This window comes from Diadema antillarum, unplaced genomic scaffold (assembly GCF_040938485.1).
Source record: "Diadema antillarum isolate AM-2024a unplaced genomic scaffold, OU_Dant_1.0 scf00000103, whole genome shotgun sequence".
NCBI classification, from domain to species: Eukaryota; Metazoa; Echinodermata; class Echinoidea; order Diadematoida; family Diadematidae; genus Diadema; species Diadema antillarum.
This window is the reverse complement of record NW_027270992.1, coordinates 1410034-1476963: the sequence shown is the minus strand read 5'-3', so window position 1 is coordinate 1476963 and position 66930 is coordinate 1410034. Positions and strand designations below refer to the sequence as shown.

Below are 66930 nucleotides of genomic sequence, written 5' to 3'. Positions count from 1 at the left end.
TCCAACTTCACTCTAAATTCACTCTTTTTTATATTCACTCCTTTAAGAGTGAATATTTTCACTCGATTTTTTGAGAGAGTAAAGAGCAGGGTGTTTAATCCGGTGAAGTGGTTCCACCTCAAATCCAACTGGACCCCATGGACAGTGATGGAAGACCAGCTTAACGTATCTGAATATGGGATATCCAGCCATCTTCTCAGATGGAAAATGAACAAACAAACAAACAAACAAATAAAAGTGCATGACTGCGCATTTTTTCGAGTACTTGTTTACTACTCTATACGTGTAACCCGTGATATTGACGAATATGAAGAATTTAACTATTATAAACCATGACAAAGTAAAACTTTCGTGTGCGGTCACCAGTCCTCAACTCGAGTTATGTGTGTCATATGATAGCAGAATGCAGAAATACTGTAAATGTTATTTGTACTTTGTCAGAACCCACGAACTCGATATTTTTTTCTTCTTGAACTCTGAATGTATTTTTGTGACCAAAACTTGAATCGCTATACATGAGCGCGCACACACACACACACAAAAAAAACAAGGAAAAGTAGAAATTACGCGGTGCGTAATATATGTCCCCGCCGGAAGTAGCATTTTGTAGCAAAATGTGCAATATAGGTAAAAAATCAAGGTCAAAGGTCAAAGATGTCAAAGGTCAAAATTCTGCGTAAAAGTTTTGAAGCCCTCACCTAGTGCCATCACATAAAGCAAACGGAATCGAAATCGGGTTAGAAATGGCGAAGGAGTAGCATTTTATAGCCAATGTACAATACAGGTCAAAAATCAAGGTCAAAGGTCAAAGAAGGCAAAGGTCAAAATTCTGTGTAAAGTTTTGAAGCCCTCACCTAGTGCCATCACATAAAGCAAACGGAATCGAAATCGGGTTAGAAATGGCGAAGGAGTAGCATTTTGTAGCAAAATGTACAATATAGGTCAAAAATCAAGGTCAAAGGTCAAAGAAGGCAAAGGTCAAAATTCTGTGTAGAAGTTTTGAAGCCCTCACCTAGTGCCATCACATAAAGCAAACGGAATCGAAATCGGGTTAGAAATGGCGAAGGAGTAGCATTTTGTAGCAAAATGTACAATATAGGTCAAAAATCAAGGTCAAAGGTCAAAGAAGGCAAAGGTCAAAATTCTGTGTAGAAGTTTTGAAGCCCTCACCTAATACCATCACATAAAGCAAATGGAATCGAAATCGGGTTAGAAATGGCGAAGGAGTAGCATTTTGTAGCAAAATGTACAATATAGGTCAAAAATCAAGGTCAAAGGTCAAAGAAGGCAAAGGTCAAAATTCTGTGTAGAAGTTTTGAAGCCCTCACCTAGTGCCATCACATAAAGCAAACGGAATCGAAATCGGGTTAGAAATGGCGAAGGAGTAGCATTTTGTAGCAAAATGTACAATATAGGTCAAAGGTCAAGGTCAAAGGTCACGACTGAAATTCTGTGTAGAAGTTTCAAAGCTCCCTTGTAGTGCTATCATATAAAGCAAACAGAATCAAAATTGGCTCATAAATGACAGAGAAGTAGCAAATTGAAGATTTTGATCACACACGGACGCACACACGGACACACGGACGGACACACGGACGGACGGACGGACACACACACGTACGGAGCCCGTTTCATAGTCCCCTGCTCGAACTCGTTCGGCGGGGACAAAAAAAGGATAGACCTGCACATTCTGTCAAACCAAATTGAGTTGTTTGCTGTATCACTTGTACTGGTTTATAATCATTCATTCTTATTTGATGAACTAACTGAAACTATATGATCTTGCCGCAATGATATATAAAAATTGTTCCAATTTATTTCCAATTATTTCCTTTCCACAACCCAATGTGGTTACAATCCCACACTCCCATGCACTGTGATGTACTTTTTTTTTGTGGTTGACAATGCACGAACAAATTTATATCACATTGTTTACGCCACTTTTGTGGTCAGGTTTGCTGTTATATCAATCAAACGAAAACGAATGTTATGTTACTATCATTTACTTCCCGGCCTTTGGCAAATCTAAGTGCTATCAATATATATACATGTTATATACATGTATATATATTATATATATAGTGCATGAGGCTGAATGCACTATAACAATATAAGCACCGACAAATTCTGAATTTGCCCCGAAGGCCAGTTATATTCAATGAGGCCGCAGGCCGAATTGAATATAATTGCCTGAGGGCAAATTCAGAATTTGGAGGTGCTTGGTACTTGTTATAGTGCAATAAGATGTCATGCACTATGTGATATATAAAATAGCATACATACCCAGGCAAGATAAGCCTAGATCATTTCTAACAGTTACACGTGTCTACACAAGCAATAATACCAGTTTCTTTGAACCTGTGTAGACAAAATCCTGAAGATCCAAATTCAACTATAGAGTCTAGGGTCTACGTGGTTATATCTAACGTTTTCTAGGCCCTACGATAGGTTAGGTCTAGGGCCCTAGGGGCCCTGGCCTAACGTTTTTATACTAGATCTACGTATTTGTACACTGTACTGTACGTCACTTTATATACGAGCGACAGAGCTAGTAAACACTTGACCCTACAATAGGTCTACCGTGGATCTAACAGTAACACTAACAGTAACAGTTAACACGTTAGACGCCCTACTTACTGCACTGTGGGTCCAGGACCAGGACTAGATGATGTTTTGTAGGATTAGGGATCTACTGGATTTAAACACAAGGCTCGTGCCAGGCCCCATTGCTGCACATGCGGATTCCGAGAGTGTGTTGTGAATGTCGTAGTAAAGTTCATAGCGTAGCGTGATCAAAGAGCGCTTAGCGTATACTGTACACACCACACGCTGCCCATTTCCACGGCGCACTTCCGCGTAGAATGTACGGAGAAAGCGGCACAAATCTTGGGTTGACTTGCTCAGTAATATCCGTCGGATTGATTCCTTTTTCAGAACAGTAGGAGTCCAAAATTCGTAGGGCGTATTTGATGGCATCCTTTGTGTCCTTATTGTCTAAGATACTGTTTATATAGATCAGTCTCTGTAAAAGTAGCGAACCTGTTCATTTCAGCTTCCATGTTTAAATCTACCGCTGAAAGTCTAGTCCCACACAGATAAGTTGCTGGCATAGCCAGCCTGCGAGAATTGAGAATAACGATAATATCGAGCAAAGCATATCGCGGTTGTGGCGCAATCGCGTTGATAAGGTGCGGGATTCAAGTACTCGATGATTAAAATGAGGGAGCAAAAACCGATATCAAATCGATAGTGGGTTATCGTCTGCAATCGTTATATTTTACGTGCACTATAACTTTTGTCATGCACTGCCGGCCTGTATCATAAGTATGTATGCTATTTTATATATATATATATATATATATATATATATATATATATATATATAATATATACATATATATATATATATATATAATATACATATATATATAATATATACATACATATATATATATATATATAGTATATACATATATATAGACATTGTATATATATATATATACTGTATATATATATATATATATATATATATATATAGTCGAGACAATGTAGATGACAAAAGATGTCGCATGAAGCCGGCCGTTACGAAGCTTTCGACCTTGGTCTTCCTCGGCTTTATTATCTGCTAAGCAGACGTGAGCAGCCACAAGACACCCAAGTAACTAACATGTCTGCTTAGCAGATGATAAAGCTGAGGAAGACCAAGGTCGACCGCTTCGTAATAGCCGGCTTCATGCGACATCTTTTGTCATCTACATTGTCTCGACTATAATTCATCCTAAGATGACAGAGGCGTACGGTACGAGTATCAGCATCATCGCACTATATATATATAGGCCTATATATAATTATTCTAACAATATCGATGAACAAACTTATTATACAAGAGGTTTACTATTGGACGAGAAAAATAAAACGAGTAAATGCATTAGTAAACTGGACATAGTGTGTACAAGTTTTATTGCCGTCTTTTCGATCAAGAATTTCGAATCATTAATGATCATAAATGAGATGGATTGTTGATTTTAACAAGTATAAGTGGAAGGTCGAGTGCCAGGAGAGAGTGAAGTGATTGATATAATGATTTATTGAAAATAGATAAGATTGTTGAGACTTTGAGAGATCATATGATATCAAACTAGGTTAACAAAACGGACGATATCATGCATGGTAAAACTCCATTATATACAGTCATCAAGTTGGCGTCCGCATTTTCACCTTTATTCTAAACATTGCGTGATACATTGTATCATCATCTCTGAAATAGACGTGCAGGTAAATGAGGTCAAACGAATTCTGCAACTTCCGTGACATTTGGGGCTTTAATATGGCTGTAGGAATGTGAAATTGTATCATTTAGGAATTTATGTACGATATTTTTTTTTTTGTCATAATTTCGTTTTGGTGCTCGTGATTTATGGAATCTGCTACTCCAAAATGTTAAACTCGTGTGGCAACAGACGAGGACCGTTGGGCGTCATGGCATCGACCGAGAAGCCTGTCCAACATTAAACACACACACACACACACACACACACATATATATATATATATATATATATATATATATATATATATATTATATAATAATACATATATATATATATATATAATAATACATATATATATATGTAATATACACATATATGTGTATATCCATATATATGTATAACATACACACACACACATATAATATATATATATATATATATATATATATATATATATATATACAACATACTAGTATTTAGCGCCTCCGCTACAAAGTGTTACCAGAGGCATAATGTTTTCCGGTTGTCCGTCCATCTTTCAGTTCTAAATTGATTTTGTGGACAGGGTGAGCTAAAAGGGATGGTACAGTTTCCGTTAAGATGGAGCTTCAGGTTTCCAACCTTTTTGAAGGTGTTTTTTTTTTTTTAGATTATGAGAAACTTCTAGTGAAATATAAGAGAACATATGATTTAAAGAGGAATTTAAAGTTTATTTGATAAAGATTGGTTTTGAAATGGCTGACATATCCAAAATAAAGCGATCCTAATAGAATTTGGGACCCACCATATATTAGAATAGCTTTCTTTTACGTTGTTTTTAGATATCTCAGCCATATCTAAACTGATTTTTATAAGATAAACTTTGATTTCGTCTTTTACACACATATACTCGTGAATAAATACATACATACAATGCACCAACGTACAGCCGTCAAGTATCTTTCATATCGTCAGGGGAGGTGGGAGACTCCCACGCACATTTCCCCAGTACAGTACCACCCCACCCTCAGGGATCACGCACCTTGTCTCCGTATCGTTACGCTACGGAAGCTTAAAAGTGCCAACCAGATGACGAGATAAGAAGACGAGAAGACAGGCTAAATACCGACAAGCCGAGTTATTGGAACTCGGCAAGTCGACTTGTTTAGGTCAAGAAGACAAGTCGCCGAGTTGTTGAGTCGATTTGTATTGGACGAGAAGACGAGATGATGAGCTGCCGAAACTCGGCAAGTCGACTTGCTTTGGACAAAAATACAAGATGACGAGTTCTTGGAGCTCGGAAAGTTGACTTGTTTGGGACAAGAAGACATGATAACGCGTTGTTGAAACTCGGAATATCGACTTGCTTGGGACAAGAAGTCAAGATGACAAGTTATTGAAACTCTGGAAGTCGACTTGTTTGGGACAAGAAGACATGATAACGCGTTGTTGAAACTCGGAATATCGACTTGCTTGGGACAAGAAGTCAAGATGACAAGTTATTGAAACTCTGGAAGTCGACTTGTTTGGGACAAAAAGACATGATAACGAGTTGTTGAAACTCGGCAAGTCGACTTGTTTGGGACAAGAAGACATGATAACGAGTTGTTGAAACTCGGAATGTCGACTTGCTTGGGACAAGAAGTCAAGATAACCAGTTGTTGTAACTCGGTAAGTGCATCTTGTTTTTGTTTTTTTGGTCTAAACAAAGCGACTTGCCGAGTTTTAACAACTTGTCATCTTGACTTCTTGTCCCAAACAAGTCAACTTTCCAAGTTCCAAAAACTCAACATCTTCTCTTCTTGTCCAAAATAAGTTGACTTGCCGAGTTTCAACAACTCGGCATCTTGTTTTCTTGTTCTAAACAAGTCGATTTGCCGAGTTTCAAGAACTTGTCATTTTGACTTCTTGTCCCGAACAAGTCGACTTGCCGAGTTCCAACAACTCATTATCATGTCTTTTTGACCTAAATAAGTCGACTTACCGAATTCCAGAAACTCGGCTTCTCGGTATTTTACTTGTCTTCTCGTCTTCTTATCTCGTCATCTGGTTGGCACTTTTAAGCTTCCGTATTACGCTCAATAAACAAACACAAATACAAAATACTTTGAACATTGCTCATCAAGTCACCCCATACGTTGTATGATACCTTAGATGGAAGAAGTGTCGTCGCACGGTCGTTCTCCCTTTCCAGGGTAGTCTTCTATACTTTCCCAGGACTCACAAAATATATAAAAAAGAACAAAATGGAGGACAGATGTGGCTACATCTACAGTGACAACTACAGGCAGTTTATGAATTTGGAGCAGGAGAAACGAAGAGCTTACTACGACGAATGGGTCCAGAATGGCGTCTACGATAAGGTAGATATACCATGCTTCAATTTCATATTCTCAGTGCAAGTCACCACATACACCATGCACGGTGTTGTTTTGTATGGCATGTGGCCAGACAAATTAAACAACTGGCTTGTTTGCATTGTCATTGTCATAATTATAGTCATTTCTATCAAAGAAGACAAGGAAAAATGGCTGTCAACTCTGTCACTTACATATCACCATAATTCCACATGGACTCTGTAACACTGACGCAGTTGTTTTAAAAGTCTGGCTTTGATTTGTTTGCTTGTTCTTAATTTGAAGGAGCCGGGTGAAGGAGTAATGAATCTGAAAAAATTCCTCGATATCGCTCTTTAAACCAAGCAAATATATATGTATAACCTTTCAACGTGAATAAAAACTATATAGATAATGATATCAATAAATACGAAAGAATGACGGATTTGGGATGAAAGAGTCAAACTGTTCTCTTCATAATGTTTATGTGACATACTTCAACCAACAATGCCGCATGCGTGTTGGAAGAGGAAAATGTATAAGAGAAAAAGAAACCGGCAGGAGAAAGAGGAGTGATTGTAGTGATACTATGCGATTGTTGTTATATCCGTGCTTGGTTTCTCGTTTGGGATAGGAAGTCGCGGAGCTGAAATATTTCGGACCGGGAAAGGTGGCGAAGAAAATGAGCGAGCTGTTGAGCAACAAAGATGCCAAAATACTGGACGTTGGTGTCGGGACCGGCCTTGTTGGAAAAGAGGTATATTATGATGCATGATGCATTATCGTAATCACACACACATACACACACCCACCCACCCACACACACACACACACACTCACAAAACAAAGCAAAACAAAACAAAAACAACATTTGAGTTTTGGTTCCATTCTCACTGTTCATAATTGTCTGGTTTCTTTTACATCATCGCTCGCAAATTCATTTCCTTTTCTTCACACGTAGAGACACATGCAACGTAAATTATCTATAGCTGGCTAAGTCAGAGAGGCGATGAGATTTGATGCAAATAGTAAAGAGGTTCAGATGCGAGAAAAGGAAGGAAGTTTTGTTTTGTTTTCTTTCTTTTTGTTTTTGTTTCACTAATCTTATGTCTTTGCAGCCAATCTGCTATGGAAAATTAGAGCGTTGACGACTTTTTCAGTATGGATTGTAATTCGGTTAGCGTTCAGTATATTCATTTTGGTTTATACGTGTACTCTCAGTATGTTTTACGTACGTCTCTTATCATTGTTATTATCATTATTATTCCTATTATTATTATTACTATTATTATTATTATTATTATTATTATTATTATTATTATTATTATTATCACTATTATTATTATTCTTTGTTTACCGGTCCTTCCCCTACCAACTTCACACTGCACTCTTAGGATATATTAAGCGGCCTCTTTTGTTCGGTCCTCTGACATGGACATAAAGTAGGCCTATTTTATATCGTCTCATGTAGAGATAAATATGAGAGAGAGAGGGAGAGACCGGCATACAGACAGACAGAAAAAAAAAACCTGAAAATGCAATGTGAATCTTAAAATTACAGTGAATTTAGAGGTAAATGATGCTTCATATTTCATGCGTTCTCAAAACGGCTGCTGATATTGGTAGCAAATCGCGTACTTCGTTTGAAATTTGATTGATTGATTGGTGCCATTCCCTCAATACTCTCCCTTTTCATCCGTATTTAAAATTCCACTTTTTGTACTTTCTTTCATTGAAATCTGAATAGTGTCTTTTTAGTAACTCACACAATGTTATTCTAGTAGTACTGTTTCTGGCGTTCATGGAATTTGACAAGATTCTGATCATAATAATACAAGTGAGGTGTTCTAGAAATGATAAAGCACTTTTTTTAGTTGCATATTGACCGATTAATCTCTCTTCCAATTCCTTCAATATAGCTGCCACAGCTTTGTCAACTATTGACTTGTACATAGATTGTGACTGTAATAACGGTCAAAGTAATGATACTATATCATATGGTATCATCTCAAAAGCATGAGATCCTTTTTTTTCAACAAACCGTACTTTCCTTTGGATGTATAGGCAGATCATTATTTCGAACCTTGGATAACTGATCACATGCAAACAAAGACAAATTCTTCCCTAAATTGCATCATGTAAATGTAAACCAATCTACTTATACCTTGATATACTGAAATTCATTACGAAAGTACTGCAAACATAAGAGAGAGGCTGAAAATTAAAGTACAGTAGATTCAATTTAACTACTGAAGCTGAACTTGCTTAATTCCTGACACGACAGCTTGCCGCCTATGGCTTCAAGAACCCTACGGGCGTATAGACCCGTCAAGGCCTAGCCTTGATATTGCTCGGTGCAAGGGCTTCTACAAGGAACTCCTCGAGGTTTTTGTTGGTCCGCAGCCCCTTCCTCTGGAGGACAGTGAGTATACCGGGGCCCCGTTTTATGAAAAGATGAAATCGATTTTAAATTTCCTTACCACACAGGCTGCCATAGACTTACAGTTGAAATCAACTATATAATCAATTTTAACTCTTCATAAAACAGGGCCCGGGACACCTATTTTTCGTGTATTACACATCATGTTTAGTGTAAGTACCTACGTGTTATATTGCACGTATTAAAGTGACCAGTGCTTGGACGTCGCTATAACGTAAAAACCCATTCAACGTGTTTGGTATGGTTTTGGCCTCAACCCCCTCCCCACATCAGACTGGCTTTGATGGAGCAGCTGGGATTGCGTGCATGTTGTATATCGTACAATAGCTGCATTTGTACTTTATATAGCAGAAGTGGATCCAGGAATTCCGTAAAGGGGGGGGGGGGCTTGACAAAAGTAAAGGGGACGCAGCCCTCCTCCATTTTTCTTCTTATTTCTCTTGTTTTAACAAAAAAATAAAAATAAAGGGGCCGGGGCGAGCGCCCAGTGCGCCCCCTCTGGATCTGCCACTGCTCTAGAATATTCCAGGCCTCTGATTGGCCAAAGGTGCAGTCATGGAAACTGCTGCATGTTATCTGAGTGCTGGGCAGCATAATCATATCGATATCTAGTGACTGTACATTAGACCAATCAGAAGTCTAGAAACTAGTATAGAATCCAAATCTTAGAGAAAGGTATATACATTCATTATAGGTCATAATATCGACTGCTTCTTTTCGGGTCAAACTCTTTGCCCTCTATCCAGTGCTTATAGCCCAGAGACGTCGACTCGGAGCACAGCATTGTTGAAAAATTACCTTCTGGCAAATAGTTATAAACTTTGAAATGAAAATGGAACTACAGATAATCAATTTTATACTACAATTTGTCTAAATGAAAAAAAAGCGGCAATTACATGTAGAAATATATATAGCATGACTTACATATAATTTTTATACCGGGTGTCCCTAAAAAAGCGGAACGGTGGATTTTCAGTACCTTGCGTTCTAAAAGTGATATATTTTTTGACATCATTAGAAAAAAACATTTTCCGCAGAAGACAATGATACCAAAATCATTAAATTTGGTTCACTGCTTTTTATTCTACGCCATTTTCTGTAAATTAATTTGGGCGCGACACGCGATCCATACGGTGAATATTGTGTAAGCTCGTTGATCCATGCAGGGAGGTGAGTCACCTCCCTGATCCATGTCAACAAAAGATACAGCTTCCACATTGGGCGCGCGCACACACACACACACACATACACACGCACACACACACATACTTTTTTTCCTAGCCCGCACCTATTGTTGACATGGATCAACGAGCTTACACAATATTCACCGTATTGGATCGCGTGTCGCGCCCAAATTGTTATCCCATAAGTCGCAAAAATCCGGCGAAATTTGAAAATGACTGCATTTACAGAATTTGGCGTAGACTTAAAAGTATTGAACCAAATATAATGATTTTGGTATCATTGTCTTCTACGGAAGATGCTCTTTCTAATGATGTCAAAAAAATGCGTACATTCTTAAGTGAGAAATGTAGATATCGATCACACGATCACGATTGGGTGCAAATCGTGGATTCCCAAAAGTACTATATCACGCTGGCTAGTAACCAATTGCACCGCATCCAGCTGCTCGTAGCTAGCTAGTAAAACTACACCATGTTCGTGCTCTGTACAATCCTATGGCAAGAAGCTTTACATGAGGGATATAATAAGCTGTACCCTTCAATGTGTGACTTAACTCATCTGCGTGTCAGAGTTCATGGTATAATCATACTTTTGTATAGGGCCTTCAAACATCATGTGCACGTGTACTTCCCATTGAGTGAGTTCAAATGTTCTGCATGCCGTCCGCTCGCGTGATCTGAGGTCAATAGAAAAAAACAACACACACAAAAACAAGACCAAAAACAAAAACACGCATGGATCGATCACATACGAATGACGACATTCATGATAGATAAGTGCACTATACCATGAATGTCGTCACGGTTTATAACACATTTCTATCCATTGCCGTTTTGTTTTCAACATCCCCAATATCCAGTTAACAATGTTACGTTATTTGGACTTATCAAAAATCATTAATAGGCTTGAAAGGATATCATTATAATGAGGGATACATTAAATAGACCTACATACATGTATATACATAATATACATAAATTTATACATACATACATGTATATAAGATACTACAACATGTATAATATCCCTTTCCAAAGGAATGCCATCCACAATCGCCAGGCGGAGGTGGGAGACCCCCCCCCCCCCCCGCCTCCCTGGCGTAAATTATTGTGAATACCTCCCCAACCCTCCGATTTCAAGGTCATGGACCGGTCTCCGCCACAGTTAACGCTCAATAAAATCAATGATCCAGCCCCGGGATCCAGCACAAGTGAGAGAGTAAAGTCCACCACCTCGATCCGGACCACAAGTAGTCTAGCTTCTGGACTCTTTTTACTCGTAGCCGTGATTGTACGCGACAAGCCGTATGAGGGCGTGACACCCGAGGATTGCGATACCCGAGCACAGTCTCTCGATTATCGCAATCAGAAAATTTGCGCCCTCTCTTGGTCGCACCAAGGAAAAGGGGACGGAGCCCAGACTAGACCACAAGTAGAAAAGACTTCATTGTTGAGCAAGCCACGAATACGTTGTAGACCTGCGTCGATTGAGGTAGTATCGTCGCACGATCGGTCTCAGATTAATTCCAGGGTATAATCTACTTTGATCTGCCGAGGAGTCGAAGAAATGGCGGAGAAATTTGACTATGTCTACCGTGATAATTTCAAGCAGTATATGAATTTAGAGCTGGAGAAACGACAAGCTTTCTACGATGACTGGGTCCAGAAAGGCGACTACGACAAGGTACCATCATTCAAATTCATATTCTCGGGGCAAGTCACCTAGTCCGAATTTCGGACTAGGTGACTTGCCAAAAACACACCTTAGTAAATTCACTCTCGCTGAACACAGCAAACATACTCCTGAATCATGAACACGATACGGGTGGCATGCGGTCAGACTAAACGGGCGGCGTGTTTGCAAGCTCACAACTCTTTGATTTTATTTCACGCATTGTCATTTAGCCATTTTGAATTCTTATTGTTTTAAGATAAGGAGAAATGGCTATGAAGTCTGTTGGTATGCTATTATATATTCTACGTGGACTCTCTCTGCAACATTTACGCCCCTAGATACGTTTAGACGCCTGGGCACAGATACTCCATGTTTGTCCTTTATTCAGGGGAAGAAGAGATTCGCAAATTTTCTCGTTAACGCTCTGAGGTACGCAACGATGACAATTTCCACGTGTGAATAAATAATGATAATAATAATAATAATAATAATAATAATAACGATAATAATAACAATAACAATAATAATGATAGTAATAGTAATAATAATAATAATGATAATAATAAAATGGTTAATAAATAGGAGAGCATTACATATTTAGAATGGTGAGAGTCGTAGGCCTATTGTTCTATTTATTCGTTTCTACACAATATACTAGTACTTTCGCCAGCAGGATTTACTGCGTATTGGCAGTGCAAAAAAAGAAAAAAAAGTAGTCAGTGAAAGGGAAACAGTGAGGCAGGCAAAAGATGGAATAATTGCGGTGATGCTATGATGGTTGGTATCTGTGCTTCTTGTTTGGGATAGGACGTCTTGGAGCAGGAATATTTCGGACCGAGACTCGTGGCGAAGAAGATGAACGAGGTACTGAACAACAAAGATGCCAAAATACTAGACGTTGGTGCGGGTACTGGACTTGTCGGAGAAGAGGTAATGATCTCCATGTACATCGTCTCAAATAATGACAAGAATGCGTTTAAGATTTGTCATTGTCATTGTATGCACGACGGTTTGTTTCTCTTACATCATCGCTCACATATTTGAGCTATCATCTAAGAGTCATTCCTAATTTCCAGCTTCTAACAGGATTTATCTATTGGTTTGGTTCATATAACTTAATAGAAATTTTCTTTTATTATGGGTGAATAACAACGGAATGTAGCTTGAGATAATGTACGAAGAGTAAAGAGGTTCAGATGCGAGAAAGAGAACGAAGAGAAATAGTCTAGCGGATATAGACCACATATAGGGTGAATCATGCACATTATGGTAAAAGCACCATACTTGGTACACATGTACATGATGCCAATACAAGTCATTTCTGATATGGAAGCCACTCTGATTCTGCCTGTGGCGGCCGTGGCGGCCATTTTTCAAAATGGCCGCCATGTGATATAGCAATGCTGTGTATTTTGGAAACTATAAGTCCGATTGTCGTGATTCTTGTACCAAAGTATAGGTTTTGAGGGTCAAGGATTCCAATAGAATAATTTTTGAAAGGATAAAACCATGGCAACCTACTTATTGGCGGCCATTTTGAAAAAATATGGCCACCATGCTAGATATAACATATCCTTAAAACGTATGGACAAAGGGTCATGACTCTGGTACCAACTTATATGTTTTGGGGGTCAAGGATTCTGATAAATTCAACTGTAAGTGAATATGAATCGTTTCATCCTACGTTTTGGCGGCCATTTTAATAAATATGGCTGCCATACAACAGATAATGAATATTGTATATCTTCGAACTCAAAAGATATATAATCCCGATTCAAGTGTAAAAGTATAGTTTTTGGGTGAAGGTTTTCAATGTAATGATGTTTTAGCAAAGTGAATAGGTTCATCACATCCTTTGTTTTGGCGGCCATTTAATAAATATGGCCTCCCTCCAGTTAAACGTGGCTGCCGCTCTACATTCTATTCATATATCTTTAAAACCAATGGATGCATCTTCATGATTCTGGAACAAAAATATGTTTTTGAGATTCATTTATTTAAATGGATACATCTTTTCGTGTATACAACCATCGCATCCTATGTTTTGGCTGCCATTTTAAAACATGGCCACCGCAATATATACTTTACTGTACGTCTTTGAAACTAATTGGGGTCAATGATTTTAAACAAGCATTTGTTGATGAATAGAACTAACACATCTCGTTTTCATGTCCATTTTGATAAATATGACTGCTGCACTACATAGAGTATGCACACACACACACACACACACACACACACATTATATACAGTGTGGCCTAGAATTAACGGAAACGCGAGTTTTCGCAAATATCTGCACATTTGCATTACTTTGATGCCAAAATGAATGACATAGAGTTGTAGAGAATTTATCTAGAAGAAGAATGACACCAAAATCCCTCGATTTGGTTGAGTAGTTTTCATTCTACAGATGTTTTTGTAAAGACGGGTCGAGCGTAAATTTCTTAGCTCAATTCAACAAATTTCAGCATCGAACAAAAGCCACTGCCTTGGGAGACTAACAAAGAATCGAGGCCGCACATCACAATGTGGAATGTTTGAATAGGATTATTGTCGAAAATAGACCTTCAATTGTTGAGTAGTCTCCGTTGCTGAGCTTTGATAAAATAAAGTAAGAAATTAATGATTAACAAAAACATGTCTAGAAAGAAAAGTACTCAACCAAATTGGACAATTTCGTTTTGGTTTTGAAAAAATATTCGTTTCCATTTTCTGAGGGGCCAACCTGTAGTGTATATATTATATATACACCCTCACTTGCCATATGTATTGTCCCATTGACAAGAATCGTTCACCTATTATTGGTAAATGAACCTCCTATGTTGTTGCGGCGTTTAGTTCTTTATTGTTCATTGATTGTTGTTGATTGACCATACCTCTATCACATTCACTATTCAAGTAGGTATTGAACATCACATAAGTACAATTGTTGCATACCTAGAATACTAAAGATAATTATGTTGAATATCAAAGGTAGAATAAAATGGTGAGAATGGAAAAGAAGACTTTCCCCCCAATTTTGGATGCATAGACAGGAGAGTACAATTAGTGTACTGTCATAGTTTCCAGCCACAAAGACATGATAATTGCAGTCTTATAAGACCTACTGATTTCTAAAGGTTTTTTTTCAGTTCTTGATCATTATTTCATAGTATGACCCTTGTCAAAACAGTTACACAACATTATAAGAAATCATATGAAGGAATCGAATTAGCTCTGACAATCCAAAACAATTATTGTTCCTGATTATCCATTGATGAGCGGTGATGAACGTAAATGCATATATAGATGCAGGTGCGCTTTAGAGAACTTCTTCAGTATTTCTACTGGTGCCGGTAAGTAAGATCGATTTACTGAATATTTTATTCTGCAGTTTTATCTTCCAATAATTATGAACCTAAAAATTTGTATTTCTTTGAGGTTTTCCTTAAATTCATAAATTAGCATAATTTTTCTTGTAAAGTGTAGTTTATATTTTGCTAGTAGACTCATGTGGAGCTGCAAATGACAATTAGATGTAAACCTATAAAGATGTATTGTATAATACCTATTATATTTGCCGGAGAGATGATGAACTACAACACCTAACCGCCTTAGGAGTTCCGCTCCGGATTTGGATAAGGTTTACTCCCTAGCGTTTGATTAACCAAAAAACTGCCCGCAAGGCAGCGGGAGACTCGTGGAGGGCGGGGACGTCTCTCTACCCGTACAGGACCAGAAGGACCTGCCCACTGCCACTATTTACTTTATCGTTTGATGTATGAGATTCACTGTAGTTATAAGTATCAGAACAGCCTGGTCAATCATGGATTTTATAGACATACATGTAGTGTGTTTACATTTGATGTAAGTGACCCAAGAAGTTTTAGAAGTTTTCTCACACTTAGTGTCATGTTTCCAAAGAAAACAGATATACCATATTGGTTGGAAACTATGATTTTCATTCCATAGTCCAGGGACCAGAGAAAGCGAGAGTCTATATTTCTAGAAAATGTATAATCTTGATTAAAATGTACTTCAGACATGAAATTGTGAAGATCATGTTTTTCACATACACTGTACACACAGAAATCCTATAAAGGAAGTTGAGCATATTTTCCAAAATGCTTACAAAGTTAAATATGCCCAGATGTTCCACATTAGAATACTTAAAATGAGTGAACAAGTAATTGTTGACCCCTAAAACAAACGTTTACACCAGAATCAATCCACAATGGGCATCCCGCTTTCATAACACTCGTACGCTATTTATTAAATGGCCGTCAAAACAAAGGATGTGATGAACCTATTCACTTTGCTAAAACATCATTATATTGAAAACCTTCACCCCAAAACTATACTTTTACACTTGAATCATGATTATATATCTTTTGAGTTCGAAGATATGCAATATTCATTATCTGTTGTATGACAGCCATATTTATTAAAATGGCCGCCAAAACGTAGGATGAAACGATTCATATTCACTTACAGTTGAATTTATCAGAATCCTTGACCCCCAAAACATATAAGTTGGTACCAGAGTCATGACCCTTTGTCCATACGTTTTAAGGATATGTTATATCCAGCATGGTGGCCATATTTTTTCAAAATGGCCGCCAATAAGTAGGTTGCCATGGTTTTATCCTCTCAAAAATTATTTTATTGGAATCCTTGACCCTCAAAACTTATAGTTTGGTACAAGAATCACGACAATCGGACTTATAGTTTCCAAAATACACAGCATTGCTATATCACATGGCGGCCATATTGAAAAATGGCCGCCACGGCCGCCAAAGGGAGAATCAGAGTGGCTTCCATATCAGAAATGACTTGTATTGGCATCATGTACATGTGTACCAAGTATGGTGCTTTTACCATAAAGTGCATGATTTTTTCTATATCCGCTGGACTAAAAGAGAGAAAACAGAACGTTTTATGTCCATGTAGCCGATCTGCTTACTGCCACATAGAACGTTAACGACTTTTCACGACATGAATGTAATTCTGTGACCTTACTGGATCCGTTTTGGTTTTTATCTATTCATTTATTTATTCATCTTTTTTGTTGTTTTATTTTTTACTTGTGTATGATTTGGTGTGTTTTTTATAAGACGTAACGTTTACACCTGAGATGGAATTATGGTAAAAAAAAACCACAAAAGTTTTTTTTTAACGCAATAACATGGAGTGATATACGCAGGGTCGTTTCCGCAGTGTCGGCACGGTTTCAATTGCGTCTTTTGATATTGGTCACTCTGTTAAAGGATATAGCGATACGATGTACCCATTTTTGTTCTTTTTTCTTTTTATTTCATTACTAGCTAAGCCAATTGGGGACCAGTCGTGAGTTATTACACATCTCGTCCACTTAATAATGTTAGAGCTGGGCAAGATTCAAGATTATCGCTGACGACCTGTTTGCACACACTGCTATATAGTAGAGGCTACTATGTAATCCCGTGAGATTTTCGTGCCAAAATTTATTTATTTTTCGCTAACTTTGTCAAATTGGGGGTGCTGAATCCAAAAAACTTGGATTCCATTTTTTCTGACCACGTCTTCAGCCGCCATTTTGAATTTCAAAATGGCCGCCCTAGCAGACTGTATTTTGACCCATATTTCACAAAGTGAGCATTGTAGAAGCTTAAAATTTGGTGCAAAATGCATCGGTGTGATGTCAGACACTCTGATAATTCTTTGTCTGATATTGTGGATTGTTTTAATACAATTTGTAGGCTGCCATTTTGAAATTCAAAGTGGCTGCCATAGCAAGCTGTATTTTTACCCACATTTCATAAAGTAAGCATTGTAGAAACCTCAGACTTGGTGCAAAATACATCGTTATAATGTCAGACACTTTGATATATCATTTTCTGATATTGTGGCTTGCCTTGTAGAGTTTGTAGGGCGCCATCTTGAAATTCAAAATGGCCGCCATATCGTTTTTCCCCTATCTCAGTTTGCAATTATTGTAGAAGCATCAAAGTTTCACGAATGCACATGCTTGTGGTGTCCAACGGTCCAGTACAGCTGTTTCCTAATTGTGGATCACTTCATTTCATTTATTTCCACATTAAAAACAACAATCATTACATTTCAAGTCATAGTATAAACATATTCATTGTGGGGGACCAATTAAAGCCTTTCAGGCTTGTTGGGAATAGGCCCCAAAGTAAATACAAGACTTTCTCAACTTACAATAGGTACAAAATATATAGAACACAAATGGCGCACAATCAAAGCAGGATGAAGAAGGAAAAAAGAAAAGACTAAAGTACTGGCAGAATATACAAAACCATGTTGTTATTACATACGGAAAGTGCGTCTAAAATTGTTTCTGAACTGCTGTAATGATTTGCAGTTTTTCAGTTCCTTTGGTAAAGTATTCCACAAAATGGGACCTTGATAAAAAAATTGTTGACTTGGCTAATTCGGTTCGGTAGAGGGGAGGATGAAAATTTTGTTGGTTTCTTGTATCATAAGAATGAATACTGCTGTTGAGATGAAAACATAGTTGTAAGGGGGCTGGTAATGCACCGAATAAATACTGTTGCATAAAAATTCCTGTTTGGAAGCAGATTATATCTTGAATTGGTAATATATTCATTTTTTGGAATAATGCAGAAGTTTGTGACAAATAATGTGAGTGAGTTATAATACGAATAGCTTTCTTTTGCAACAAATGAATACGTTTCACATTCTTTTTAGTTGAATGGCCCCAGACGAGAGTACAATAACTCAAATGAGAGGAAATGAAAGAATGATGTAACAATTTCAACACATGCTTAGGTAAAAATTTCAGTTTTCGCAATCTACCAATATTTCTCGACAATGTGTTGCAGAGCATATTAACATGACTATTCAAAGACAATTTATCATCCAACATAACACCCAAAAACTTTATATTTGTTACACGTTTAATCATATCACTATTATAATATAAAACGAAATTATCAGTACACACACGAGTCCCAAATATCATAAAATTAGTTTTTCCAACATTCAAAATTAACTTATTTGCCTGCATCCATGCATCTAATTTCTTCGATTCTATATTCATGTTGTCAAATAATAATGATAGATCATTGTTACGCATAAAAATATTTGAATCATCAGCAAACAATATATAATTTAACAATTGGGAACAGTTTGGTAAATCATTAATGTAAATCAAAAAGAGATGAGGGCCAAGAATGGAACCTTGAGGGACTCAACATTTTACAACCTTATAATCCGATTAAAACCATCTACTACAGTATATTGCTGTCGATTATATAAATAAATTTCAAACCACTTTAAAGCCACACCCCGTATACCATAATGACTAAGCTTATGCAATAGAATATCATGATCAATAGAGTCAAAGGCTTTTGACAGGTCAATGAAGACAGATAAAGTAAATTCTTTGTTTTCAATCCCTTGGATTTGGAGGTGTCGTGGCTGAGTGGATAAGAGCGCTCGTCTGTGAACGACATGAGCGTGGTATGGTGGGTTCGAGCCCATGCCAAGCCCGACACGTTTGCCCTTCAGCAAGGCACTTTATCCACATTGCTGCTCTCCACCCAGGAGTATAAATGGGTACCCGGTAGGATGAGAAAGCTTATGTTGGTTGATCAGCATGTGCGCGCCTGTAAAATGGCTGCGACTGGCTGGAATGCTCCCCAGGGAGTGGAGAATGAGCACTGTTTAGTGCTGGTTGGAAATCATGTATCCAGTGACCGGGGTAATAATAGTCTGTAAAGCGCATTGAGACACTTAAGTGTGAAATGCGCTATATAAAAACCAGCTATTATTATTATTATTGGATGATATTTTGCATAAATTCTAATACTGCGGAAGAAGTGGAGTGCCCGTTTCTGAAACCATGCTGATTCGAAATGAGTGTATTGGAATCTTGAAGAAATGCGGTAACTCTATTGTAAATACATCTTTCAAATATCTTAGCAAATGTATTAAGAATAGATATGGGATGATAATTACTCATAATACTTCTATCACCTTTTTTTATATATTGGGATTACACGTGCAATTTTCATATTACTGTATTTGGGACTATACCAGTTGATAAACTTATATTGAAAATGTCACACAATGTTCTCACAATAAATGGTATAACTTGTTTCACAACCCGGATACTTATGAAATCAGATCCTGCACTAGTGTTATTTTTCATCTCAGAAACAATAGACAAAATTTCACCACATGTGATAGGCTTAAAGAATATTGATGAATACACAGGGGTGCTTAAGAAGGGTATAAACTCACCATCATCTTTAAAACCTTGATTCATTGACAAATTATGACCAATGGTTGAAAAATAATCATTGAACACATTTGAGATTTCAGCTTTATCTGTGACCAACTCATTGTCTATTTTTATTCCGTGTGAACTTAAATTTCTATTCTCATTATTTTTCTATGAGCCCATTAACACATTGCCATATTTTCCGAATATCATTCTTCTCAATATCAAATTTATCAGAATAATATCTACATTTTGCTTTTTTCAACTCTTTCGTAACATAATTTCTGAATTGCTTATAAACATTTCTACGGTATTGAGTTGGGTTTCTCAAATACTTCTTTATACAAAGCAGATCTTTTCCGACATAACTTCTGCAAGTGAAAAGTCATCCAAACTTTCTTATTCTTCCTTTTACATTTACGTTCCTTTAATGGAAAACACTTATTATATATATCTGTTATCTCTTGCACATAATTATCATAAGATTCATTCACATCATTTGTGATCTCTACTGATATACACTGACTTTCAACACAAAATTTATGAAGAGTTTCATTGTTTATGCATCTTGTGCTAAAACAAATTTCAGAGTCATCCTTTGGAGGTAACAATTCAGCCATAATGACAAAGACCGGCAGGTGGTCACTGACGTCACAAACAAGTATTCCAGGTGTATAATAAGTATCTGTATTGAGGAATATATTGTCTAAAGTAGTTCTACTTTCGTTTGTAATACGAGTTGGGGAGCTTATGACTGGATAAAATGAAAAACATGACATACAATCAAAAAAGGCATCAACACTTGGGTTTTGAGTAATTTGAGATAAGTCAATATTGAAATCTCCCATAATACAGCAATCAAACTTATGAATATCAATTTCATCAAACACTTGCATTATTTCTTCAACAAAGCCATGAATGGAAGCATGTGGTGGACGATAAATTATTCCAATTAACCTGTTCTTGCCTTTACGTGGTATTTCTATGAATAAACATTCAAAATTATTGTACTCTCTAGTCAAATCTAGTCTCACAACATTGTCACAAATGTACACACTAGTAGTTATGTACATGTATGATGTACTGTATGCATGGTTGTTTTAATGTGTATGCACACAGGTTGACCAGATTAATGGAGAACATTCTATGTGGTATAGATATAGTACATACAGGCTGACCAGATCAGTGGATAATTTTCTATAGGTGGTATACAATGTAGCTATACAGTACATGCATGTAACAGGAAAAACATTATAGCTCACTCAATCTAGAATGATTTCACCCATTCCAGAATGTTCTGGGAAGTGCTTACATGTTTGGCTGAGTGAGGCACTGTCCCTGTAGCCAAATGTGATTGGTAGTTAATTTTGGCAATGATGTTATGCAGTGAGTCATCCAGGATTCCTGGAACTTAGATTTGCCAGTATGTTCAGGTGTGTGGCCCCAGGTTGGAGAGAGTTACAGAATGTGCTAGAAAGGGGTGAATGGATAGTATATAAGCCAGAGAAATTCTGCAGTAGGTAGAGTACCCAACACCTCTGCTCTGAGAGTTACGTCACTTCTGGCTCTGAAGCGACTTGTTATAGTCAGTCCTGTGTTACCTGCTGACCTGTTATGTTTATGGAGATAAGGCCTGGGAGACATTTTGCTTGCAGATAATTAATTTGCCTGCATTGGAGATAGACTCCATTTTTGTGTCAATGGACATTGCTACGGTAAAGCTGAGACGGGCTGGATTCCTAGCTGAACATTATTGAGCGAATCATCATTCAACGCATCGACTGGACGTGGTCGTTGGATTCTGCACATTTCGCTGTGAACATTATACCGTGGATCTATTGTGGACATATACCCTGGATTTATAACGCGGACTATTGTAACCTGTGCCTCTGGATTTACGTCGAAGGAATCATTCATCGGTGCATCGCGGATCATTCATTTGTGCATCAAGCATCGTATTTGGATACTACCAGGGAATTATAAGGACCTCATGATTTAACAGTTAGCTGCAATACGTGTAAGTGATTCCACTACTGACTTATATTTGTTTCTAATGATCATTATTGTACTGATGTGAAAACCGATTACGAGTCTGTGCCCAAAATATCACCGTTAATAAACCGCCTGAACATTAGTTGATTGTTTCTTTTATGCGATCATTCTCAGAGCGATTTTGGTCGTAACAAAATATCGAACAGATTTAAGGATATACACTCCTGTTCCACCTCCTCGTCCATGAATTCTATCATTATTTTCAAAAGCATAGTCTTGCAGTTGATACATTTGTAGAGGAGATGACTTTGTTAACCATGTTTCTGTCAATCCTATTATTTCAAATTTATATTTCAAAGTATTGATATATGACTCAAAACTCTCAATTTTTTTTGCAATACTACGGCAATTAAAATGAACAAAAGAGTGATGCTGATATAACTGATCAAATTTATGATTACATTCATTCATAGTATAATACTGTTTATATACATTTTCATCCAAATCTTTATTTTTCAATAATTCTAAAAGATCAGAATTGTGAGTGTTATACTGTTTGTAATCGCTTGTGACATACTCAAAGAATGAAGCACATATATCATAACACTCTTCATTTTCTGCGTATGATTAAATGGAAAAATATTACCAACACAACTAATGCAAATTAATCTTTCTTTACTTTTATTACTCGAAAATTCAGATAAGCTCAGATTCAACAATCCTTCATCAAAAAATGAATCCCAGTTATAACATAAAAAGGTTGTCATGGTGGAGGTTCCATATCCTTAACATGGAGTATTCTGATCCCACGCAAATACATTGTGTACCGTGGCGCACAAAGAAATGGTAGAATGTACTATATGTGCCAGAGTATAGAGAAGAAGTAGGGATAGGACAATGAGATATATCAACGGAGACATCAAGATTCATACCAGAAATTAAAATACCACAAAACAGTAAACATCTGTACAATACAGGTGAGGAGATAGCATTTAAAAGCAACATTGCAATCAAAATAGCAACTGGTTTTGCTCGTTGAAGAACATACATTTCAAGGGTAACATAATTATTGCATAAAATGAATGTGTAAGCACAAAGCCTACAACATTCAAACATTATATTTATACCAACACAGTTTCTTCTCTAATTATCTAAGGTATCATAATTGTGATAATATCTGACAAACATACATAGATTACAATTTACGCAAGTCTTCTTCACTGTTGATCTCTCTTGTGATGGACTTCCCCAGTTGCCGGCAGTAATGCGATGACACGTCCATTTGAGGTCCATGCTTGAGAGACTTTTGGGTGCCCACGCGTCTGCTTGAAGAGTCTTTGGTTTTTCAGGGTAAGGTCCTCCACGATGATGATTCCCGATCCCTTGAGCACTTTTCGTTTTCGGAGGATTTCACTGCGCTTCCCGTATGATGCGAGCTTGACGATTATGGGGCGAGGTGCGGTTATTCGAGGCTGGTTAGGGGGGGGGGGTCGTTGTATGTTAAGAAGTTGTAGATTGTCTTCCTGTCCTGTGAGACCTGTCGATATCGTTAACATCGAAGGTGATACCCAGTTTGGCTGACATTACATTGCAAATCACAGCGTCTGTGTCTTCATCTCTTTAGATAGGCCACCATGTTGAAATTCAAGATGGCCGCCATAGACGATATAATTATAATACTGTGGTAAGCGCCTTAGGTGAATATGCCAAAATTGTCCTAGTTAGACTGAATTCATTTCCAGTTCACGCAGAATGACAGCCATCTCTCAATTCAAAATAGCCGCCAGAAATTCAAGATGTAAGGATGAGGTTCTAATTACGTCAGCAAGAGATGCTGAGGGGCAAAAACTGCGTAAGGGGAGGGGGCATACCACTGTCCGATAGTGTGGGCAAGCGTGTAAGCGTTACATCCCGTATAGCAAAAACAAAAACAAAAACAAAAACAAAAAACCGCTAAAACGGTTCGTTTTTGCCTCTCGGGCAACACGCTATTTTGCGTTGTGGAACCTCGTTAATGATTATGTTTAATCCCAATCAATGAATATTTGTACAAAAGCAAGCATTGATGCAATTACGAAGGTGATCTTCAAAAACTTGATGCTGCCTCAAGAGAATGAAGACAAACAAGGAAAAGTCTCGCAATGGCAAGAAATGCGATAGCATTTCTTGCCATTGCGAGACTTTTCCTTGTCATGAATTGATAATTGAAGATGACCCACTAAAGGGCAATCAGGGAACAGCCTACTTATTCCTTCTTCATTTTGTGTTATTCCAGAAATATATCAAGCAAATCTTAAGTTTAGTGGGTCATCTTCAATTATCAATTCATGACTCTGAATGGGTCATATCTGACCCTATTCCTTGTCATTTCTGACCCGGAACAGTGTATGACCCAAACGGACCCAGTTCCGGGTCAGTTCTGACTCGGATGTTTTTAGAGTGTATGGTCACCCTACCAGGCACCCCATTCACAAGCTTGTTTGTTGGCCATAAACTGAAACACTTAAGGTTTGCTTGATATATTTCTGGAATAACACAGAATGAAGAAGGAATAAGTAGGCTTTTCCCTGATTGCCCTTTAGTGGGTCATCTTCAATTATCAATTCATGACTCTGAATGGGTCATATCTGACCCTATTCCTTGTCATTTCTGACCCGGAACAGTGTATGACCCCAACGGACCCAGTTCCGGGTCAGTTCTGACCCGGATGTTTTTAGAGTGTATGGTAACCCTACCAGGCACCCCATTCACAAGCTTGTTTGTTGGCCATAAATTGAAACACTTAAGGTTTGCTTGATATATTTCTGGAATAACACAGAATGAAGAAGGAATAAGTAGGCTTTTCCCTGATTGCCCTTTAGTGGGTCATCTTCAATTATCAAGACTTCCAAGATGCTTACTGCTGTACAGCCAATGATTCTAAAACTACAAAGGAGTAATGATAGCTCTGTTCTGTGGCGCTTGCATCCATCAGAATTCTTCCACAACTTAGAAGATCGTCACACGAGGGTAATGTAAGAAATTGTCACTGCCTTGAAGCTGATGAATATGGTGTTTGGCAGTCAGGTATCAGAAACATTCAAGGGGGATACTCTAGAAAGAGATGAAAAGGGCAGTTTTAATGTTCTGTTCTAAGAATTTGTATCTGAGAGAATTAGAATATATCAATCTCTGGATTATTGTGAGAAAGGCCAGACATATTCAGCTCGTGCAAAAAAAAAAAAAAAAAAAAAAAAAAACACCATGAAAGATTGGATCCAAAGCCATTAAGCTTAAGGGACGACCAATTCTTCATAACATTTCTAGTGGTTCTAGTACAGCCTGATAGACTTGTCATTATCCAGTCATTTCTGAACGATACAATTATTGAAAGGTATAGTTCTAAGCAATTCCACAATCACTCTTCATCTCATTGTTTCATGGCCTTCTCGTCATTCCTACCCATGCCTTAGAAACTCACAAAACTGAGCCAAATAATCAGCCTGAAAGTTGAAATACTGAGCAGTCAATTCCATCTGACACAGAGACCACATCATGGAAAGAAAATAAAAGAGTTCATCAAAGATGCCAAAGGAATTACTGTCACCCGTCACTCACAACAGATAGCCTCATACCATGATATGTATTAGAGCAACAGGAAAATCAGAGATATTGATGATTATTACGTAGACTCTAACATTTCAATCATCCTGATGGATCTTGGTGGTTTGCTTCACTTACTGCATTGCACGTTGTCTGCTCCATCACTGGAAAATAAATGATAAAGGTACAATTGACAATTTTGAGAGATTATGCTCAGCAGTTTGTTGCGAAAAAACAGGAACAACTAAAGGTCTGCTTTTTCATGCCTTTCATGTGCTGGCTGAAGTTAGAAAATTTGAGGATGTCTCCAAGAGCAGATGGACCAAGAAGTATCTAGACCTTGAATCATGCAGAATGTGCTATGACACAGTCTGTGCCGCCAGAAGTTTGGCGTGGATGACTTCAATCAGGACAATTTCCTGCATTACCCTCGTAGAGACTTAATACAATATATCCAGAGAACGAACCTCGTAAACTCTCACAACCTAATTTGTGCCTCTAATACTTATGAATATGATATATTAGATTGTAGATATTTCCAAAGGGTATGCATAAATGGTTCAATTATTATAAAATGCTTCGAGCTTCCTACACCAACGGTAGACACAAAATTCATTACCATGCTAAAGAGCAAGAAATGCAAAAGTCATTATTTCTGGAAGAATTTAGAACTAATTCTCCCCTGTGTACAGCTTTAGAGTGTTGTTTCTTTAAAAACATGTGCAGGGAATGAGTCTAGAAAACATTCAATTATCTAAGTTACTATCCCATGAATTATTAGAGTATATAGGGCTAATATCGTAAGTTCTTACAACCAAATTGTCTAAATGGGGCATTATTTAGTCCATCAGACACAGGTTTTTTGAAAGTCATTCGTTTTTAACATCAAAATCACATGACTTCCCATTCACAAATTTTACCCAAACGCTATGCTTTTAAAGGAATGTTTCACATGGCAGCCTTTTTGCATTTCAACACTACAGTGTACCTACAGGACAGGAAACACTTCCGCTCACGCAATATTCAATGAAGTGATTGACTTAAACATGATCGTTTCACCATGCTTGGGTCATTACAGATCTTACAGCACCAAATATGGTCAAAACACTTCGTGAATTTCAAGAATGGCGACCAATACAAATAATCTAATATTACAGAATGTATAGGCCCTATGTGTGTGGATGTGTTTTAAAGAATGTACACTGTACACCACCATAAACATTGATATGTCTAAAAGTTGCTTGTAACCAGAGATATTAGCTGAAAAGCAGCCATTTTGAATTTTAAGAAGGCAGCCTTGAAAGTGATCTGCAATTTTAGGGATGAAAAAAGTGCATCTGAATGTTCAACATCATGAGCCCGGTTTATGCCCGAAATGTGAACTGTCTGTATTGCGTACAACATGAGATATGGGTCAAAATATACATTCAGTTATGGCGACCATTTTGAATTTCAAGATGGCCACCTTTGATATCAAAATGAACCATCGTTTCAGAAAAAGTATTTCAGAATGTCTGACAACATATGCATGCTCTCTGCCCCAAATTAGAACCTTACACAATGCATAGGATGTGAGATATCGGTCCAATTACATTTGTTGTGGTAGCCATTTTGAAATGCAAGATGGCCGCTAAGGAAAATGATCCATCAGCGAATAAAAGAATGTACATACTAGCATGACTGACATCATATGCATGCTTTTTGCCCCAAATTTATAGTCTACATAATGCTTACAACCTGAGATATGGGCATAGGCGCCGGAAGTCGGGGGGGGGGGGGGCGCGCCCCCCCCCCCCCCCAATCCAAAAAGTGGGGACAAAACGCATTTTTGCCCCCCCCCCCCAAAAAAAAAATAAATAAATAAATAAATAAAAAAAATAAATAAATAAGAAATAGATAAATAAGAATAAATAAAATAAAATAAATAAATAAATAAATATATATATAAATATATATATATATATATATATATATATAAGTGAAATACAAATAGAGAAATTTATTAGCTAAGACTAGTAATTCTAACTCATAAATGTTTAGACATTCATTTTTCGTTGCGTATGAGCAGATTATCTCAACCGCATTCAACGGTAACCGTTGCAGTTTTTAGAGGCCTTTGGCTATGGAAAATCGTGTAAATATCAAAATGTTAGCTTTAAGCACTGGCGGATTTAGAGGCGGGCACAACTGGCCCATGCCAACCCTCCTTTTGAAGCAACCGCCCCCCCCCCCCCCTTCTTAATTTCCAAAGCGAAAAAATATAGCTACAAACGGAAGTTTTTGGACTGCAAAATGTCAAAATTTTCAAACTCGCTCGCTCCGCTCGCTCGCATTCAATCGCTATGCCATTCTCCTGATGTTGCTGCCAGTCATTGCCAGCAGTTGCCAGCAGTTGCCGGTAATTGCCAGCAATTGCCAGCAATTGCCAGCAGTAGGCCTATAGCTACAAACGGCAGTTTTTATACTCTAAAATGTCAAAATTTTCAAGCTCGCTCGCATTTAATCGTTATGCCATTGTAAAAGAGAATGTTACTGCCAGTAATTGCCAGCAGTTGCGCCTGGGCCGCCGCCCCCCCCCCCCCTTAATTTCCAAAGCGAAAAAAAAATATATAGCTACAAACGGCAGTTTGGGGACTGTAAAATATCCAAATTTTCAGGCTCGCTCGCTTTGCTCGCTCGCATTTAATCGTTATGCCATTCTCCTAACGTTGCTGCCAGTAATTGCCAGCAGTTGAGCCCAGTGCGCCTCCCCCTTGATTTCCAAAGCGAAAAACATAGCTACAAACGGCAGTTTTTGGGCTGTAGAATGTCAAAATTTTCAAGCTCGCTCGCTTCGCTCGCTCGCATTCAATCGTTATGCCATTCTCCTAATGTTGCTGCCAGTAATTGCCAGCAGTTGCGCCCGGTGCGCCCCCCTTAATTTCCAAAGCGAAAGATATAACTACAAACGGCAGTTTTGGGACTGTAAAATGTCAAAATTTTCAAGCTCGCTCGCTCCGCTCGCTCGCATTTTATTGTTATGCAATTCTCCTGATGTTGTTGACAGTGCTTGTCGTTTCACACCGTCATTCCATAATCCGTGTAAGGAAAACTTACAATGTTGCTCAATGACTGCGTTGTTGAATGTATCACATTCCGTGATGTATTGTAGTCCCATTAAGTTTGCAGACTGACAGCGCACGCACACACGCACAAGCATACACACCCTCAAAATTACTTTTCCACAAGGTGCACCCCCAATGTCTCGACCCACGGTACGCCATTGTACATACATATAATTATACATATATATATATGTGTGTGTGTGCGTGTGTGTGTGTATGTGTATATTGTGTAACATATGTATGGTCTAGATATCGTGCATGAGCCCCCTCCAATATTTGCCCCCCCCCCCCCCCCCCCCCCCCCCAATCCAAAACTGCTTCCGGCGCGCCTGGATATGGGTAAAAATATATTTAGCTATGGCGGCCATTTTGAATTTCAAGATGGCTGCGTAGAAATTGTAGCAAAGCTATCTACAATATTAGAAAATGGTGTATCAGAATGTCTGACATCACAAACATGTTTTTTTCATCAAATCTGAACCTTCTATGATGCTCACATTATGAGAATTGTTTCAAAATACAGTTTGCTATGGCGGCCATTTTGAAATTCAAAATGGCGACTGAAGACATGGTCAAAAAAAGTGGAACCAAAGTTTTTTGGATTCAGCACCCCCAAATTGACCAAGTTAGCTAAAAAAAGAATCAATTTTGGCACGAAAATCTCACGGGACCCAATATTTCGACATAGTAGACTGTACTAATACGTCAAGAACATTTCGAGGAGTGGAGTTTTATTTCTATAAGATTGCGCTGTATGTTATAGTCATGCATGTAAGCAGATAAGTATTATGTAATATTATTGTGAATTAAGTTGTAAATCATGTGAGTTCTATGATATAAAGCAGCCGTATCAACCTTCTTCGGATTGTTATTTGATATTTGAACAGTTAAACATCTAAAGGCGCGGGGGGGGGGGGGGGTGGTTAGAGTGTGAGATTGTGAATGCGCTCATAACGTTGCGCTTCTACACGTGACACTTAGCTCCTTATATCTTCACTTCACACTGTCTTGTCTGGAAGATAGTAACAAAGTCACTGCAAGATTAACTTCCATGTAAAATCTTCTGCTCGCCTGAATTCAACTTTTTCCGGGAGTCAAGGTGCCCTATCTCGAACGTGGATCTGACTAAATACACATGAAACAGTTTATGTTCGCTTTGAACATAAAAGGGGGCAATATTTCTTTAGAAAAGATCACCCACCCGGCACATGCACCAAAAAATCGCTGAATAAGGCTGCAGACAAGGTTATAACATGTGCGTGAGCTGTATAATTAGCAATCATAAGACAATTCGGGAAAAGAAATAAGGACCATACAGAACGTCAGACACCCACTCCTGCAAGACAATAATAATGATAAAAAATGAACTCTTCATGAACATTTACGTTGTTTACAAGGGAAACAACAATACAGCTGTAAGTTACGCAAGAACCAGAAGAAGAGTATCTTATAGGAAACACATGCATGGCACAAAGGTTAATGAGGCTCTGCAATTGTGTTTGCCCGATATACCATTGTGTATTAAATCATTCAAAAAGTTATGCCAGACAGAACGAGCGCAATTAAAAGCTGTCTCCAGTCGACAACACAAGGAACAACGTGGGATGATTTCAATTCTGCTGTAATACACCGCAGCTAGTATTCAATTTGCTAACCGCTATATGCATGATCATTTTTTCCCTTTCTTGTCTTTCGTCACTTTTTTCATTGGTTCTTTGCCACTCAAGAAGGGAAAACGTACACCCAAAGCCCCGTCGGCAGAACGTTTCACGAGGGGCCTGAAATACTCTGTGTCTTGCCCAGCGGCCAACCATGCTGGAAGGTCGAGATTGTATTGAGATTGTGAGTTGTGCTGTATATAGAAGTCTGCTGTTATATATTTTAAGGGTTTAGGAATGTTAATGCATTTATTCATTTATTAAAAAAAAAAAACTATCGTGTTATACCGGTCCCTCCCAAACTGATTTCATTTTATTTCATGCACTATTCGATGAAGATATTCATGTAAAAATAATCGAATATCGCCTTATGTATGGAGATAGACAATATTAAGATAAATAGATATGGATCATACTTGTGATCGACAGATAGACAGATAGAAAGATAGAAAAAGCACAAAGGTCAGAATGCAATACGACTCTTTTTAGAGAAGAAAAATGTTTCATACATTGTAAGTATTGTGTTCTCAAAAAATTGCTAATATTGGTGACAACAACATATTTCTTTTTAAATCAGACAATGTAATGGTGTCTCCCTTTTCACCTGTGTTTAAAACTAAACGCGACTTCCTTTTGCTGAAACAGGAATAAAACTCTCTTTGTATCTCTCTATGTATCATTCCAATGCCATGTGATTTTTACAAGGTGGTGGGCGGGTAAAGGGATTGTATCGTTACTGAATTCTCGACCCAAAATATTATTTCACAATGGATATGATCATTGATGATTGTGAAGAAACCTATATACAGTAGTGTTGTGACGTGATGGCATCCACAATGTTTGGTATTTCGCATTTGTGTTTCCGAGCATTATTCTTGTTTTGTGAATTTGACATTTCGTAACTATCTTATGATGTGTCCGTTGTAAATGAATCCTTAAGGGATGGTATAGTTTTGGGTGAGACCTGGCTTTAGGTTTCTAGCTTTTTTGGTGAGAATGACAAACCTTACGAAATATGATAGAGTATGTAATTCCAAGAGGAATTCAACGTTTTTTAATGATTTTTTTTTGTTGTTGAAATAGCTGAGATTTCCAAAACAAGAAATACTAATAAAAAGTGGACCTACTTTATAGGATCTCTTTATTTTACTTGTTTTTGGATATCTCAGCCGTTTCAAAACAACTTTCCATCAAATAAACTTTGAGGTCCTCCTAGAATGGTATGCTCTGTAACATTTCATAAGTGGTTTTTCAGTATCTTGCAAACAGTTATCAAATGCTCAATTTTCATCCCCACTAATACTATACCATCCCTTTTACTATTCTCCTTAAAGATTCCCTGCAATCCAGATGTTTAAATGCTTCTTGGTCTATGCACAACCAAATCACTATATATGTCATAAAAATATGCTTCACATATCTTTAAACATTTTTCTTACTTTTTAAAGCACCGTGCTAAGTTCTGCCTCATAAAAAAAATCCTTCAGATCATCTTTATTCATATTGGAGCTGTGATATCCTCCGGTGACACTCGAGCGGAACAACACACACAGTTACATACATATGCCCCATAAGGAATGCCATTCATTGCTAATAGTATTACCTTATAATCGTTGGTAATAACAATGTATGTTAAAGGGACTGTACAGAGCGTATATAAAAAAAAAGGTAATCCAACTTTGGAGGGCTGCCATTTCTTAAATGTCAGTTATGAAGAGCACAATGTTAGTTGTCGGGAAAGAAGAACTCTTCCTCTTTCCATTAATACCTAATTATGTTGACTATTGTCATGCATGACTGAGCACATGGACTTTAAAGACAACAATGACAAATTGCACTTTTTCCAAGTTGGCGTGTTAATGTGAAGGAACAATGCATGTCTGACTGCATGGATGAGATCTGTCAATGAAAGTGGTCAAATCATCAGGCCAGTCTGCACGACTGCAGATTCGTGTTTTAGGGTTTCTTCTAACATTTTATGGTTCATAATCATCAACATGGTCACATTGTCGATATTTTTTCCTTCCCATTATGGCGAAACCATTACCCATTTTACTCTCTTCATATTCAAGACATGGTTTGCCACTGGGTTGAATTTGAACAGAGAAAAATGGATTGTGTGGGTTGGCCTCTGTGGGAGCGACCAAGTTATCGGACAAAAGGTTTAAGCCCTCAAAATCATGAGAATTGTGCAAAATTTGACTAAAGTATGAAACTTTTACCAGTGTTAGTACATACCATAAGATTCATTTTAAGACCGGGAGGTAAGTCTGATTTGACCTCTGATGACCTCCAGAGGTCAAGGAATTTTGAATATCAGAATATTGATGTTTGGAGGCATTTGTGAATGATAGGCTTAGATCTTGGTTACGCTGCACTAAATATGCAATTGTACTACAAATCTTCTGATTCCACAGGACATTGACAGGTTTCTACCTTTGTCCTCTGATGACCTTTAGAGGTCAATGACCTCAAAATACCATAATATTGATCTGTGATGTTGTTAGTTAATGATAAACATGGTTAAGATGTGCAAAACAAGCATATCTGTTTTGCAATGAAACTGTCTTCATATTCCAAAGAGCTAGCAAAGACAGGTTTCTAACTCTGACCTCTGGTGACCTTTTAGAGGTCAATGACCTCAAAATATCATAATATTGATCTGTAGTGTCATTAGTTAATGATAAACATTGTTAAGATGTACAAAACAAGCATACCTGTTTTACAAAAAATTGTCTTCATATTCCAAAGAGCACCGATAGGGATATACCTTTGACCTCTGGTGACCTTTAGAGGATGTAAAAAACAAACACAATTGTAGCCCAGATGGCTCCTAGCACATGTTTATGATAAAGAATAAAATAGAATAGAATAGAATAGAATAGGATAGAGAGTAAAAGAAAACAGGACACGGCAATCGTTTTCCCAGACACCCTGTGAGGTCAATTATGCTCAGTCTTTTCCCCTTCTTGGAGTTTATGAAACCGTTTATCTTCCTTCCAGCCATTTCCTTTCTCTTTTTGTGTGTGTGTTCAAAACCACCTATTCCAGGAAAAGTCTATGGTCGTAGGAATTTATGAGTTTGATGTTGGCTACTTTCCCCGCTAGTGGTCAGCACTCTCCATCCCCAAAGCCCCGCGCCAAATTACGGGGAATGACGTGATGACGTGTTTTTGCCTTCTGATCCCCAAACATAAATGACCCTCTGAGCTGGAAGGTGCCCTCCTGCCAGAATTTATCCCTCTATTTTAGCATTTATTGTTTAGTGGAGTGGGTCAAATAGGAACTCCAAAGACAAATTCAGGGATAATGACCCAAAACAAAGATGACGTTGGTTGCCATATAGACACTAATATCCATTTGGTTTATCATTTTGATATCCAAGAAACAAAGTCTTTACCAGTGGTTACAGAGAACATGTTAGTGAATGAAGAGACTAAAAGACAGTGGGCGAGTTAATCAGAAATTGAGATGAATCATTGAAAATTGAGTTTTCACAGAAACGAATAGGAGGAGCAAATTGAACATTTGACCAGTAAGGACTTAATTTCTAGCGAACACCAACCCCAATATAAGATTGAGCCAATGAAATGCTTTAGGGAAAGGCAGTTTGTAAGTAAATTAGTTATAAAAAAAAAATGTCTCAGCCGAAAAATCAGTTAGAGTGGCAAGCACAGTGGGAGCGGCTTCACACTATGTAGTGAAGCAAAGGCTGCAGAGTATTTTGGAATTTTGAGGAACTTTGAGAATAGTTGGAGACCACGGAGATAAAGTCAGGAATTCCCCTTCTTGGTACATCATGCAGCAGGACATTAGGAAAAACTATGAGTCACGATAAGACAAAACTTTGGTTTACGCCAATTTGGAGTGCAATTACAAACTGGTGTCATCGGAGATGTTGAAGCGCACTGTCAGACTGATACAAAGTGGAGAGTGATGGTGACGAAGAGAATACTGACAGCGTGACGGCAGACCGCTCAACGGACGGCCCAGTCACACTGACGAGATCAACCATGACATGCAGACGAGGACCTCATTAGTCGACCGAGAGTAATCATTTAAGAGGAATGACTTTAATTTACGTTTAAAGATATTTCAAGAGATGTAGTAGTCTGATATGTTAAGGGGAAAATCATTCTACACTGTACTGCTTGCAGTCTTGTGAACATACTTGTATCTTTAGCGAAAACTGTTCGAGTACGTGGACAGTGATAAGTAGGCCCCTATAAATCACTCTGTCGAGTAAATTATATATGAACCAAATTGCTTCTTTTGAACATTTATTGTATTGAAAAGTTCTTGGTAATTCTTTTCCAGGCAAAATTTGTACATGAAAATTCCGATGTTAAAAGCATGTGATGGGAAATGTAAACAGTATGTGCGAATGCTTCTACTCTCTAAAAAAAAAAATCGAGTGAAAATATTCACTCTTAAATGAGTGAATACAAAAAAGAGTGAAATTAGAGTGAAATTGGAGTGAATTTTGAGTGAAAATGTTCATTTTCACTCATTTTAGAGTGACGTCAGGGATCACTCCAAAATCTTCGAGTGATCCCTGAGGTCACTCCAAAATGAGTGAAAATGAACATTTTCACTCAAAATTCACTCCAATTTCACTCTAATTTCACTTTTTTTTGTTTTCACTCCTTTAAGAGTGAATATTTTCACTCGATTTTTTTAGAGAGTATGTTTCCTGCTAAACTTGTTTGTTAGTGGGGAAAAGAAAAGAAAAGAGAAGAGAAGTCTCGCTCTACCACGTCTATACATACCACAATGCCTACGGATAACTTTGTTTCACATTGTTAGTTGGGGGAAAGAAAAGAAAAGAAAAGAGAAATCTCGCTTCATGAGAGATGTTCAGATCCCGCTCGACACCACAACGCCTTCTGATGTCTGGGCTGAAGGTGGGTTTGAATGTCCGAAAGGGCCGATAGAGCACCAACAGTAAGTGCAGATTAATTGGCACGCTATCTTTTGAAGAGAAACAATACTTTGTTTCACACAATATGATAGCAGAAAGACAACTGATAATCATCCGCTCATGTGAAATCAAGCAGAAGTTTTTCAAAACAGTTCAAGAGGCATCTTGGTGAGTTGTACAGTCTGTTAAACATGCCAATATACTGTGAAAAACAAATTGAAGGCCACCTGCAATAGGCCACCTGCAATACAGCCTCGCATTTTTCGACATCACAAAAACTTTGATCAACATGTTCCATACTCTTGATGGGGAGGGAAAATAAGAAACAACAACATTGCAAGATTGATGCATTTCTGCCAAGACAACAGACAGGAACTGATTCCACGTAAAATACAGAAACATGTATTTTGATTTTTCCATGCATTTTTCCCATATCATTACACACAATCATTACACACGTACAATGTATACTTGATATGGTGTTCAGCTCACTGTGTGCAGACTGAGTACGACCCGATAATTCAGAACCTCTGCCTGAGAAAGGATTGTAGCCTATCCCGTGAGTCAAAAAGAAGCTTTCTTATCATCTCGTGCATCCTGTACTCTATGTGCAATGCTCTCATCATAGATACAAGCTTGCCTTCACCCTAACTGTTTAGATATTGCCAGTGGAAGACTCTGATGATCGCATACAGTGGCTGTGCACCTATAAGAACGCTGCTGGTCTGACCTCAGGATGTCTATCCAGTTTAGTCGTGGAGGAGATCTGTCTGCCGATCCGTGCAATGTACGTAGGCTCAATCGCGTGCTTCACTAAAGACGCAGATGCTGCCCTGTCTTGACAGAGATCGAGGGTATAGATCTAGACCAATTTCAGCAGGTTACACTGAATCATCACTTGCTGGCAGAGAGTCTTAACCGGATCATGCAGGTGATATTACCCGCTGCCAGCGTACCCTGATTCACACATTGGATGCAAACCGGATGGCAGCCATATTGGAAACAACCAATAATTTGGGCATGGGGGCACAAGTCTTGGCCAGGCCCAAGTGTTAAGAAGTATCGAGCATAAAGAAGGCAATTAGAGTAAATAGTAGTTCCACTCCTATTTGGAATTGAGGTACCTAAACAAGTCATTGAAAAAATGCCCCAAATTGCCTGACGTAATCACCCAAACTTAATTGGATGACAATAACAAGTTGCAAGACACAGGGTTGCTTCATGTGGAATGCATGTTATGCCTCACAGTATGTCGCTTTCCAGATGGTCCATGACGTCACTGCATGCTCCAGGACCATGAGTTATTCATCGGAACCATACAGCCCACGAGCTTGACACTGACCAACACAGGCCCGCCAGCTCGAAATTAGGTAGCATTTTCCATGAGCCTGACACTTAGGCAAACCAGGCCCATAAGAGCCCGACACATGGGGGTAGGGGGAGGTCCACAAGACCTACACTGAATAGATTAAGCTTTCTGATGTAATACACATATTAATCTCGTGGGCCTTGTTTTCCTCGAGTGTCGAGCTCGAGGACCGCACAGCTTGTGGGCCTATTATATTTGATGTCGAGCTCATTGACCTTGTTCATCCAGTGTTTAGGTCACAGGATGTATGACTCGTGGGCCGCGTAACTCATGGGCTGTACGACCAGTGGCGTATCTGGGGGGGGGGGGGGGGGGGGGCAAGGGGGCACGTGCCCCGAGCGCCACTCCTTGGGGGCGCAAGAAAAACGAAAAAAACAAACGAATAAAAGACGAAGAAAAAGATTAAAAAAACGAAGAAGAAGGAAAAAAAAAAAAAAACCTCGCCCGGAAAGGAGGGTGGGGCAGAAAAACAAATCAAACAAGAGAAAAACAAAACATGATGATGACACGGACAAAATGACAATGTTTATTGTGTTCACACAAGAATTCCATGTTCTGTCAGCTGAAATACAAAAATTTTCGGCTCGCTCGATGCGTTCGCTCGCCAAAATATAAATAAAGAAGGTAAGAACAAAACGTGATGATGACGCGGACAAAATGACAATGTCTATTGTGTTCACACATGTCATTTCATATTTAGCAGGCGAAATGTTTCACGGAGCAGCGGCTGCAATTTCTTTCGTTCTGAAGTGATCGCCAATTGGATCAAAAGAAGGAGCCAACGGTTTCGAACATATGGGGAGGGGGGCGCAAAAAAAAATCAAGTAAGATAAGAACGTAATGATGACGCGGAAATATACAAAACTAGCTAGTACAATTTAGAGTATTTTTTTCAAGTCTACAGTTTGTTGGTATAAATCGTTATCTATAAGGCCATCACTATATCTTGATTAGGATTGTAAGATTAAATAAGCAAAAAATGACAAGAATTCAATGTTTTGTAAGCTGAAATAAAAAATTTTCTGCTCGCTCGCCAAAATTTATCCAAAAAAAGAGAAGAAGATAAGAACAAAAACGTGACGATGACACGCACAAAATGACAATGACTATTGTGTTCACATGTCATTTTATATTAAGGGAAAAATGTTACACGGAGCAGCGGTTGCAATTTCATTCGTTCTGAAGCGATCGCCGATTGGATCAAGAGAGGACGCCAAAAGTTTGAAACATATGGGGAAATGGGGGGGCAAAAAAACAAATCAAAAAAGATAAGAACAAAACGTAATGATGACGCGGAAATATACAAATTTCGGCTCACTCGCTCGTACTGATTTGGAGTACTAGTATTATAAGTCCTGAGTTTGTTGGTATAAATCGTTATCTATAAGGTCGTCACTATATCTTGATTAGAATTGTAAGATTTAATAAGCAAAAAATGACAATAATTCTATGTTTTGTAAGCTGAAATACAAAAATTTTCGGCTCGCTCGCTGCGCTCGCTCACCAAAATTTATCCAAAAAAGAAAAGAAAAAAGAGATAAGAACAAAAAGGCCGTCACTATATCATGATTGGAATTGTAAGATTTGATTAGCAAAAAATGACAAGAATTCCATGTTTTGTAAGCTGAAATAGGCCTACCAAAATTTTCGGCTCGCTCGCTGCATGTGGACTTTGTTTAAAGTCCCTACCAGGATGGGGTTGGGGTTGAACACTTTTTCAGAAATTAGGGGCGCAATTTTCGCGCTTGCCCCGGGCGCCGTTTTCCCTAGATACGCCACTGTGTACGACTCTGGTTGTTTGACTCGTGACGTACATCTGATGAGGTGGGCCTGTTGTTTCCTGGTTAGCATCTGTCACCGTTTCATCAAGTTCAAGGGACTTTGTCATATGCCTGTTCACAAACTATTAAGCATCAACCCAAAATATGGTACTCCTCACCCCACCTTCCATGTTTAAGCGTACAAATTTTGTCCAGTGCAAATTGGATAATGTTGTACATAATTCATGCAAGCTAGTCTGCATAACTAACCCAAATATAAATATCATATTTGAGGTCACTGCCATCACTGAAGACACGTACGCTTCATTTCTGAAGTAATTGACCGCTAACATTCCTGAGACCTGTTACTATGAACCAATGCTATGTGGATTGTGCATGCATACTTTGATTATAACGTCAAGGCGTGATTTGTACATGATTAAACATTTAGGAGTAAACCAATGAAGCAAAACATCAATATTTGCAATCCTACACAAATTTTGATATTCTAAAAGTCTGACCTCACATTGTCCTTGGAGGTCAAAGTTGGATATCCATAGGGTACCGTAATGACCAATGTTCTGTGGGATGAGAAGACACTTCTTGTAGCATAAATGCTAATAGCATAATGCATAATTGCACACCAGGTATACAGTTAACCATTCAATATACATCAAATATCAATATTTTGATATTTTGAGGTCATTGACCTGTCACAGTCCTCAGCGGTCAAAGGCAGAGACGTGTAAATAATTTCCCTTGATCTGAGGAATAGGAAAACTATTCAGTTGTAACACAAATGGATGTTTAGGACATCGTTATCGTGTTTATCATCAACCAATTGCACCAAATATCAAAATTCTGATAATTTGAGGTCATTGACCTCTGGAGGTCATTAGAGGTCAAAGCTAAAAACCTGTCAAGGATCTGCGGAACATTGAGACAATTCCACTGTTTAAAAAAAAATGGTTTTAGTACATCATTGCCGTGTTTATCATTAATCAATGACAAAATATCAATGTTCTGATATTTTGAGGTCATTGACCTCTGCAGGTCATCAGAGGTCAAAGGTAAACCTGTCAGGGTTCTATGGAACATGAAGACAATTCCACTGTAAGAAAAATGAGTCTTTAGTACATCATTACCATATCTAACATTAATCAATGACGCAAAATATCAATTTTTATCAAATTTTGAGGTCATTGACCTTTGGAGGTCATCAGAGGTCAATTCAGACTTACCTCCCGATCTTAAAATGAATCTTATAACATGTACTAACGCTGGTGAAGTTTCATGTTTTAGTCAAATTTTGCACAATTTTTTGGCTTATCTGCTCTACTACTATCTTACCTATCGACTGAACCCTGACTTATCACTACACTTCTTTCTATTAAAAAGAAATAATTGGGACTTGATGTAATCATTATAAATGAAGAGTACTCGAAATGATAAAGTACATTATTATTTTTCGATTGTTCATTGTCCGATAACCTTTTCTTTCCATTTTCTAGAGAGCTACCATGGCGCTCTGTCAAATATTGACTGGGCGCATAGATTGTGACTGTGATGACGGTCAAGGACGTCATGATATATCATATGGTACTATCATCGTGTCAATAGCATGTACTAGTGATCATCTCAACACACCATATTCCCTTTTTGCCATCAAAAAGTCATCCTTTACTTACATGAATTACCTCTCGCCCTAATTCTTTTTCGTAAATTCTCAAATGTTATGTAGGTTTTCGTTTTTGGGAAATTGAATTCTACTACAAAGTATAAACTACAAAGTAACACATCATATTTCCTTTTTGCCATCAAACAGTTATCATTACTTACATAAATTAACCTCACGCCCTAATCTTTTTTCCTATAAAGTCTCAAAGGCTATGGTAAGATTTGTTTTTGGGAAATCGAATTCAACTACAAAGTATAAACTACAGGGTATAAGGGTATTAGATTCGTGATCGCGGGACGGGACAAAGAGTGTATCTGTCGAGGAATGAATTGCAAACCCATCTTATATCACTCCTATGAGCAAGAGGAGCTTGAATTGTCATTGTTATATAAGCTGGATAGTTAATCATTTATCATTGATATTGAAAAATATTAGTGGATGTCTGTGATGTCATAATCACCACATTTGACCTGCCTGATAATGAGTTAGGGGGATGGGGTGGGGTGATAAGGTGTTAGAGATATCCCTCGAATGATATGAGAGGGTGATTACCCTGGCAGATCATTTTGAACCTTTATGACTACTATAACAGAAGACATAATTTTCGCCCTTACAGTCAGTAAACGTTGTCTCAATGGTCTGATTGCTGGCATTTACTGTGTCATATTGGACAGCTCATTGAATATGGATGGGAACAAGAAATCATTGCAAGCCCTCCCCAAACTACAATATGTAAAAATAAACATAAAGAAGATTCTTGAGTATAAACTATTTTACAAATTACCCCGGCCCCTTTCGCAGGCGTTAAAGACTATCGTATTTTTTTTTTATTTTTGTTCCTTTTTTGTATAATACCACTATTATCATAATACACCAGGATTTCTTTTTTCTTAATCAAAGTTAAGGTTTGTTTGCTATTTAAAAAAATAAACGAGTAAGGATTATTCATAAGTTATGAGTAATGAAATTATATTTACTTCAAATTTGGATTTATTTATTGTATCGATTTCTCTCTACATTATAAATCAATTAAAATTCATTATGCAACTACTGGGTACATTAAGAGAGCAAAGATAGAATGAAAATTTAACTCCAATACAACTTAACTTGACCAATTCAATTATAATTTTTGACTCGACAGCTTGTCAATAAATATGGCTTCAAGAACCTTACGGGCGTAGACCCGTCAAGGCCTAGCCTTGATATTGCTCGGTCCAAGGGCGTCTACAAGGAACTCATCGAGTCTTTCGTTGGTCCGCAGCCCCTTCCTCCTGAGGACAGTGAGTATCGAAACATTTCTTGGTTTCATTATTTTTATACACATCAAAAATATATCGATATTTTATAGTAAGTACAGCTTGATAGTGTATAACCCTTGTGTCACTGTGTCTGTGCAATATAGCATATAATTAATATGCTTTATTCACATACACAGTTACACAAGGATTGAAGTTTACACCGATGGACATCGCTGTACATCAATGCCTATGCATTTTTAATAAGCTTTCACGCCTCCTTCTTCAGGTTGGCTATTACAGCATGGGGCAGCACCGCAGGGCTTGCGTGCATGCATATTGAAAATAGTAAATAAATAAATATAAATAAATAAATATATATACATGTATATATAAAGTATCCAAATGAAGACCCCATCTTCCAATGAATCCAATAAGACCTCTTTTTTTTTTTACATTGTCACACCCACTAGACTTTTTTCTTTGTTTTGTTTGTGTTTATATACTCTTCCCTTTTCTAAATCGTTAAGGCTTTAGTTTTTATGTATACATGTAACAGATGTGTAGTTAAGTTGATTTCTTTTGTTTGTTTATGTCACTGATCGGTAATTGTGTGAATCATGTTACTACAAATGTATTTGTTGTTTTATTTTGTGTATATACAGGGCGCCATTGTAAAGCAGTTAGCAAACTGAATGTGCCTACCCTGTATTGTTTTTAAAAGAAAACATGAATAAATAATAAAATATATATATATGTGTGTGTGTATGTGTGTGTGTGTTTGTGTGTGTGTTATATAAAAGTAAGGTGTGTATTCATAACGAAATTTGTGATTGGTTGAATTAGTATCATGTAACATTCACAGGTTTAGTTATATGTCACTTTCCATTCTTGATGTCAGAGTTGCTCTGTGATATCACAATGATTGTTAAAAAATGTTACATAACACAGAGTGACGGGTACAAAGGTGCGCCCAATTTCAGAATTGCTTTGTGACATCATTTTGCAAATAGTACTTTATGGAGTGTCAACTTTCTGGTATAGCTGAAAATAACTATTATCACGTGAAGCTCTTTTAATCTATCAAGTTTCTAGAGGATAGGATACATTTTTGATCCAAAATATAATAAGTTATATGAAACAGAGTTGTAAATATACTATGTTTGTAACTCTACTATATTTACTATTAGAAAATGGTACGTGCTCTGTTAGGCACTATAATTCTAGCTAGTATCACTCCAAATGCACGGGACACCATCGTGCAATTCCATTTCAACTCGACCTTCGGCCTCTGTGTCACGTGTAAAGATTTCGAGATAAAAGACCGAACCCTTATGCAATCCAGTTCAATCAGTAAAATGTTCTTCGGTCTCGGGCAACTCGGTTCGCTTAACAATAATGTCCCTTTGCATTTGAATCAGATTATGTTTACTTACAATATGTATATTATGTTTGTATGTATGTATACGTATGCATTATGTCCTATAATTATAATAAAGTGGCGTATTGAACGATTATTATGTGTAAAGGCTTCATACGCTCTCACTGATCGTGGTAATATACAATTGCCCTAACCCCTGTATGATGTTAGTCAAAAAGTAATGTAATGGCATCCACGTATGTACACAAACATATCCACACACAACACACAGATATTAATATCATCTTGTGTGTATGTCAGTGTGTGAGTGCATAATCAATCAATCAATAATATATCAATTATATATTACTTTTCGATCAGATCTGATGTATGACCCTTGTCATTTCTTGTCATGTTTATTTTCAATCGCATAATGATATAGTCCAAAGGTCATTTCGTCATCATGACGATAATAGTTCAATCGATGGCTCTATAACGATTTTATATCTTCCAGATTCTTTTGATGCTGCCATCTCTTCCGGTGCTTTCCTTCCGGCTCACTGCGATGGGAGTAGCCTGAAAGACGTAGTAAGACTGGTGAAGCCAGGTACAACGTGATTCAAAATTACAGATTTAATTTCATTTAATCAATTTCCCTGTGCAATTGCAATATTTAATTTGAATACACATAATTACACTTAGATTTACGTTTACACCCACATAATAATTTTCCTGGGTAGGATAAACCTGGGTTTACGGTCAACAAAGTTTTTTTTTTTTCTCTCTCTCTCTCTCTCTCTCTCTCCCTTGGTAAGCCTCGCATTAAAAATAAGTGTCATGGTAATCACAATTCAGTGGTGTCGGTTTGAAATAACCATATTTTAGCTAAAACTCGGTAAGCTGCCCCTAGTTTACCGTTATCTAATTTATCTACTTATGCTAGAATTCATTGATTTCAGCTTATGAAAGTGAAAATCATCATATCTTTATGAATATGATGAGAAAAGTCCACTTGAAAAGACTTTGTACACAAAATCATATTTTTAGCCATTTTCGGTCTGACAGGCATGTATAACAGGTCGTGCAGCATCGTAACGGTATGAGCAATTTTCGCGAAAATGATGGCAAAAGATGTGCGAGACTTGAAAGTAAAAAGTCAGCGAACAGCGTGGTCAAAAAAATTCTCGCGGCAGAATAGTCATGGAAAATGTCGAGGGGATGGGGGCTGATCCCCCCCCCCCCCCCCCCCGACTGTTTGATGTGCTGAGTATAAGCAGTCATGAAAAATATACTGATAGCACTTACAGGGGAAAAGGAAAGGAAAGGACAAATAATAAAAAAAACAGTTTGCTGTCATGAATTCATTTGATTTGATTTCATTTGATATCAAATCAAATCGATTTCATAGTAGTAATACAGAACTATACAATCCAACTACATTTATCTATATTAACTGTTGTTAATTCGATACAATTTCTTCATCCTTTACATACATTGATCTGAGAATATCACAATGATTCTCATCTTCCAATTTTCAAAAAAAAGAAAGAAAAGAAAATGAAACACCTGATTCAATGATTTTGAGTCATTTTGACAATAGATTCATTACATTGAAATGACAGGGCCCTTTTCTAAATCTCCTTATGATTCATTGTATTGTGGTGATAATGTATTTTGTATATTTTGAATGCAATGATAGTCTGATTGATTCTTCAATTAAATTCTACTTTGCAGGTGGTCTGATCCTGATTGCAGTGAGACGATTTTTCATGGACGAAGTTGTGGAAGGGTTCTATTTCAAGGAAGCTGTCGAAAGTCTTGTAACGAGCAAAACATGCTCACTGGAAGTGGACTATGTTTCCGAGTATGCACAGGGACAAGATGGGGCCATTTTGATATTAACGGTATTGTAGATGAGATTATATAGCCATTTGAAGTTGACGCACAAGGTCTTTAATTACAGCGTTAGGTTTTAAATCTCTATAACTTCTGAACGGATCGTTATGGCGGACTCTCTGTTGTTCTTTCAGTTGAAAAACTTTGGCAGTACATAATCATATAACAGATAATGACTGTTTTTGTATGGAATATTTACAGAACTTCACAAGACTTTGAAGTGCAAGTCAAAGTCCTTCGGCTTTTGTAAATAACCTTCCTAAGTCAGCTTTACATTCCAGTCGGATTGGTCATTCTTTATGTTCCTCGCATGTTCTGTACAATGTACTCAGAGCTCTCAGAATTCAAGTTCAGACTTCCGACTCCCAATCGGAGGACCCGAGTTCGATTCTCGCCCAGTGCTTACGTCCTTGGACAAGATGTTTTTACCCACAATGTCCCTCTCGAATCAGGTGTATAAATCATGTAAATGGGTACCTGGCAACGCTAGGGTAATAATAATGGCAGGGCCCTCTGGTAGAGCAGTGACAACACTGAAGAGGCTACCCTAGATAGATAAGACCTTATTATTATTTCATGATATGAAATACGGATATAAGGATGCCAAATAACATGATTTCTTCCTATACAGAGAGAATGAAGACATTTGTAAGAACAAATTCCAAGCTAAAGAAGTGTATTTTGTCACTGTCTCTTCTTCTACCTATCACACCTCCGTTACGTCGCAAGTGATTGCGCAATTTTTCGAGTGCTTGTTTACTACTCTATACGTTTAACCCGTGATATCAACGAATCTGAATAATTTAACTATCATAATCATAAAGTGAAAGTTTCGTGTGCAGTCACCAGTCTTCAACTCGAGTTATGTGTGTCATATGATAGCAGAATGTAGAAATACTATATAAATGTTATTTATACTTTGTCAGAACCCACGAACTCGATATTTTTCTTCTCAAACTCTGAATGTATTTTTGTGACCAAAACTTTAATCGCTATACATGAGCGCGCACACACACACAAAAAAGGCTAGACCTGCACATTCTGTCAAACCAAATTGAGTTGTTTGCTGTATCACTTGTATTGGTGTATAATCATTCATTCTTATTTGATGAACTTACTGAAACTATATGATCTTGACGCAATGATATATAAAAATTGTTCCAATTTATTTCCAATTATTTCCTTTCCACAACGCAATGTGGTTACAATCCCACACTCCCATGCACTGTGATGTACTTTTTTGTGATTGACAATGCATGAACAAATTTATATAACATTGTTTACGCCACTTTTGTGGTCAGGTTTGCTGTTATATCAATTAAACGATAAAGATTGTTTTGTTACTATTACTCACTTCCCGGCATTTGGCAAATATAAGTGCTATCAATATATATATACATATATATATATAAATATAAATACAATATTGATGAACAGGCTTATTATACAAGATGTTTACTATTGGACGAGAAAAATAAAACGAGTAAATGCATTAGTAAACTAGACATAGTGTGTACGAGTTTTATTGCTGTCTTTTCGATCAAGAATTCGATTCATTAATGATCATAATTGAGATGGATTGTTGATTTTAACAAGTATAAGTGGAAGGTCGAGTGCCAGGAGAGAGTGAAGTGATTGATACAATGATTTAAAGAAAAGAAATAAGATTGTTGAGACTTTAAGAGATTATATGACATTAAGCTAGGTTAACTAAACGGACGATATTATGCATGGTAAAACTCCATTATATACAGTCATCAAGTTGGCGTCCGCATTTTCACCTTTATTCTAAACATTGCGTGATATCAACATCTCTGAAATAGACGTGCAGGTAAGTGAGGTCAAACGAATTCTGCACCTTCCGTGACATTTGGGGCTTTAATATGGCTGTAGGAATGTGAAATTGTATCATTTAGGAATTTATGTACGATAATTTTTTTTTTTGGTCATGATTTCGTTTTGGTGCTCGTCATTTATGGAATCTGCTACTCCAAAATGTTAAACAGAACGCCACTCGTGTGGCAACAGACTAGGACCGTTGGGCGTCATGGCATCGACCGAGAAGCCTGTCCAACATTAAACACACACACACACACACACACACACACACACACACACACATATATATATATATATATATATATACACATATATGTTATATACATAATACATATATATATATATATATATACCTATATATATATATATATATATATATATATATATATATAGTTATATATATATAGTTATATACATAATAATACAACATACTAGTATTTAGCGCCTCCGCTACAAAGTGTTACCAGAGGCATAATGTTTTCCGGTTGTCCGTCCGTCTTTCAGTTCTAAATTGATTTTGTGGACAGGGTGAGCTAAAAGGGATGGTGCAGTTTCCGTTAAGATGGAGTTTCAGGTTTCCAACCTTTTAGAAGGTGTTTTTTTTTTTTTTTGTAGATGAGAAACTTCTAGTGAAATATAAGAGAACATATGATTTCAAGAGGAATTTAAAGTTTATTTGATAAAGATTGGTTTTGAAATGGCTGACATATCCAAAATAAAACGATCCTAATAGAATTTGGGACCCACCATTTATCAGAATCGCTTTCTTTTACGTTGTTTTTAGATATCTCAGCCATATCTAAACTGATTTTTATAAGAGAAACTTTGATTTCGTCTTTTACACACATATACTCGTGAATAAATACATACAATGCACCACCATACACCCGTCAAGTATCTTTCATATCGTCAGGGGAGGTGGGAGACTCCCACGCACATTTCCCCAGTACCACCCCACCCTCAGGGATCACGCACCTTGTCTCCGTATCGTTACGCTCAATAAACAAACACAAATACAACAGACTTTGAACTTTGCTCATCTAGTCACCCCATACGTTGTATGTTACCATAGATGGAAGAAGTGTCGTCGCACGGTCGTTCTCCCTTTCCAGGGTAGTCATTCTATACTTTTCCAGGACTCACAATATATATATAAAATAACAAAATGGAGGACAGATGTGGCTACGTCTACAGTGACAACTACAGGCAGTTTATGAATTTGGAGCAGGAGAAACGAAGAGCTTACTACGAAGAATGGGTCCAGAATGGCGTCTACGATAAGGTAGATATACCATGCTTCAATTTCATATTCTCAGTGCAAGTCACCACATACACCATGCACGGTGTTGTTTTGTATGGCATGTGGCCAGACAAATTAAACAACCGGCTTGTTTGCATTGTCATTGTCATATAGTCATTTCTATCAAAGAAGACAAGGAAAAATGGCTGTCAACTCTGTCACTTATATATCACCATAATTCCACATGGACTATGTAACACTGACGCCGTTGTTTTAGAAGTCTGGCTTTGATTTGTTTGCTTGTTCTTAATTTGAAGGAGCCGGGTGAAGGAGTAATGACTCTAAAAAGATTCCTCGATATTGCTCTGTAAACCAAGCAAATATAACCTTTCAATGTGGATAAAAACTTAGATAATGATATTAATAAATACGAAAGAATAACGGATTTGGGATGAAAGAGTCAAACTAATAATAACAATAGTGGGACTCTTATAAAGCGCACATTTCTACCTAAAAGAAAAAGATACTCAAGGCGCTATAGAACAGAGTACATTGTGTCACGTTACAACAGTATCACAGAAAATAATAAGACAATAAACCAACAAACAATAGGCCTATATACGTACACATACTATACATACAGGTATACAATATTGTCACTTTAAATTGAAAATATATGTCTTGAGATTCTTTTTGAAACTATCAATGGAAGATGCTTCTCTAAGAGATTTGGTAGGCCATTCCATAGTTTTGGGCCCATATATGAAAAAGCCCGATCCCCCAATTATGCTTGATTCGAGGTATCTGTAATTTTAGCGAGTTTGATGAACGGAGATTACGTGGTGGTTGGTGAAGATGAAGAGTATTTTGAAGGCAGACAGGGACAAATTTGCGCAATGTACGGTAAACAAGAAGAAGAATCTTGAAGTTAATACGTTTTTCTACAGGAAGCCAGTGTAGGGACCGAAGTATTGGGGTAGTATGCACAGTTTTCTTCTTGAAAGTAAGTAATCTGGCGGCACAATCCTGAAGACGTTGCAGTTTACTGAGTTCTTTTTGTGGAAGGCTGCAAAACAGAGAATTGCAGAAATCTAGACGAGACGAAATAAAAGCATGCATCAGTTTTTCTGCTGCTGATCTACTTGGAATCTCCGAATTTAGCCCAGGTTACGCAAATGAAATCTTACAGATTGGGATACATATGAAATGTGGTCTTTGAATGTCAGATTTGCATCATAAACAACACCAAGATTACGAACTTTGTTCGAAGGCTTGATATTACTATTGCCAATTCTAACAAAACATTTATCAGAACTCGCTTTAGACAACATCTGTTTGGATCCTATCAGAATAAATTCTGACTTACTGTCATTAAATTTGAGACCATTTCTTTCCACGCATGCCTTAACATCATCAATACATAATTCCAATCGTTTTACAGCTTCAGTGAGTTCAGTCCTGGTTGGCGAAAAGGATACAAATATTTGTATATCATCTGCATAACAGTGCTACTGAATGTCGTGTCTTTCAAAAATGTGTCTAATCCTTGAAAGATATAGTGAGAATAGAAGTGGTCCACCTACAGACCCTTGCGGGACTCCGCAAGTAAGTGCAGCCGGATCAGAGTTACTGTCATTGATCTTAACATATTGTGAACGGCTGGTAAGGTAAGATTGAAACCACTCTAATGCAAGTCCTGTGACACCAACAGATCTGAGAGTCTGGGTGAGAATGGAATGGTCAACAGTATCAAAAGCTGCCGACATATCAAGTAAAACAACTGCAGTGATATTCCCAGCATCCATTTGTCTCAAACATTGATCAGTTAGGTCAGTAAGTAATGTCTGTACACTATGATCAGGGCGATACGCTGATTGGTGGCTATCAAGAAAATCATTCTCCTGCAAGTAGTCTCGAAAAGGAAACACGTTTCATAACTTTGCTAACAAATGGTAGGTTTGAAATTGGTCGATAATTGTTTAACATGTTCTTATCTAAATGAGGTCTTTTGAGGGTTGGAAATATCACCGCTGTTTTCAATTCATTTGGCACAACACCTGCTGCAAAACTGCCATTTATAATGCTCGTAATGGCAGGGGCAGTCACTGATACACATTTTTTAAAATCAGATCGGTACAAAAAGGGTCTAATTCACATGACTTATTTGGAGACTTCATAATCATATTCTTAACCTCAGTTACAGAGGTTGGATTTAGTGAGTCTAATTTTGAAGTACTTGCGACTTCAGCTTCACTTTTAACCACACGGACACATGGTAAGGATAAGCATATATTCGCTATCTTATCGACGAAAACCGATTAACCTGGTTAGCCAACTCTTTGTCAGAATCATGCTCAGGTAGAGGGGATTTCTGTTTTCTGCCAAGAAGCTTGTTTACAACCTGAAAGAGTTTCGTCGTGTCTTTATCACAGTCATTAACTTGTTTCGAGTGATATTAAGTTTTCGCTTTCCTGAGTAGTGAACGGACATACTGACGTTGTTTACAATACAACTGCCTATCAATCTCTAACAGCTGTTCTCTTCATAATGTTTATGCGACATACTTCAACCAACAATGCCGCATGCGTGTTGGAAGAGGAAAATGTATAAGAGAAAAAGAAACCGGCAGGAGAAAGAGGAGTGATTGTAGTGATGCTATGCGATTGTTGTTATATCCGTGCTTGGTTTCTCGTTTGGGATAGGAAGTCGCGGAGCTGAAATATTTCGGACCGGGAAAGGTGGCGAAGAAAATGAGCGAGCTGTTGAGCAACAAAGATGCCAAAATACTGGACATTGGTGTCGGGACCGGCCTTGTCGGAAAAGAGGTATATTATGATGCATGATGCATTATCGTAATCACACACACACACACACACACACACACACACTCACAAAACAAAACAAAACAAAACAAAAACAACATTTGAGTTTTGGTTCCTTTCTCACTGTTCATAATTGTCTGGTTTCTTTAACATCATCGCTCGCAAATTTATTTTCTTTTCTTCACACGTAGAGACACATGCAACGTAAATTATCTATAGCTGGCGAAGTCAGAGAGGCGATGAGATTTGATGCGAATAGTAAAGAGGTTCAGATGCGAGAAAAGGAAGGAAGTTTTGTTTTTGTTTCCTTTCTTTTTGTTTTTGTTGTTTCACTAATCTTATGTCTTTGCAGCCAATCTGCTATGGAAAATTAGAGCGTTGACGACTTTTTCAGTATGGATTGTAATTCGGTTAGCGTTCAGTATATTCATTTTGGTTTATACGTGTACTCTCAGTATGTTTTACGTACGTCTCTTATCATTATCATTGTTATTTTTTTTCCTCTTTTTTTTTTTTTTTACTATTGAGTGTTACCGGTCCTTCCCCTACCAACTTCACACTGCACTCTTAGGATATATTAAGCGGCCTCTTTTGTTCGGTCCTCTGACATGGACATAAAGTAGGCCTATCTTATATCGTCTCATGTAGATAAATATGAGAGAGAGAGAGAGAGGGAGAGAGAGAGAGAGAGAGAGAGAGAGAGGGAGAGAGAGACCGGCATACAGACAGACAGAAAAAAACCTGAAAATGCAATTGAATCTTAAAATTACAGTGAATTGAGAGGTAAATGATGCTTCATATTTCATGCATCCTCAAAACGGCTGCTGATATTGGTAGCAAATCGCGTACTTCGTTTGAAATTTGATTGACTGATTGGTGTCATTCCCTCAGTACTCTCCCTTTTCATCCGTATTTAAAATTCCACTTTTTGTACTTTCTTTCATTGGAATCTGAATAGTGTCCTTATAGTAACTCACACAATGTTATTCTAGTAGTACTGTTTCTGGCGTTCATGGGATTTGATAAGATTCTGATCATGATAATACAAGTGAGGTGTTCTCGAAATGAAAACGCACTTTTTTCAGTTGTATATTGACCGATTAACCTGTCTTCCAATTCTTTCAATATATAGCTGCCACAACTTTGTCAGTCGTTAACTTGTACATAGATTGTGACTGCAATAACGGTCAAGGTAATGATACTTTATCGTTTAGTATCATCTCAAAAGCATGAGATCCTTCTTTTTTTTCAACAAACCGTACTTTCCTTTGGATGTATGGGCAGATCATTATTTGGAACCTGTGATAACTGAGTGCGATCACTAAAAAGACTTAAGTTTGCTCTTTGTAGTCAGTTGTCCCAATGTTTCGATTGCTTTTGTGTCATAGAATTATTAGGCAGATCATTTCTGGAGATAAATTATGTGATAAGAAGTCAATGTAAACAAAGACAAATTCTTCCCTAAACTGCACCATGTAAATGTAAACCAATCTACTCATACCTTGATATACTGAAATTCATTACGAAAGTACTGCAAACATAAGAGAGAGGCTGAAAATCAAAGTAAATTTAACTACTGAAGCTGAACTTGCTTAATTCCTGACACGACAGCTTGCCGCCTATGGCTTCAAGAACCTTACGGGCGTAGACCCGTCAAGGCCTAGCCTTGATATTGCTCGGTCCAAGGGCTTCTACAAGGAACTCCTCGAGGCTTTTGTTGGTCCGCAGCCCCTTCTTCTGGAGGACAGTGAGTATACCGGGATATCTATTTTTCGTTTATTACACATCATGTCTAGTGTAAGTACCTACGTGTTATATTGCACGTATTGAAGTGACCAGTGCTTGGACGTCGCTATAACGTAAAAACCCATTCAACGTGTTTGGCATGGTTTGGGCCTCAACCCCCCTCCCACATCAGACTGGCTTTGATGGAGCAGCTGGGATTGCGTGCATGTTGTATATCGTACAATAGCTGCATTTGTACTTTATATAGCAGAAGTGGATCCAGGAATTCCGTAAAGGGGTGGGGGGGGGGGGCCTTTACAAAAGTAAAGGGGACGTAGCCCTCCCCCATTTTTTCTTTTTATTTCTCTTGTTTTAACAAAAAATAAAGGGGCCGGGGGCGCGCGCCCAGTGCGCCCCTCTGGATCTGCCACTGCTCTAGAATATTCCAGGCCTCTGATTGGTCAAAGGTGCAGTCATGGAAACTGCTGCATGCTATCTGAGTGCTGGGCAGCAGAATCATAGCGATATCTAGTGACTGTACATTAGACCAATCAGAAGTCTAGAAACTAGTATAGAATCCAAATCTTAGTTAGAGTAAGGTGCATTCATAGGTCATAATATCGACTGCTTCTTTTCGGGTCAAAGTTGAAACTCTTTGCCCTCTAGTCTATCCAGTGCTTGTAGCCCAGAGACGTCGACTCGGAGCAAAACATTGTTGAGAAATTACCTTCTGGCAAATAGTTATAAACTTTGAAATGAAAATGGAACTACAGATAATCAATTTGGTACTACAATTTGTATAAATGAAAACAAAGCGGGCAATTACATGTAAAAATATATATACCATGACTTACATATAATTTTTATACCGGGTGTCCCCCAATAAGCGGAACGGTGGATTTTCAGTACCTTGCATTCTAAAAGTGATATATTTTCTCACATCATTAGAAAAAACATTTTCAGCAGAAGACAATGATACCAAAATCATTAAATTTGGTTCACTACTTTTTATTCTATGCCATTTTCTGTAATCCGGCGAAATTTGAAAATGACTGCAGTTACGGAAATTGGCGTAGAATAAAAAGTATTGAACCAAATGTAATGATTCTGGTATCATTGTTTTCTGCGGGAGATGCTCTTTCTAATGATGTCAAAAAATATATCACTTTTAGAACGCAAGGTAATAAATCCATCGTTCCACTTTTTTTTTTGGGGGGGGGGGGGACACCCGGTGTAGAATTTGTTTTTGTTGATTGAATTCGCGTTCAAAATGCGAAGTTGTGTACCTTTAAACTAATTTGAAATTGGTATACTTGGGAAAGAAATTGAATATCTATCCAGCTGGCGTGGAATTGAAAGCCAACTTTGAGTCGTTATGCTGAATAAATTCTCTCCAAATTGAATGGAATATAATCTAAAGAAATGATACAAGACGAAAATGAATCCTGAGAGTAGAGCGTTGACGAAAATTGCCTGAATTTGAAAGTCTTTTCAAATGCATATCTGATAAAATCTGGTGGGGAAAACGTCAACATTACCGAGGTATAAGTATCAAAGTGTGTGTACTCCAAACTCTCAAGGAGCCCTGTCAATAGTCCAATCCTGTTTAGTGGTTCTTCGATCTAGTAACTCCATGAGCTAATCAGTTATTCATTTAGTGTTCATAAATCATGACATTGTATCTTTGGAAGTATGTGTGTGTGTGTTGTTACGAATTTGCCCATATAATCACTTACCAATGCGGTTTTATGTTTAATGATCATGTGTATGCGATCACACGCGCGCGATCGCGAATGTTTGTAAATACCGCCGGTTACGTAATCTTAATGTTGAGTCATTCATTTTGACCCGCAGCCCCACACATTTCGCCCAGGTTGAGTGTAATGTTGTGAATATATTAAGCTGGGCGTGTCTGATGGAATTTTCCATGTATGTAATATTACTCATGTTAAAAATCCATTGCTCGCGTCAGTCAACAATCGGACTCCGGTTAGAGAGGACCGTTATCACTTTCTCGGCGTTCCCGTCCACAATCTTGGGAGGAATTGCTTTCCCTAAGAAACGTACTCTGCTAACTGAATTTTAAGTGCTAAGAGGCGAGATAAACCAGGACATGCCAACCTGCCTCTAGCCCGTTTTCTTTCGACGACGACGGCGACAATAAGTTTCGTCGATTTGGCCAGGCGAACCACCAGGCGGTCTTGAGCCAACGCCCACCTGTGATTGCTGCACGGCAACTAGTGGGAGCCGCGCCGAGGTCGATGCAGGGCGCCGAGACGCTGTGAAGGACCACGCGCACCCGGCGGCCAACGCCCTTCTGTCTGGCATAGGCTGTGTTTATCAAATTTCCCCGGTTTAAACGACATTCGAAAGCCCTTTAGATAGCCCTTTCGATAGCCATTTCCATAGCCCTTTCGAAAGCCCTGTCTACTCCCTGTACTATTAATGTGCCGCTTGTTTTCGTCGGCTGCGTTTATCAACTTTCGATAGCCCTTTCCATAGCCCTTTCGAGAGCCCTTTCCAAAGCCCTGACTGCCTGTACTATTAATGTGCCGCTTGTTTTCTAAGACGGGACGGCGAAAAGCAATTACCATCATATATCTTCCTTTGAGAGTGACGAGTCATGATACAATGCCAAATGAATCAATTGTCTTCCTATCTGTGAGGCAGCTCCAGTTTAGCACATACTTCAAATATTTCTGAGTGGCGGCATGAGACATGGGATCAAAGGGAATGAGACTGTTGTTACTCTATTTTCTCAAACCTTGTTTGTGAGAGAAAGCCTCCTTGTTCCAAGCATATGCGTGCATTACACACAGCTGTATATGTATACACCTGTGTACACGTACTCGTGTGCACTTTACGTGGCGCGTGTCTTTTCAGAAACTGGAAACGCATGGTTGCGTAACCGCAGTAGGGCGACCTAAAGGGCTTTCAAAACAGCTTTGCGTTTATCAACTTCGAAAGGCTTTTACAAACAGGTTTTTGGTAACCTGTTTAGGAAACCTGTTTGGATCGTCACAAATTTCGGGCTTTCGAAAAGGCTTTCCTAAAGGGCTTACAAAACAGCTTTGCGTTTATCAACTCGTGAAAATTCCTTGAAAGATGTTTGGATAACCTGTTTCTGCCGAGAAAGGAGAGTTGATAAACGCACCCTTTCGTAAAAGGCTTTCCTAAAGGGCTTTCAAAACAGCTTTGCGTTTATCAACTCGTAAAAATTCCTTGAAAGCTGTTTGGATAACCTGTTTCTGCCGAGAAAAGGAGTTGATAAACACAGCCTATGGTCACAGCGCTGCAAACTGTGCTGATAGCGTCGCCCGCTGATCCGGCCCCGTGTATTGACGCGTTCTCCACGTGATAGCGTCTGACGTCGCCTCCCCGTCACGTCGCAGATGAGTTGGGCCCCGACGTTGACTCTCTTAGGGTAAAACCCTGGCCAGGTATTATACAATCTGAACTTATGTTTTCTTAGTTGAAACGATCCCGTCTATCTTTCATTGTTATGGTTAATTTCGCTGTAAAGCAACGTTTACACTTTGGCGAGTTGGAGTCGCGAGTTGTGCGCGAGCTGTGCGAGCTCCAACTCGCGTTAACTCGCACAAACTCGCGCGAAATGTAATTTTTTTTCTGGAATTTGCATGAGTGATATAAGTCTCAACGCCGAGTTCACTACACTCGCTGTACGAGTGAACCGAGCTCGAAACGAGACATACCGAGCTTAGTACGAGTTGCAGTGACCTTTATGCGACTTAAAGCGAGCTTTAAACGAGTTGTCAAGATTTTATTACGAGTAATAAGAGTTTTATCCGATCGAGGGGCGGGAAATGCGCATTTTGGCGCTCAAAGATGGATTCCAGAAGCATTTTCGCTCTGATTGAAGAAGAAGAGACCCTGAACTTCTGGTGCGACCCTGTTGTCAAGGAGGCGCCGCAGAAAAAGAGATGCTCAAGAGAGGACCAAAATGCTTCAAAGGAGGCTTTGGACAAGACCCTGGTTGTTGAGGAGGCCAAAGTACGGACACTATGAGACGCTGATGCAGGGGCGTCACCAGCTTTTTTTCAAGGGGGGTGCGCTTTGACACTAAATGTTTACGAGATTTTTTGGACAGACATTTGGAATATAGGAAGCTCTCAATCCCTAGACTTTTACTGTTTTTTGAGGGAAACCAAGCGGGGAAAGGGCACCGGCGCGCCGGTAGCTAGGATTTCATCTTGGGGGGGGGGGGGGGGGGGGGGTAGTATGCGAGGGAGCGTACCCCTTATAAATGGATTATGGAATGACGGTGTGAAACGACAAATTGCTCGCAGCGATATCAGGGGAATGGCATCACGACTACATGCGAGCGAGCGGAGCGAGCGAGCTTGAAAATTTTGACATTTTACAGTCCAAAAACTGCCGTTTGCAGCCATATTTTTTTGCTTTGTAAATTAAGGGGGCGCACCGGGCGCAACTGCTGGCAATTACTGGCAGCAACATCAAGTGAATGACATAATAATCAAATGCGAGCGAGCAAAGAGAGCGAGCTTGGAAATTTTGACATTTTACAGTCCAAAAACTGCCGTTTGTAGCCATATTTTTTCGCTTTGGAAATAAAGGAGGGGTGGGGCGCAACGGAAGCAACTGCCGGTAGTTACTGGCAGCAACATCAGGAGAATTGCATAACAATTAAATGCGAGCGAGCGAGCGAGCGAGCTTGAAAATTTTGACATTTTACAGTCCAAAAACTGCCGTTTGTAGCCATATTTTTTTGCTTTGTAAATCAAGGTGGGCGCACCGGGCGCAACTGCTGGCAATTACTGGCAGCAACATCAGGTGAATGGCATAATAATCAAATGCGAGCGAGCAAAGAGAGCGAGCTTGGAAATTTTGACATTTTACCGTCCAAAAACTGCCGTTTGTAGCCATATTTTTTCGCTTTGGAAATAAAGGAGGGGTGGGGAGCAACGGGCGCAACTGCCGGTAACCGCAGCAACATCAGGAGAATTGCATAACAATTAAATGCGAGCGAGCGAGCTTGAAAATTTTGACATTTTACAGTCCCAAAACTGCCTTTTGTAGCCGTATTTTTTTTGCTTTGGAAATTAAGGGGGGGGGGGCGCACCGGGCGCATCTTACTGCTGGCAATTACTGGCAGCAACATCAGGTGAATGGCATAACAATTAAATGCGAGCGAGCGAAGAGAGCGAGCTTGAAAATTTTGACATTTTACAGCCCCAAATCTGCAATTTGGAGCAATATTTTTTCGCTTTGGAAATAAAGGAGGTGGGGGGGGGGGGCGCACCGGTCGCAACTGCCGGCAATTACTGGCAGCAACATCAGGATAATTGCGTATAACAATTAAATGCGAGCGAGCGAGCGAGCGAGCTTGAAAATATTGACATTTTACAGTAAAAAACAAACAAACTGCCGCTTGTAGCTATATTTCTTCACTTTAGAATTTAAGGGGGCGCATTGGGCGCAACTGCTGGCAAATACTGGCAGCAATATCAGGAGAGCATAATGATTACATTCGAGCGAGCGGAACGAGCGAACTTGAAAATATCACATTAAACAGTCCAAAAACTGCCGTTCTTTTCTTAGCCATATGTTTTTCGCTTTGGAAATTAAGGGGGGAGGGGCACCGGGCGGAACTGCTGGCAATTACTGGCAGCAACATCAGGTGAATTGCATAACGATTAAACGCGAGCGAGCGAAGAGAGCGAGCTTGAAAATTTTACATTTTACAGTCCAAAAACTGCCGTTCTTAGCCATATTCTTTCGCTTTGGAAATTAAGGGGCGCGCACCGGGCGCAACTGCAGGCAAAATTGGCAGCAACATCAGGTGAATTGCATAACGATTAAATGCGAGCGAGCGAAGAGAGCGAGCTTGAAAATTTTACATTTCACAGTCCAAAAACTGCCGTTCTTAGCCATATTTTTTCGCTTTGGAAATTAAGGGGGGCGCACCGGGCGCAACTGCAGGCAATTACTGGCAGCAACATCAGAAGAATGGCATAAAGATTAAATGCGAGCGAACGGAGGCGCAACTGCCGGCAATTACTGGCAGCAACTTCAGGAGAATGACATTACGACTAAATGCGAGCGAGAGGAGCGAGCGAGCTTGAAAATTTTGACATTTTACTGTCCAAAAACTGCCGTTTGAAGCTATATATATTTTTTTTTCGCTTTGGAAATTAAAGGGGGAGGGGGGAGGGGGGGGGGGACGCCCGGTGCGCCAAGTGCGCCCATCTCCCTGGATCCGCCACTGGTAGTCAAGGGTGTGGGTTTATGTTCATGACTGGGGGAGGTATGACCAGCGAGGTGGCGTCGAAGTGACCAAGCGGGGAAAGGATGTCCAAAATCTGCACTTTAGAGCATCCCCTAAACTAATTGTGCGTGTTTGTTTGTGTGTGTGTCTTATAATGTACATGGAAAAGTTAGGAATTAGCCCAGGTCAAGTCTTTTTATTGGCAATGCAAGACATTTTTACATAGACTAGTATGTAAAGCAACACTGCAAAATCAATGATCTAGCTTAGATATAACGAAGCGTAAGGTACAAAGGTGTACATTCTACATCACATTGCGCAACATTGTAGCGACTCTTCGTTCGGATGTACTGAGTACACTGCGCACATCATGCTTATAATTCTATGCAGAATGCCAACCAGGAATCACGCTGAATCACAATCTTTTGTCGGGTCCGGGCTTTTTGAACAATGTTTCACACTATATACCTATCTAATTATGGTTAAAAGAAGTCATAGAAAAATATCTTATTTCTTGATCACCCTTTCATTCAAAAGCAGTTTACTAACACTTGAGGAATACTATTTTGGTAAGTCTTTTTTTTTTTACCAGCGGACTGGGAGGGGGGCGCACCCCCCTCCTCTCCCCCTCCCCCCCCCCGCTCCGTAGTTACGCCACTGCTTTTGGGTGAAATAATTGGACAGATTTCTTGAATTCTAAAAAAAAAGCAAGAAAATCTTTTCATCGTGGATACATTGTATTATGATTATGTGGGATGGGGCAAACGTGTATAAGTGCTCCGTATCGTACGGATTTACAGTACGGTCGATAAATAGTAAACACTGTAGAATACTAATAGATATGTACAAAATCAGTGCTGCCAGAAACAGGGGTGCGAATTGATTTTGTGTGTGTGTGTGTGTGTGTGTGTGTGTGTCCCTGGTGCAAAATATAAACAAAATTAGAAAAGAGTAATTATTTAGCGTCCGCCGTTGAGGTCACTCGCAGACTGATTTTTTTTTTTTTTTTGGATCTGAAGGGGGGTGCGTTCGCACCCAACGCACCCCCCCTGGTGACGCCCATGCTTAACAATCAGTTTCCAACCGGAATAAAAAAAATTCTTGTTCAGAACATTAAGCAGCGTTTACACTTTGGCGAGTTGACATGGCGAGCTATGGCGAGTTAAGGCGAGTTGCCAAAATGAGGCACTCGCGATAACTCGCGTGAAGCTCACCATGTAACTCGGGATAACTCGCGACAACTCGGCATGGCTCGGCGAAGCTCGTTCAAGCTCGGGACAACTCTCCTTGAAGTCGCGAGCAGTCCCAAAATTTTTGAACATGTTCAAAATTTTTGCTAACTCGCTGTAACTCGTGCTGAACTCAGCTAGACTCGTTATATACTCGCGGTACTCGCAATAACTCGAAAGAAGCTCGAGATAAACTCGTAATAACTCGTAATAACTCGCCATATTTGAGTATACGCGAGTGTATTCCGAGTTTACTAGAGCGAGATACGAGCACTGCGATCGTATTACGAGTGAAGGAGAGGTGCCCGCGAGATTAGCGCGAGTTCAGATCGAGCACCTCGAGTTACAGCAAGTTTCGTATGAGTTTAGTCAGATTACGTTGCAAGTGCACATTGACATGCCAGCTGAATGATAAATATCCAGTGTTCTATATTTTCCATATATATTTTAAAATGAGAGCACATTTTAATCGACCCACGCATGTACACGTACTTTTCAAACGGCCATTGTCACTGTATCATTACAACTAGCAAAAATAGGAGAGGAATATGCCCCGACCCAAGAGATCCAAGAGTTGTGTCCATTCAGGTAGTTAAACACCGAAAGAATATGTCATTCAAACAAGGGTAGAAGTAGAAGAAGTGCAGGAAGAGAGAATGGAGACGGAAGAGGAGATCAATGACGAGCATGAGAGACGGGTAAAAGAACAAGACACCAAACTAGACCAGGTCCAAGCTCAAACTACTGAGCATCAGGCCTCGCCTGTCGAACTGATTTGGGAGGAAAATGAACACATTTTTCTCCACTTGCAAGGTTCTCCGTGTGGCACCCCAGGGAAGACGGGGAAAAAAAGAACAAAGAAGTCCACCCCAAACAAGAAGTCCACCCCGAAGAGACGAAAAACACCTCACTGCATACACATTCACTGAAGAGCAAGAAGTAGAATAAGCAGAGTGGTACAGAGATCACGATTGTCTGTATAACAGGCGACAAAAGTCATACAAGGATACTGCAAAGAAGACGAGGCTAATCGAAGAGAAGGCCAAGGAGTGCGATCCGGTGTGCTCCGGTAAATGAAGATGAATATCAATATCTATTATTAAGGGGGGCCCTCTGGCGGCAAAACGGAGTTTCGCTAAATATATTTTGTTGAATTCATTACCATGATTACTACTATGATTATGATTGCCATTATTTTCGAAAATCCCGTAAACAACTGACAACATGACATGCATAATATTTAGTCCTGAAAATTTTGACCCCCACATTTCGTTTATCCCGTTAGGTAGCTATAAATATACTTCACTGTATGAGAAACAAGAATTTGATAAAGTTGTTTGTTTCTTTCCATTAATTTATGTGATCTAAATTCCCAGTGCTCGATTTTTTTTTTCAGTTGAACAGCTGAACAATTTCCTCAAGTCTATGAGGACACAGTACATCCGTCTGACGAACCCAAAGTCTGGAAAGGGGACCAGAGACACACCTTACAGTGAGAGAGATCAGTGGATTCTCTATACATTTCGCGTCCTGGAGGGACATATTGTGAGGATGAAAGGGAGAACATTGGGAAGGGTAAATATGCATTTGATTATATTAAGATCTGTAATAAGCTACATTTAAACAAAATATAGAAATCGCCATCGTGCGTCTTTCTTGTAAAAGATGTTGATCGAGTGATTTATTTATTTTTTGCAGACCTCTAAAGGACAAGTAGCATCCCAACCAAGAGAAGACGAATTAAATACTCTTCCCCCGACCAGGATACTGAGACTGATGGGCATGATGACAGCAGTGAGAATGACCAGACCACCCAAGAAGCTGATGACCCCCAGCAGAGCATGAGGCTGGTTCCTCTCACACCAACTTATCAATTGTTGGCAAGGGCAAGGGCAAAATGAAAGGGAGGTGTACAACCCCCAAGGTGGCCTCTGAAGAAGCCAAGGACAGAGAACTGCTGGAAAAGGTGAATGTGAATTGTTGTAAAGAAAAGACAGTAAGGATCGAGTAATACATGTATTTTATGAACATTTATTTTTTAAAACAAGTACATGCACGAATAACAAAAATGACTAATCCACCATTATTGTTGGAGGGTAAAACTCCGTTCGTGTGTTTATCATGATAACGCCATGATATAAAACCGGGTGAAAAGGATACTCAACACGTACATTAATTAGTCGATTTTTAGAAATATTCTTAAAATGAGCTGCATGGCCTAATTATGTTCAGATTGATTAAAACAACCAAGAATATGAAAATAACGAACGACACACATTCGCTACCAAGATGTTTATATATTTTTTTTATTATTATCTGCTACAATAATGATTCCAGAACAGTGGGGTGAAGTTTTAGGTTTTCACCTTTTGAAGCACTAAATGATTCCTGTGAAGCATAATTTTTTCAAAGGTTAACTTTTACATCCCAACATATATTCTGAAAACATGTAAGGACATGCTGCCCAGATTTTTTTCAATGAAAATTGTAATTATCATCTGCTAGAATAATAATTCCAGTACAGTTGTCCATGAGGTGAAGTTTTAGGTTTTCACTCTGGAAGGACAGAATGCTTACTGTGAAGCATAATTATGTTTAATGTTAACTTTTACATCCAAACATATATTCTGAAAGCACTTTGACATGCAGCTCACTTTTTTAACTGAACATAATGTTAAATACATGTATTACCTCTAACATCAAACAAGAGATTAAGCACGTAAATTGCGATTTTGACATTTCATCTCGACCATACAGAAACCTCGTTTGTTTGAGTTAACTCCGTCAAAGTGAAATTATATGCATGCCTTCACGATAGGCATTTCTTTTAATTTACATTTTCGTCAACCAGTTGTATCCGAGTAATTGAAAATATTTGATCTCAATGTTATAAAGGAGTCACTTACTTTTAACATGTGAATTTCAAACTGTTCTCAATTTCGCTGATATTGTAGTTTTGTATATCAATATTCACCTACATAATTGTGTTTGAATTAATATGGCAGATGTTAAGGAATAAAGGTTCGCAAGTACATTTTAACACTCAATATTAAAACAAGCTTTGAACACTAAGTGTTGCAGTGAACAAAAATTTTGATCAGGCCTTGTCCCATACACTAACATGAATTAAAATAACGCACAAAATTATTACTAAAATTATAGGTTTTCCCGGTCAATTTCATACTTTTGTCACTCAAATTCATTAATGGACATTCAAATTCACGCAGCGCACGCCCGCGAAACTATTGGGGCATTCAAATTCAGAATCCGAGCGATCAATTTCATTTATGAGCGTTCTATTTCGGTTTCGTGAAATCAAATTCACGATTGGGCATTCAATTTCAAAATGCGAGCACCGACTTTCCTACTCGTGCATTCAAAGTCATACGATAGTCACGTGATAGTCTCAACTAGCTTGTTGTGGAGCGTTCAAATTCATTTTTTAGGCGATCAAGTTCCTACTTCGTGCAATCAATTTAACGAGGAAAATGGAGGAGACTTTTTAGAAAGGAAAATGGGCCAACACAACCAATGAATGCTTGCATATAGTGTAATTAGGATTGTTTACATGTTCTACATTGTTCTCTGTTCATGTATTCTTTGTTTTTCATCTCAATGAATTTCAAATTGCAGTGTCCAATCAGCACTGCATCCAAACAACACAACGACTAGTACAGTAAGTTGTGTAATCATATTTCTTGATGATACTGCATGCTGACAACGCCCCAACACCAACCATATAATGACAATTCATCAATTTAAGACAAACTGACACACAATGATCTCACATAGTCCCGCAAAATTAAATCAATAAGACAGCAATACACAACAGACAACACGTAAAAATGCTCATGTATCAGTTTCAATATAGTCGAAATTGTTTTCTTTTTCTCGAAAGTGTCACTCAACCCTCCGTGTTATGCTCGTCTGTAGGCCTATACAGTGCCTAATTTTTGTTTGTTTTTTAATTTTATATCAAAGAAGATGGCTGGATAACCCATATTCAGCTGCAAAAGCTGGTCTTCCATATGGGGTCCAGTTAGATGTTTTGCTCTTTGCGATGAATAAATGAAGTGGCTTCTTTTTACGTGCATGAGTTGTGACTCTTTTACACGTGGGACCTCTATTTTATGTCCAATCCCAGGGAAATGTGCCTGTATATTCCTGTTTGCTAAGCGCGAGTTCAAAATTGTCAATTAACAGGTGCATGGACCTCTACTGCAAAATAAATAATCATCATAAATCCCAATATATTCAAAGCCAAGTGAGAAACACATGCATACACGGCCCCAAAGTAACTAAATTCCGGACTTCTTTTAAATTGAATGCAGTTATTTGGAACATGGTTGCCTATTCGCGAATTTGAATGACCAACGAGATTCCGTCGCCAGCTTGACATGAATTTGAATGCTCTTTGATGAAATGCGAGCTCCTCTCTTAAATTTTGATGCTCCGATAGTGAATTTGAATGTTCCGATAGTTCAATACTGCCGAAACATACTCTTTTTATGCTGTATAATGCCTTTATCTTGCCTCATTTTGATTATTGTAGTCTCGTATGGTGTGGAACCAGCTTAACTAATTTGTGTCGTTTATTTGTTTTACAGAAAAAAAGCAATTCGAATTTGTTCAAACGCCACCTCTCTTGACCACACCGCTCCACTTTTCAAAAAATTGAATACTCTCACTCTGTCTGACAGTGTCTTAGTCAAACTTGGTCTTTTTATGTATAAATACTCGAATGCAATTTTACCTGACATTTTTGATGGTTCTTTTACACTGAATTGTGCATTACATAACATTGAAATTCGAAATAAGGATAACATTGTGTTGCCATTTTGTCGCTTGAGCATAAAGCAAACAAATTCTATTTTATATAAAGGTGCTAAGTTTTGGAATGATTTGGATTCAGTTTTTAAGAATGTATCCACTCAAAGTGCTTTTAAGTCTAGATATAAACAATATCTTTTAAATGCCTATTGAATTGTATAAGTCCATCTTTGTTAGTCTTGTTCTGTCTGTTTGTTTTATTTGTGTAATGTAGTAGCATATGTCTTTTATTTCATCTTATTTGTCTATGTTATCTGTAACTGTCATTAAGTAATCTGAATGTAACTCTGAATCTGCATTTGCATGTATATTCTTATGTATCCAACTCTCGTAAAGGGGATCACTTGTCTCAAGCCTTTGGCTTTCTTTGTGAACTCCCCGACACATTTTACTCTGTATATATTTCCATTTTTATGATTATCGATAAAGTGAAATGAATTGAATTGAATTGAATTTGAATGCTCCGTTAGTGAATTTGAATGCTCCGAGAGTGAATTTGAATGCTCGGATAGTGAATTCGAATGACCGGATTTTGAATTTGATTGCCGATTCAGTGCTGCGAGCGTGGAATGCGTGAAATCGAATGCTCGGAATAGGAACTTGAATGACAAAAGTATGAAATTGACCGGGAAAACCTATATTAAGTTCTTGGGGTTTTTCTGGGATACATTAACAGGTGATTAAACATTATGATAATGAGTATTGTTCTGTATTAAAGAAAAGGAACAGTAAAGTGTTACATTACTGTCATTAATCTCAAGGTCTCAAAATATGTTTTATTACGTGTGCAGAACATTTTGGTTAACTGTGATTTTTTTTGTTTCAGTACTCTCGAGATAATTTCGTGATACCGTATAATTCCTGGTTAACTGCTCAATAACTTACTAGTTTTGTGTAACATGGTGAAATATAAACGATGTACCCTTATGAGTATTGAAGTGACTGGTATCCTTTTATTATGTTGAAGCTCCTCCAGCGAGTAGATGAGGTCAGAGATCTACGAAGGTCTTCTTTCGCCTTGTCATCTCCCCCCGCAAGACCGTGCAGGTCTTCACCACCTAACTCCGCCATCACATGGGCGTCACCAGGGGGGGTGCGTTGGGTGCGAACGCACCCCCCTTCAGATCCAAAAAAAAAAAAAAAAAATCAGTCTGCGAGTGACCTCAACGGCGGACGCTAAATAATTACTCTTTTCTAATTTTGTTTATATTTTGCACCAGGGACACACACACACACACACACACACACACACACACACACAAAATCAATTCGCACCCCTGTTTCTGGCAGCACTGATTTTGTACATATCTATTAGTATTCTACAGTGTTTACTATTTATCGACCGTACTGTAAATCCGTACGATACGGAGCACTTATACACGTTTGCCCCATCCCACATAATCATAATACAATGTATCCACGATGAAAAGATTTTCTTGCTTTTTTTTTAGAATTCAAGAAATCTGTCCAATTATTTCACCCAAAAGCAGTGGCGTAACTACGGAGCGGGGGGGGGGGGGGGGGAGGGGGAGAGGAGGGGGGTGCGCCCCCCTCCCAGTCCGCTGGTAAAAAAAAAAAGACTTACCAAAATAGTATTCCTCAAGTGTTAGTAAACTGCTTTTGAATGAAAGGGTGATCAAGAAATAAGATATTTTTCTATGACTTCTTTTAACCATAATTAGATAGGTATATAGTGTGAAACATTGTTCAAAAAGCCCGGACCCGACAAAAGATTGTGATTCAGCGTGATTCCTGGTTGGCATTCTGCATAGAATTATAAGCATGATGTGCGCAGTGTACTCAGTACATCCGAACGAAGAGTCGCTACAATGTTGCGCAATGTGATGTAGAATGTACACCTTTGTACCTTACGCTTCGTTATATCTAAGCTAGATCATTGATTTTGCAGTGTTGCTTTACATACTAGTCTATGTAAAAATGTCTTGCATTGCCAATAAAAAGACTTGACCTGGGCTAATTCCTAACTTTTCCATGTACATTATAAGACACACACACAAACAAACACGCACAATTAGTTTAGGGGATGCTCTAAAGTGCAGATTTTGGACATCCTTTCCCGCTTGGTCACTTCGACGCCACCTCGCTGGTCATACCTCCCCCAGTCATGAACATAAACCCACACCCTTGACTACCAGTGGCGGATCCAGGGAGATGGGCGCACTTGGCGCACCGGGCGTCCCCCCCCCCTCCCCCCTCCCCCTTTAATTTCCAAAGCGAAAAAAAAATATATATAGCTTCAAACGGCAGTTTTTGGACAGTAAAATGTCAAAATTTTCAAGCTCGCTCGCTCCTCTCGCTCGCATTTAGTCG

General features: G+C 38.5%; 1 protein-coding gene across 1 annotated transcript; it reads left to right on the top strand.

Moving 5' to 3' along the window:
- The first annotated feature begins 11777 nt into the window (after nucleotides 1–11777).
- Nucleotides 11778–44771, top strand: LOC139719001 (methyltransferase-like protein 27). The gene is made up of 5 exons (XM_071630441.1): nucleotides 11778–11894; nucleotides 12693–12815; nucleotides 41318–41456; nucleotides 43286–43378; nucleotides 44506–44771. Exons 1-5 carry the CDS (start codon nucleotides 11778–11780, stop codon nucleotides 44682–44684), a joined length of 651 nt encoding a protein of 216 aa, XP_071486542.1. The 3' UTR covers nucleotides 44685–44771.
- The last annotated feature ends 22159 nt before the right edge of the window (nucleotides 44772–66930 follow it).

Bases quoted from the DNA above. Each gene is read 5' to 3' on its own strand.
- LOC139719001 (XM_071630441.1), top strand. From the start codon at position 11,778: ATGGCGGAGAAATTTGACTATGTCTACCGTGATAATTTCAAGCAGTAT. The intron at 12,816-41,317 runs GTAATGATCTCC...TTGACTCGACAG, and splicing joins CTGGACTTGTCGGAGAAGAG to CTTGTCAATAAATATGGCTT. The intron at 41,457-43,285 runs GTGAGTATCGAA...TATATCTTCCAG, and splicing joins GCCCCTTCCTCCTGAGGACA to ATTCTTTTGATGCTGCCATC.